General features: G+C 48.3%; 4 protein-coding genes and 1 long non-coding RNA gene across 5 annotated transcripts; 2 read left to right on the top strand and 3 right to left on the bottom strand.

Annotated features, from left to right (window-relative positions):
• Positions 1–1,267: 1,267 nt before the first annotated feature.
• LOC103634467 (trifunctional UDP-glucose 4,6-dehydratase/UDP-4-keto-6-deoxy-D-glucose 3,5-epimerase/UDP-4-keto-L-rhamnose-reductase RHM1) lies at positions 1,268–6,452 on the bottom strand. Its single transcript, XM_020551040.3, has 5 exons — positions 4,672–6,452; positions 4,156–4,581; positions 3,393–3,447; positions 1,395–1,521; positions 1,268–1,301 (listed from the first exon to the last, which is right to left on the bottom strand). The coding sequence occupies exons 1-5, from the start codon at positions 6,364–6,366 to the stop codon at positions 1,268–1,270; spliced, it is 2,337 nt and encodes a 778-aa protein (XP_020406629.1). The 5' UTR covers positions 6,367–6,452.
• Positions 6,453–9,525: 3,073 nt separating this feature from the next.
• On the top strand, positions 9,526–10,520 carry LOC118476822 (uncharacterized). Its single transcript, XM_035966596.1, has 5 exons — positions 9,526–9,811; positions 9,899–9,983; positions 10,064–10,188; positions 10,279–10,350; positions 10,444–10,520. The coding sequence occupies exons 1-5, from the start codon at positions 9,619–9,621 to the stop codon at positions 10,518–10,520; spliced, it is 552 nt and encodes a 183-aa protein (XP_035822489.1). The 5' UTR covers positions 9,526–9,618.
• A 6,521-nt stretch (positions 10,521–17,041) lies between these two features.
• On the top strand, positions 17,042–17,629 carry LOC118476753 (uncharacterized). Its single transcript, XR_004857364.1, has 2 exons — positions 17,042–17,343; positions 17,436–17,629. It is a non-coding gene; the product is annotated as an uncharacterized lncRNA (long non-coding RNA).
• Positions 17,630–29,229: 11,600 nt separating this feature from the next.
• LOC100304381 (UDP-glycosyltransferase 88A1) lies at positions 29,230–30,836 on the bottom strand. Its single transcript, NM_001165818.1, has one exon. The coding sequence runs from the start codon at positions 30,829–30,831 to the stop codon at positions 29,392–29,394; it is 1,440 nt and encodes a 479-aa protein (NP_001159290.1). The 5' UTR covers positions 30,832–30,836; the 3' UTR covers positions 29,230–29,391.
• A 39,006-nt stretch (positions 30,837–69,842) lies between these two features.
• Positions 69,843–71,174, bottom strand: LOC100276736 (uncharacterized). Its single transcript, NM_001320286.1, is given in 1 exon segment — positions 69,843–71,174. A coding segment is annotated over 1 exon segment (1,134 nt). The 5' UTR covers positions 71,126–71,174; the 3' UTR covers positions 69,843–69,991.
• Between the last annotated feature and the right edge of the window lie 245 nt (positions 71,175–71,419).

Raw genomic sequence — 71,419 nt, 5'->3', positions numbered from 1 at the left:
CAACACAGAATGAACACTATATAGACAACTGCAATGTATCACAATTTACCTTGTAATTATCAACAACCAGAATGCTCTCAACTAAAAGAACATGAGATCATATAGCGGAGTAGCTCTTATTAGCAGCTTGGGAATAAGTCTGTACAAAAACAACATGTGATTGCAGGCATGCTAAGTGCAGAAGGGTGGGTTACCTGGACATTTTGCTGATAGAAGCTACTCCACCCAGGATAATTTCCATGTCCAAGCTCTCTTCTTGCTTGCAGCATTTGAGATTGAGCAATACAGTTGCTATAAATGCAAGAAACCAATTCCCTTTACAAACAGATAGTCCCAGCTCTGAATATGACAAAGAAACAGGTCTATGTATTTATTTGTTCCACTCATGGTAATTATTATGACCAAAACGAATTTTATTTAAGGAAACCACAGAAATACCATTAACCACCACAACCCCCCCCACCCTCAACCAATCCCTTCTCCTTCACCTCCATGGCTCCTCAGATGGGGTCATCAACCTCCACGCCTCCCCGTGCTTCTCAGGTGTGTTCCACACTTCCCATTCTAGACTTCTCATGCAATCTGCATGAAATCAAATATTTGTGTGCTCCCTTGTATGCTTTTCATTGCGCAGAAAATAAGTTTATTCTGCCAGCCACAGCCTGCCTTATGCTCCTGACTGGCACTTCCTCATCTTGCTCCCAGCAGAAAGATGAATAAAAAATAAAATAGCAGACTGAGAACCTAACAAAGAGGAGCAACACAGAATGAACACTATATAGACATCTGCAATGTATCACAATTTACCTTGTAATTATCAACAACCAGAATGCTCTCAACTAAAAGAACATGAGATCATATAGCGGAGTAGCTCTTATTATTATTAGTTATATTAATTTTCTTGCAGAATACTATGCTCATCAGATATACTGTACATAGCTGACAACAGCTATACTGTACATAGCTGACATATGTAAATTACAGATTAGTGGCATGAAACTAACTTGATAACTGTATATACTTGATAAAGCTATGAGAAACAGAACAATGAAAGCAACTCGTAGTGATGGGTTCCTGTGTAATCTATGGACCTGATGGCTTAATTGAAAAGGGCCTTCCAGACCTTGATTCACTAAAGCCGCCTCATTTTAGTTCATCCCAGGCTACCCTGCAGCTGATGGTTTACTCAAGAAGACAATTACAGAAGGCAAGGTTGGTGGAAGACAAGGAAAGAGAGTAGGAATCGACCCATCAGGTTATTGAGACATTAGTAGAAGAGGTAGGGGATGCAGTGGAGAGGACTGTAATGAGTGCAGGACAAATCCTGGTTAAACCGGCAAACTGCGTTGATGTTGGACGACCAGCTCCGCAGTCTGCTGGAATTGCCCTGTCACCTGAACAGCAGCAGTTCCTCAACCAGCTTACCAAGCAGATTTATTGCATCCTCCCAACCTCGGCTGATCTGATCCTGAAGAATAATAGCACCAAAACACTTGTTGCGACTCCCCGGCTGATCTGATCCTGAAGAATAATAGCCACTAAAAACTAGAAGTACTGAACAATACTTAACAGATATTTGACATTAACCCTGATTTAGTTGTAACATAAAGTACTGTTATAGACAGGGAGGTTAATATTGAAACAAATAGGTGCTGATCTATGTGAGTTACTTCACTGCATATTTCTTTTTAATATGGTATGCCAATCTCCGTTTCTACATATTTGTTGTCTATCTCAGTTTAGTAAGCACCTGCTCATACCTTTGTGGTGCCTTCTGTTAGCGGTTTCATTACAAGTTGTCCTGCTCTTGATCTGAATTTACGGATTAGAATTTTGTCCAATTGGTCTTGCTAATTGCATCTATATTCTGCTAAATTTAACAGCTTTTGATACTAAAACTATTGTTCTGATTATTATGCATTTGTTCATTGGCTATGATGCAAGCTACACCAGAGTATTGGACTGCCGTTGCATAGTTATTTTCAATGAATTATTGAAGTGACAAATTTGTGCGATTACTGATACTTTTCAGATTGTGCGGATTTGGTAAAGGGAGCCAAGGACAAGCATTTGAGGGTTAAGAGACTTGTCAGGATCCCTACTAAGGTTCTCCACATCACCACTCGTGTGCCCCCTTGCGGTGAAGGTATCAAGCTGTCTGCTGGTTGGCTTTGTTTAATTTTACTGATTGAGTTTTTAGTGCTTTCATAAATAGGAATACGTAATACATTGATCTGTTCACTATTCACTAATTTATACATGTGTTAAGCATTAAAGTGCTCCCAGTTCACACAATATTATGCTATTGTTAATTTTATTTTTGATTCCATTTATTTCTTAAAACGATTTTTCTTAATACTATAACATGTAAAACTACTGTATCTATCCTGCACCATGTGAGGTGATTTTTGTTATTAACGTTATTATCTACTCCCTGTGTTCCTAATTATTGGTCACTTTGGCTTTTCTATAGTATAATATTCCCAACTTGTGTGTATTTCGGGTATTTATTGGGGTGGTGTAAAGTTTATATGCATACTTCCTGTATACAGAGGTTGATGCTATTTATGTAATGATATTGGTAAGGCTTAGCTAATATTATGATTTGTGTACGGTGAGTTGCATCCGTTCACAATTCTCTTTATCACATGCTTCTCTTCCTTGGATTTTGGATCTGCCATTACGTACAAGAACAAACACCATTTACTGCTCAAATAGATAACACCATCTAACTATCAAATTTCTGCTTCAATAAAATTCACCACTACCAGATTCCTCAGTTTCAATGAGAGCAAGAAGAGCAGTATCTATAACTTCAACCTGTAGATGTGCACGGTTGATCCGTTAAGTCCTAATTTACCGTAATAACGTGGAACCAGAAACAAGAAGCAAGTGCACTGTCCTAATTTATAGTTCGTTTAACTTTTCTAATCTTAAATTTAACCACTCGTCTTATAGTTGCGCCACTGCGATCAGAATTGACAGATGCAAGCAGTCGAATAGGGTCGACCACATGCTTACAACGTGTAGTGCTCGAAACCCATCTCCATAAGCCACAGAAGAATCTGTTTCGATTTGGTGCTTGAAGAACTCGCCAAGTCTTTTTTTCGAATTCCGTCTTTGCACCCTTTTCATTGAGGAAGATGTAGAAGATGATGACGACGCATCTGAGGTTGTTGCCATGCTACCAGAACCTAATGTGATTTCTGACTCAAGCCAAAGATGAGCTAGAACCTGACAGTTACCTTCTTCAACCTCTGGACTCAGGGTTCAGTATCCTACCCCCAAAAAAGACATTAAGATAGTAAATATTGTTGTACTGCAAACATATAATGGTATCGAAGAATGAAGTGGAAGTTGCAGATGAAGATAAACAAGCACAACCAGAATACCTGTAAGTAGGAGGTAAGCATGCACCATCTCATGCGCTAGAATCGAGCCAGCAGCCTACATGCAATTAAATAAATGAAAATTAAAACGTGCAAGCATTCTGACGGATTGGTAGTAGAATCAATGTTCGTCGAAGGGAAACTAAATCAATTGTAATTAGTGTGTTAAATAATAAGAATGAAATCACCTTGGCAGCTCGTACAGTATAAGAATTGCAGTCACTTCACACCGTCGAATGAGTTTGTATGGCCCTGTGATCATATCTATGGTGATCTGTTGCCTGGTCCAATTATTGGTCTTTTTAATATATAGACCAATTAAGCAAAACAAGGAAACATTTTAAATTCATATAATTGTAACAATCTGCTCCTTAGATAAGCAGAGGCATCTCCACCAAATACCAGTAACTGAGAACCAAGGATATTGATTGTCCATCTCAAGCTATGTAATGCAAAGTAAAAAAAAAGAAATGTCATATAGAATCCAACAAGGTTGCAAGTAAACATGTGCACCAGTTCAATCACAAACCAGATTGGCTCTATGTACAGAAGAAAGGAAACTTTCAACAGGACTACCATCAATGAGTTAAACTGCATCTAGAAATTTAGCACTATCATCTACAATCAGCTTAGTTCTTGTAAAATTGAGACCATCCCGATAATATCAACAAGCAATGTTTTAGGTAAAGGGTACACCAACGAACCAAGTTAGACAACTGATACTTGTGTAATGAGAAGTATGTGTGTGTCGAAGGAAATTAATTACCTCACAGACATATTTGATCAAAGAATCCTTGATGGACATCAGTTGAGAGAACTCGGCCTTCAATTTCGACGCATCCATCTCATTGTTGCTTCTAGGTGCGACTATGACCTTGGATTGCTCTTCGAGTGTGAAGTTGGTCCACTTAAAATCAGGATTGATGTATTTCTTGTACATCTCCAGAATCTCATTGTGGCTGACAACGCCAGGGTTGGTGAAGTTCCATATGCCCCTGCAGTCCCGTTTTGCCATCTCAATGGAGATGGGCAGAAGCTCATCCAAAATTGTCATGCTGTTGGGAATGTTCACCACCTTGTCGTAACGAGCTATCTTTGTGATGAAGTTACGAGGATTGTTTAGATCTGATGATATAGGCATCCTGACCCTAAGAGTACAGACATTATCATACTCCTTCAACAGCTCTTCCACCTGCACCATGATGAACAGCACAGAAATTAGCTTCAGGCATAATGAAGTAAAAGAAAAATGCTTGACAAAAAAAGAACATCCCGAACTTACCATTGCTTTTGTTTTGGAATAAAAGGAACCCGTAAAGTTGGGTGTGTCTTCCTCTTTAAAGCCAATACCAGACCCTTCGGGGTGCTTGGCATCATACTCAAATATACAACCTGTAGCATAATTAATCATTAGCAGACCCTGCTCGCGACAGACATCAGCAAGATTCAATATGCCTACAACATTGGTGCGGATGGTGTCCTGTTTATGGGTCTCACACCAATCAACATTTGGTCTCCCAGTGACTCCGGCAGCATTAAAAACTTGAGTTGGCTTCACATTTCTAATGTCCTCCAACAGCTGAGAGCGCTCCTCCAAGCGTCCTTTCCCATATTCATATGGTATCCCTTGCTTGTCACAAATCTTCCCAAGGAGGCCACCAATCCATCCAGTCCTGCCATAGATTAAGAACTTGTACAAAGGCTTTTGAGGGGCAGCAGTGGTCCTTTTGGCACTGGTTGCAGGAGCTGTTGTGCTAGCTTCAGCTGGTGAAGAAGTCAGAGATTTGATATCCTCAGTCCAGTTATGCCTTTCAACTCCAGGAATCATCAACATCCTTGGGTGAGGGAGCAAAGCACCAGTGACATCTCCCCAGTAATCAGGATTGGTGGTGTACCACTCGATTGTCTTCTTCAAGCCCTCTTCCCATGGTGTGCGCTCTGCCCATCCCAGTCTCTTAAGCTTCTGATCATCCAAGAAGTACCTCTGGTCATTGAAGGGCCTGTTCTCAACAAACATGATTACTTTTTCAGTATCCAAGCCAAAGAGCCTGCAAATGTCTTTGGCCACATCAATCACCCTCCTCTCCTTCACAGTACCAATATTATACACATGTCCAACCTCCCCTTTGTGAAGAACAACCTCAAAAGCTTCAGCCACATCCTCACAATATAGGTAGCTCCTGACATTGGAACCATCTCCATGAATTGGAAGAGGCAGACCTCTCATGGCCAAAAGAATGAATTTGGGAATAAGTTTCTCAGGGAACTGATTTGGCCCATACACGTTGTTGCCCCGAGTGGTTATCACAGGAAGACCATAAGATCTTCCATATGCCATCACAAGCATTTCAGCCCCAGCTTTTGTAGCTGAATACAGATTTGTTGGAAGCAGCTGTGAGGCCTCATGATTACCAACCACAGCATCTTCATCAGTTTCTCCATAGACCTCATCAGTACTGACATGAATAAACCTCCTGATCTGGCCAGTGACCTTGCAAGCCTCAAGAAGGACGTGGGTACCATATATATTATTTTTTGTGAACTCAAATGAATTGCCAAATGAATTATCTACATGAGTCTGAGCAACAAAGTGCATGATGGTGTCAATCGACTCTGTGACCAGAAGGTGGTTCACCAGATCAGCACTTGCAATGTCACCCTTGACAAACTTCAAATTTGGTGAAGCCCGTGAGGGGTTGAGGTTCTTTAGGCTGGAGCAGTAATCGAGCTTGTCGAGGACAACAATCTTGTAGTGCGGGTAGTTCCTAACCAGACAGTTGGTGACATGCGATGCAATAAAACCAGCAGCACCGGTGATGAGAATGTTCTTGGGCTCGTAAGTCGCCATCCTTGTCTGATAGTTCTGTGACCTGTTATAATATGCTAGCAAACACAATGAGATCATGAGTACTCTCACAAGGACAAGTTGAGGAATGACATTAGAGAAAACAAAACAAAAAAGAGATCTGGTTGCCATCACAGGGGAATTATTTTAAACATGGACACAATTAAGTAATACTGTAGTAAAATGTAGTACTCGGATGATCGGATCTAATCTGGAACACTATACAAAATCCATATAATTCCAGATACGTGGGTACCATGCTCTTGCCTAAAAGCTTTGTATGCTACACAATTAACATTACCAGTAAGAATCATTTATTATATATATACTACAAGTAAGCATATAGTGTTACCAACAGAAGTTCTGAATAAATGAGTGACTGTTAGAAACACTGATTTTACTATATACCTAACCATTGTGTATATTTAAGTGCATAGCCCAAAAAACTACCGTCTAGAAAAGCCAAAATCTCTAATGATTTGGAGTGGAGGGAGTATAATCCGTGTATATCGTTACTGGCCATCTTGAAACCAACCGTTCATTATTAGGCTCATTACTCATTAGCCACCTTGAAAGATGGCTCCTGACTGGCACTTCCTCATCTTGCTCCCAGCAGAAAGATGAATAAAAAATAAAATAGCAGACGCTAACTCATGTTTAATCTAAGTTTAATCTTCCTAGGTGCTAGGCAGTTGTATAGGGCCTACCTAGCGCGTACACAGTGCAAGATAACAAGGTTGGAGCATCTGAGAAACAAGGGGGCTGGAACCTTTAGCAAAGCAGCAACTTTGCATACCCAGCTCGCCACATTTCAGTGACAGGCAGTCTGGTTCCAAGTTTTTAAGAAATAACTGAAAATTGTAAAGGAGAAAACAGACTGAGAACCTAACAAAGAGGAGCAACACAGAATGAACACTATATAGACAACTGCAATGTATCACAATTTACCTTGTACTTATCAACAACCAGAATGCTCTCAACTAAAAGAACATGACTTGAAGTTGAGATCACTTTGCCATCGGCGGCGAGAAACTCTGCCCTTACCTAAGCAAAAACAATGTAAGGAGGCACATTAGATTGAAACAAATCATCGATGTAACCAGGGGTAAAATTCATAAGCCCAGTTTAAACCCCCCATCATAACGTGTCCAGTTCAGAGTGCAGTCCAAACAAGTGCAGAAGAAAGCACAAATCCTTCCCCTCCTGTTATGTTTAATCAGTCATTTATATATAGAACCACACTATCCAGAACAGAGGTCACAGTCCTTGTCATAAGACGCTATACAAATATCAGATGACATGCAGAAGAGTAACATTGTTATATACAATACTTTGATTGGATACACCATTTAATTATCCTTCACTATGTATACTGAAAATGCGGTGTGATGGATCGGAAATAATAATATCACTCTTTTGTGCCACCAAGCTGGATTTCTGGAATAATAATGGAGACATGCTTGGGGGTCTAATGATTCTCTTCTGTGCTCTAGCTGCCATTTGGTTGGTTGGCCAGCGCATTGCCCAACCCATATATATGTCCCATCTTTGTTCTTTTAGTCTCCAGGTACTTACAGTTCTCACTGGTAATTGGCGTAATCAAGGGCACCCTGCCCGCAATGCTCAATCCATAGCCCTTGACACCACTATATTTCGCAGGGTTATTAGTCATCAGATTCATTGAACGGACTCCTAGATCCCGCAATATCTGCAGAGTAGTGAAATGTCAGTGGCCTACTCACTGCATGATAGGGTTACTTCATCCTATGTACATCACAGTTTCAGAACTGCACAGGCATGAAATTCTTCCGTGCCTCCAAGTAAATTCATGTTTAACCCCTAGAAACATATATGATACAACTTTCCTATACAAGCAGACTTCAGAAGAAAGGAAGTGTTGTGGAGAAAGATTCCACCGTAACTTGAGAGATAATGCATAATTCGTATAAGAGCATAATCCAGGATGTTTAATACGTTTAACTCATCTAAACGCGACCTTACTTCACTGAACTGAATCCCCTTCTGAACCCTCTCTGAATCTTCGATTTATGGTGAAGATGATGACAGCCTGCCACCGCTTGGCCGCCACCGCGACATACAAAAGCCCCAGCTGTAGCGTAGTCGTAGTAGAGCTTTACACAGTTGATCTCTACTGTACAGGCTAAAAGAATCTGCATCCGTTGAAAGGGCTGTGTGCAAGAATTGAAGACTTGACGTGCCTTTGCCTCTGCCCGTCCGCCGAACTGGGGTACTCCGGCACACTGTTGTGTTGACTGCTGACTCCATGCTCAGCTCAAGGCCACGACTGTCCGTATGACCTCTGCCTATGTAGCTGGAGGCGGTAACAATGCCAACCGCATCGGCATGGCGTTGTGCCGCTGCCGAAACAATGCCAGTTTGATTAGCATACGTGGTGCATTTTAGTAGGTTAGCAACTCAACAGAAGTAATCTATCAATCAGCTTTTGTACCAAACCTTCATGTCTGTTTGTAAGGATTCTATTCATCCTCATCAAAAACCCACCATCTAACTACCAAATTTGTGCATCAATAAAATTCACCTCTGCATACGCTATCATGCATACTCGAGCACCAACTGGTTAATACAAATTCTATTCATACTTGAGCACCAACAAGTTAATACTCTGCATATGCTATCAATAAAATTCTATTCAACAGAAGTATGAGCTGCAGACGCCGTACTTGAGCACCAACTGGGCAATACAACTCCGTCATACGCTATCATGCATGCCATCCACCTCTGCATGAGCTGCATACTCGTGAACTACAAGCCTTAATTACAGTCACACCTACAGTCGAAAATAAGTGCTCAACCAACCAACCCACACTGCTCCTATGTCGTGCTACATCAATGCATTGGACTATTTTACAATTTACTTTAAACTATTGTCAAATGATAATAGGTTTTGATGGAGCCAGCCGTATTGAACCGTGAAAGAGTTGCATTGGACAAGAAAAACAAGATGCCTGTGTAAGTTATATTATAAACAATAGTTAACACAAGATTTCGCTATCAAATTTATGAACGTTATTTAGTCGCATGTTTAATATAGCTTCAGGTTGTTCGACGACTATAGCGATGAAGATTTTTATGGGGCACAACGGAAGTATAGTATTGTCGCTCGAGTTGAAGTTAAATTCCCTATTGAACCACGTTATCGTGACAGGCAACATTACATTTTGTCTGACATCAATGTAAGACAACCCCTCTTTAGGTTTCATTTACATAACTATATCTAATGTTCGTACCACAATCTATTTTGTGCTGAAATCAAATTAGGGAGCCAAGATCGAGGCCATTGCAACTCGGTATGAGATAGTCAAATACTTCAACAGTTTGCTCCATGAAAAGCATGTCTACAAGATGCACAACGTATGGTTTGGTCTTAATCCGGGTGCATTTAATTTTCGACATCTAAATGGTACCATGGAGTTGTATTTCACCCACCAAACTGTCGTAGAGCCATACACTGTCCCAGTTCAAATGCCGCCATTTCCAAAACATATATTCTTGAACCTTGATGATATTGCCGAGCTGCCAAACAGGACTTTAGTTGGTAAGAATATATCGATCTACTAACCCTATTAAAAATTCCTTTACACAAAATTGAGTATTAATCCATATTTAATTGTGCTTTTTGTAGACATTATGGCTATTGTAGTCCACTTGGATACAATCCATCGCACAATGTGGGGTACATTCAGGAAGATTGTTATAATGGATGCTAGGTATATTCCATTAATATATTACCAATATGATGTTAAATCTATTAGTACTAATAGATTCTTCACAAAATCAATGGCACAAGGTGGTCTTTACATACCATTAAAGTTTGGGGCGATTTACTAAACAAAAATGCACTCCGTTGGGCGTTGGCTAATGAGAATTATAGCATCATAATTGGGACCATGTTTCGGCGGTTCAGAAAACAAGGTACAACATATGTTTACACCTTGCTAACACATTATTCACTATTGTTTCTTTTATAATGATTCTTATTGAATATTAAATATGCTATTCTAGAGTGTCTCGAATCAACTGACCATACAACAATACACTTCAAACCGTTCCATCACAACACCCATTATTTTGAACGTAAGTAATTACCTACATCAAAATTATGTACTTATTTTCATTATTATATTGTGAACTGAGTATACATGTGATTAAATGTTGCACTCATTGCAGCAATTCAAAAGGCTTTGGTGGCGCGGAACGATCGTCAGTTTGCCGTTAGATATCTTGACGACCAAAGGCGTAGATAGAGTCTGTAACTTTTGCAAATCTGAATTTTATGATGGAATACATGTACCGTTATTGATGCTACTTACATGTGTCAATATTTGTAAAACATTTTGTTCTACTAGGACATATCAATGAATACGTGGAACATCAAATCGTTTAGCCCGTACGTTTTCCATTTACAACATTATATTGGTTTAATGTTGTGTCATTTTTGACATTCAAATCGTAACTTCGCTCGTGAAATTACGTCAAATATACAGATCAAATTCGGAACAATTTTAATGTACATTCGGTATACCAAAGCCCATCTATAGGAGCTAGGCATGCTACAGGAAGATATTCCACATCACCAGAGTTATGAAAACAATTACTTAGCGCGTCACCCATATCCATCTATGCAGTTCAAACTTGGAATATAATACACTATCTTATACAGACACCAACATCGTTCTCTTATCACCTCTCTCTAGGTCTTATCTCTTTACTCTCGGTTATGATGCTTGTTTCTATAACCTCTATTACCAAGGGCATCTTTTTTGATCTTCTATCCGCTTGGTTTATTGCAGTCATATCATTTCACCCTTAGTTCTTGCAGCATATTATTTTTATGCTCATGTTTTCTCGGGTACTGTTGTTGTTATAGATCAGATGGGACATAATGTCGATCGCAAACCATTCACAGACATCTCTAGCAATATCATTAGAGGTAAAGGTCAATACACAAACTGACCATACATCGTCGAAACGTAATAAGTATGGAACACTAATACACAAACTTACATTATAGGTGATCAAAATGAATTGCTCGGACCAATGCTCGATGCTAAGGAGCGTAAGCGAAAAAGGGATAGGGAAAGATATGCAGCGATGTCCGTTGAACAAAAAAACGAGAAGAATAGGAAGCGTCGTGAAGCACGTCAACGAAACAAGGGACACAATGTGATACCCAATGTGTCAGGAGGTGATGAAAAATGTCCAATTTTAATTAATAAATCTACGCATAAACCTACAATTGGAAATTAATTGTGTTCATATTTTATAGGTGACCAAAATGAACAGCTTAGGTTGTATAATCAGACACCAAGGCGGAAAGAGGGAAAGTTAGAGTACATAAGAAAACGTAGAGCACTGCAAGCTAGCACTTTGAATCAGGGGTCCATCGCCATGGAGGTCCCAACATATACCTCTGAGGTTGTACACTCTACAGCAGATGTATCGGAACCTGATTCATCCTCTGATAACGCATGCGACTGGGTTATCCCTGAATACACCAGTACACCTTTCATGCCAGCTTCAACACAAACTGAGGATGTCGGTTCACCCGATATGTCTACTGAGCCACTCCGACGTAAACATCATGTTCTGCCTGGTGAAAGACAAGCTATCTTAGCCCGTCAAAACAAGAAATTTGAAGCAAACATTGCACGTAACGTGGCTACTTTGACTGAGGATACTATTAGTGACGTCGGACAAATGGATGATTCGACACAACCCGGTTCAACTATAGAGATCAACAACACTGGTAATTATACTAACCAATTGTAAATGGATCTTGCACGACGACGATAAAATGTAGTCCGACTAAACGTGTGTTTCCATCAGTACAATATAGGAAGACATGCCAAAGTGCGATCGTGGCAACAAACGGGAGTGCAAACATGGTCGAACAAAGAAGTGTGTTGGAGCACAGTCAGTCGATCCCAAGGTTCATTTCCAATGGTAATTGTTAAAAATCTTTATTGAGGTTATATATTTTCTCAACCCTGAATGTCATGTCTTTTACTTGGATTGTATTTTCACGATCCAGTTGATGACGATGATGAGGGTGTCATATTCGGAGAGGATAATGATGAGAACGAGGGATATCTATTCGCTGGTAATTGTACTTATGTCAATTTCTATTACAATAACAATGTGTATCTAAATTCAAATGTCTTAATCGTTCTTTTCCAAAACAAATATCAGATGAGGACACTAACGAGGACTTCGAGATAGATGGTACTCAAGATCAATCTGTTGTCACTGATGTGCCTGACCCGTACGACAAGGTCTACAGTAACATCCCTGAAGAAACACATATGCTGAAGCACGTTCCCGACTGTGGTTATTGCACTGCGAAGAAGTTTGAGTATGAGCCGCCTGGGTTTTGCTGTCGAGGTGGGAAGGTTGAGCTAGCCCCACTAGAGACCCCTCCCCAGCTCAGGAGGTTGTGGGATAGTGCAGACTCTGATGCTAGGCACTTTCGTGATAACATCAGGTTTTTTAATGGCCATTTTTCTTTCACTTCCCTGTACTGTTGCCTCGACAGTATGACAACTAATATGAGGGATTCTGGTATATACACATTCCGTGCACAAGGCATGATGTACCATAATATCAAGTCATTCGGTAGTGAATGTGGGGCAGAGCACAAACACCTGGAGCTTTACTTTTACGATGATGATCCCAGTCTCGAGCATCGATACCGTAAGTGTCGTGAAGATCAGATTCAGAAAGACCAAGAGGTTATTAAACAGATAGTTGGCATACTTCGTGGAAATCCGTACTCTGAGCACCTAAGGAGCATGGGTCATGTTGAGAACCTTGCTGACTATCACATCGCATTGAACCTTGACCAGACGTTGAACCAGAAGACATATAACACACCTCTCACTTCGGAGGTGGCCGCTGTCTGGATCGAGGGGAGCGAACGACGAGGCCAGTTCAGCAAGAGTGTTATGCTACATGGGAAGGATAGGTCAAGCCACGGCATCCGCTCATACCATGGATGCTACGATGCGCTATCATATCCACTGTTCTTCCCTAGAGGTGAGCTTGGATGGCATGCAAATATCCCAAAGGTTGGTGTATCCATGGACGAAGTGGATGCATACCGGGCGACGCATAGGGCAAGTAATGGAAATGATGAAGATGCGGGTTAGTTGTTTCTTTGTAATTTCTACGTTGTTCACATTATTAAATATGTTTTTGGCATCACTAAATAATCGATTCTTGCGTATGCAGAACCTCCTACCCATCTATGTGTGTCCGTGCGTGATTACTACTGCTACAAATTTCAGATACGTCCAGGGGTATTCAATCCGATACTTCATGGTAAACGACTTTTCCAGCAGTTCGCGGTCGACACATACATTAAGATTGAGAGCTCCCGTTTAGATTTCATACGTAAGAACCAGGATCGGTTAAGGGCAGACCTATACCAGGGCTTGGTGGATAGCATGTTAGATGGAGATATTAGAGGAGAGAAGGTTGGAAAGCGAACTGTGTTGTCACCGTCGTTTATTGGCGGTCCTCGTGACATGAGACGTCGATATATGGATGCTATGGCTCTGGTGCGGAAGTTTGGTAAACCAGACATCTTTCTTACCATGACATGTAACCCTAACTGGGATGAGATAAAGAGAGAGCTTTTACCTGGACAGACACCGCAAGATCGTCCTGATCTTGTAGTGCGTGTCTTTCATGCGAAACTACAGGAGCTAAAGCATAGGTTGACTAAACAGGATATACTCGGTAAAGTCCGAGCCTACGTCTATGTCGTGGAATTTCAGAAACGAGGGTTGCCACATGCCCATTTTCTACTCATCATGCAAAGGAAGTACAAGCTCACGTGCCCTGAACAGTATGACCTTTTGATCTCAGCTGAGATCCCGTCCAACAAGTACCCTGAACTGCGAAAGATGGTTATCAAGCATATGATGCATGGCCCGTGCGGGTCGCTAAACCCTAACTGCCCATGCACTAAGGGTCGTGCATCGTGCAAGAATCAATACCCCCGGCATTTCCATGAGGCAACCATGCAAGGGAAGGATTCATATCCTAATTACAGACGTCGTGATGATGGGCGTAAGGAAAAGGTTCGAGGATGTGAATTGGACAATAGATGGGTTGTCCCTTACAACCCTTACCTGCTTCGGCTCTTCAACTGTCACATCAATGTTGAGGCGTGTGGGAGCATCAAGGCTGTTAAGTACCTGTTCAAGTACATATACAAAGGCCATGATCGTGCGTCTGTTGTTATGAGAGATGCGAGTAAGGAAAATGGTGATGTAGATGAGATCCAGCAGTATAGAGATGCAAGGTGGGTGACTCCTCCGGAAGCCTTATGGAGGATATATGGATTTGAGCTTAGTCAGAACTCTCCATCTGTGATGCAGCTGCAACTCCATCTTCCAAACATGCACATGGTGACGTTTCACGAGCGACAAATGGTCGAGCGAGTCGTCAACCGTCCAGGTGCTGATAGGTCAATGATTACAGCATATTTTGAAGCGAATAAGCTGTACGAGGAGGCTCGGGGCATCCTGTATCGTGACTTCCCTGAGTGGTACACTTGGCAGCAGGGCAAAGTGTGGCAAAGGAGGAAACGGAATACAGGTGGACAAGTCGGTAGAATCGTCTCTGCTCTACCATCTGAGGGGGAGCGCTTCTATCTTCGGCTCCTCCTAAATCATGTTACTGGTGCTACCTCCTATGTGGATCTAAGGACAGTAGACGGTGACACACTACCATCGTTTCGTGAGGCAGCACAAAGAAGGGGATTACTTGAAGCAGACAACACAATAGATGAGTGTCTCAATGAAGCTGCTCTTTACCAAATGCCATCAGCGCTACGGAGGTTGTTTGCAACGATACTGGTTTTCTGCGAGCCGAATGATGTGGCCGAATTGTGGCAGAGACACCTTGACAAAATGTCCGAGGATTATCATCGTATTACTCAGAGCAAAAGCCATTTGCAGCAGATGGTCTTGATTGACATTAGAAACATGTTGCAGTCAATGGGTAAAGACATAAAGACATTCCCTCTACCTGCTATCATCGATAGATATGACGATTCACAAGGTATTGATAGAGAGATTTATGAGGAGGAAATTATCGAGGCGACGGCAGAAGATGTTGCTTTGCAAGAAACCCTAAATGAGGAGCAGAAGTCTGCCTATGAAAAGATCTTATCTGTTGTTGACACCAGTAATGGCGGTGTGTTCTTTGTGGATGGGCCTGGTGGTACTGGAAAGACTTATCTGTATAAGGCATTGCTTGCGGTGCTACGTAGTCAGGACAAGATTGCAGTTGCAACAGCTACATCTGGGGTTGCGGCTTCCATAATGCCTGGTGGGAGAACTGCCCATTCACGCTTCAAGATACCACTTACTATTGATGATGGTGCTATATGTACCTTCACGAAACAAAGTGGGACATCAAAGTTGCTACAGAAAGCGTCGCTCATTATTTGGGACGAGGCTTCAATGGCTAAGAGACAATCAATTGAAGCGTTGGACAACAGCATGCGTGATATCATGGGACGCCCTGATCTGCCCTTTGGTGGGAAGACTATTGTGTTTGGGGGAGATTTTAGACAAGTACTCCCTGTTGTACGTAAAGGGTCAAGGGCTCAGATAGTTGCTGCCTCTCTACGGAGTTCTTACCTATGGGAATCAATGTGCCACCTAAAGCTTGTTCGCAACATGAGAGCAAAGAGCGACCCGTGGTTTGCAGAATATTTGTTGCGTGTCGGTGGTGGAACTGAGGAAGTGAACAACGATGGTGATGTTCGTCTTCCAGATGAGGTATGTGTGCCATATACCGGTGATGACCGCGACCTTGACAGATTGATAGATGACATTTACCCCAGTCTAAACGAAAACATGTCTAATACAAGCTACATCACTTCAAGAGCAATATTGACTACTCGGAACGACTGGGTTGATATGATAAATATGAGGATGATCGATCGTTTCCAACGGGAGCAGATGATGTACCATAGCTTTGACACCGCGGTGGACGATCCTAATAACTATTATCCATCGGAATTCCTAAACACGCTGACTCCTAATGGACTACCCCCGCACGTTCTGAAGCTCAAAATTGGGTGCCCAGTCATGTTGCTTAGGAATATAGACCCTGCTAACGGACTTTGCAACGGTACACGGCTGGTGGTACGTGGTTTCCAAAAAAATAGTATCGATGCTGAAATTGTCCTTGGTCAGCATGCTGGAATGCGGGTTTTCTTGCCTCGTATACCCCTGTGCCCTTCTGATGACGAGATGTTCCCTTTCCATTTTAAAAGGAAGCAGTTTCCGGTAAGACTAAGTTTCGCCATGACTGTTAACAAGTCCCAGGGACAGACGATTCCTAATGTTGCTGTGTACTTGCCCGAACCAGTATTCTCTCATGGCCAGCTATATGTTGCTCTCTCAAGGGCCACAACTCGATTGAATGTGAAGGTACTTGTAATTCCAGTCACTGATGATAAAATGAAGAAGGGGGTGGAAAAGAAGTCAACAATAAATGGCGTAACATACACAAAGAATATTGTCTATAAGGAGGTCCTTACGCCGTAGCTGTACTGTGAATTTATTTCTGTTGGTATAATGTCTGTGAACTCGGCCAACACTGTATGTGAACACTATATTTCTAAAGATGTGTGTGCTGGTATCGGATGTCGTGAGCATCTTTTTAATGAACATATGCAAGAGGACTGCGTGCTAATGAGTAATGACACTGACCATACAAACGTAATGAAACTGTAGACTACCGGCGCCTCCCCTCTACAATATGTTTATATCATTTTATTTGCAATATTAATTTTTCATTATTATGTTATCACTAATGCATGTAAAATTGTTTAGCTGGTTATAGTAGAAACATTTGAATCGTGTATCAAATAATACATAGTAACAATGATTATAGGTTTTTGTCTCCTGTGGATGGAATCTAAAGAGGAAAATGTTGCACTTACAATCATCCAAAGAGATAATACATTATCTATAGATGAATCTCTACTAATGTCCTTGTCTCATAACAAGCCAAAAAAATCGGTGACTACTACAATAGTTCCGAAAGGTATGATAACTTCCATACTATCGTCTGCATCAATTTGTATTGTTTTTATTGCAAGTGATTCATGTTTGATCTCATGACTGTTTCGTTCGTAGATTATATTTGCACGCAGGGTGATCTTGCACTCATCGATTGGATTAAAGAAATCCCTTGTGAACCAAGGGTAGAAGTCGTGCTTATTGATGATGCTTTTGTGGAAAGGAAGTGGATGGAATGCCTATTTCAACCGGACGCATATCTAGGTGATGAGGTAATTCATGATAATTCAACTAGCTAGGAGCACCACACTTCCAAGATACTCAGCCTGGTATTTTAAACCATAACTTACATACTTGCAGGTGATAGACTGTTACATAAATTTAATAAAAGCTCAAGAGCATCTAAAATGCCGATCTGGAGGTCGTGTACATATAGAAAATGCTTTTCAGTTCAACTTTCTAAAGCGAGACGGTGATGTTGAAACTAAAACAGATGAGTTATATCCAAGTAAAGACATGGCACAAATATCTAGCGCTGAAAGAAGAGTTTTACTTTATCTAGACCATGACATGGTAAATACGAGATTGCAATCTACACGGTTAGTGTTTACATGTATTATTATGCAATATTTATAATTGACTTGTAGGTGTTTATTCCAATAAATATCCGAGAAATGCACTGGTATCTTGCTGTGATCAATGCAAGAAATATGGAGATACAAGTGCTCGACTCACTTGGTACATCATCCGGTCGCAATGACCTCATTGCCACTGTGAGTTTATACAAACTCAACAATTACGACTCCCTTATTAACTTAAACTCTCAACTTCTAATTCTATGTTTTTATAATAATAATAAAGATAAAAGGACTCCAAAGACAAATTGATATGGTATCTCAGCGTAAGGAGTTAAAAGATCATAGGTGGCCAGACCTCCGAGTTGCTTCTTGGCCACTTAAAGAAATAGAAATGGAATATGCAAAGCAAACAGATAGGTACACCATATATTCTTATGTGTTGCTATTAATATTCATTGTTGTTAATCTTGACATTTTATCATCTGGTTGATGTAGCTCCTCGTGTGGCCTCTTTCTACTAAACTATATCGAGTACTGGACAGGGGATGAACTATCTGATAATTTTACCCAGGTATATTATTACTACTATGACATTACATGTGGCTATAACATGAATATCTGTTTGCTGTCTTCTGTTATTATTATGTCAATCCAATTGATACATATAATTGCTAAATAAATTGTTTCTTATTTGCAGGACGACATGTCACACTTTAGGAAAAAATTGGCTGCTATATTACTATCCTCAGATATAAACAAGAGAAAGGGGTGTCCGTTATACAAGTATGACAAAGAAGTCGATGCTGGATGCTCCTCTGATGTTCAGATATTAGATAGTCCCACAAATCCTAAGAAGAGGAAACTACCTTGTGTATCTGAAGAAAACAAAGTATTGATGGAAGATGGTGATGGCCCCATCACTCAAGCAGACTTAGAAAGGTGGTTTGTTCATGATTGGGATAAAAGAACTCCTATAAAAATCCCGACCGATGAGTGCACTAATGAGTTTTTACTGAGTGGCCTTTCTACAAAGGACATGCCAGTGACCAAAGCCGATTTAATAGATGTTCTATGTGATTACATCATGACAATCCAAGATGATACGACATTAGAGTAAGTGCTCATTTTTTATCTATTTTATATGTACTAACTACGTAAAGTTTTGATATATACTTTTGTCATGTTGCATTACAGGATGACATGGGTGCGAAGTTTCAACCCTTTTAAGATAGAAATATCTGTCAAAGACCTGCAAAACGTATTAAGGGTAAATCTAGATATGACTCTAAAATGTTTTGACATGGCTGTTCGATTGTTGGCCATTAAAGAGTCACATATGTCGAAAGATGAAATGATAAAGGATAAAAAACATTATATGGACATGCGCTTCTGGGTAAGTTTGTTTCCAATCAATAATGTAGTAATATATTGTATCTATACATATAATCCTAATGTGGACATGTATATATATTTATCTAGAGAATGGTTGGTTTTGGTAAACTTGCAAAGTACCATCAGGATCCTACAGCAGAAGAGTTAGCCAAAACACTCGACTGTTGGCCTTCATTGAACTATTATATCACTGGTTGTAAATATGTAAGTATGTGTTCATTTCGAATGTATTTATAAAAGGCACTTCGTTGCAATCCTAATGACTGGTATTTTGTAGGTTCTTATGCCATGGAAATTCAACGGATGCTACGCACTTTTCATAATCGATCATGGTAAAAAGCACGTAACTTTTATGGACTTTACACCCACTGAAGATTGGTGTAAACACATGCCATACAAGAGGTTTGCAGAAGCAATTATCATGGCCTCTAAGAAATATAAGATTGCCTACAATAAGAAACGTTCTGGATGGGCACATGATATTTTTAAGTGGGAACATACAATTCGGTCTGGTCTTCCATTGGACTTAAAAGGGTATTTTCTTAATACCATGTTCTCAACAGTTTAAATTTTTTCTATGATAACCATTGTATATAATATAGTTGGCCAAACATTATTCTGTAGGGTTAATACAAGCTACTTCGTTCTACAAGCTATGGTCATGTGGGGGAGTGGTAGACGAATGGAATTTAATAGGGTGAGTGGAGTACGTTTGGTTCATGTTCAAACATACATTTCAGTTACATAATATAAATTTGACGTATTGTTCTCTTATGTCTTTGTGTGTAGGATACAAAGATTCTTCGAAGAAACTTTGTAATTGATCTATTAAGTTACGAGGAGAATTCATGCCGCTATGCTATCCCTCCAAACATACAACAACGACTTATCAGTATCGCTAAAAAAGATTAGATTAATGTACGGTTGTCGACATATTTGACTATTATTAGAAATTGTAAGACAAGTTGATTCGTGCAATACCGATGGTGCATCAACAATATGCGTGTAGAACTACATATTTTCCATGTCTTCTTTTTCTTGTGTATTATTTTTCAAGTCCGAAGAACATCTGCCATGATATACACTTTCTTGTGCAGACCACTTTTTTGTGTGCTTGCAATTGCAACTATATTGCCTTTTCGTCCTGTGGAGAGGTTAGTCCACCTAATGTTTTCAGGTCCCAGTGAATGCACAGGCAGTGGCTTTGTTTTTTTTCCTAAACATTATAACACATTTGTAACCTTTTTCTATAATATTATAACACATTTGTACATGAGTTATTGTGATATTTTATCTTCCCGTTGCAACGCACGGGCATCCACCTAGTACAATGTATATTCGTCGAGAAGCATGTCTCCATACATGTCCCGTTGGATACGCCATGTTTTTACATTGTCTCGTATCACTGTAGCAACATGCATTTGGGCATTTGCCTTACGTTTTTTGCCCCTGCGTTTGGATCAGTCTAAGGAGGTGTTTTTTGCGTTTGGATTGGAGGAAAATTGAAAGAAGGGTGTGTTTAGTGCAGTTATTTTCCTTTTTTCCTAAGGAGATGTTTAGTTTGTCGGATTAAAGTTTAGTATGTGTCAGAATGTTTAAATGTCAATTAAGTGTATTAAATATAGTCTAGTTATAAAACTAATTGTAAAGATGAAGACTAAACAGCGAGAAAAAATTATTAAGCCTAATTAATCTATGGATAGCAAATTTTTACGATAGTCAGAGCCGTTCCTGAAGGGGGGCGAACGGTGCGACCGCCCCAGGCCCCGGGTTCATGAGGCCCCACCTCCGTGGGCATGCCTCTTGGTGTAATATTTTTAAGCCTTGCTCTGGCCCCGATTTATCAGGACCGCCACTGATAGTTGCGAAAACAAAGTTGACTTGTCCCTTGTGGTTCGGGTTGATTATGAGTGATTGTCAACATGGGTGGTACTTTAGTGTAGTTAGTGGACTAACCAAGTATGCGATTATGTGTTGTGCGATCATATCTCTCAGCTTGTGTGGAACATACAGGCGGTGGTCGACAACGAAGATGAAGGTCATGCGGGTTCGTGCCGATAGACCGGGAGCCGCGAAGGACGAGCATTGGAACTTGACTGAGAGACCGAAGAAGTCGTGTGACTTGTCGTGGTTGCTGACACCTGGGACACGCACCGGCGCGAGGACGTGTGGAGCGGATCGTGTCGCTGGCGTGGTCAAGGACTGGCAGGACACGTGTCTAGGATGTGGAGGATGCGTATGTGATACGCTACACACGATAGTTTGGTGCTTGAACCTTAAAACCACCCAACGCTGCGGATGGCGGGTTTCGTCGAGTTTGGGTCTCAAAACTCGAAGATGCGGTTCCGGCAGGAATTGGAGGCGGCATGTGGCATCATCACGAAGGGTGTGTCGAGCGCATGGTCGTCAGATGCATATTCCAGGAGTTGGTCCATTTTGCCTCCAGATAAATGGATTGGCTCTATGTATCTAGGGAAAGTTTAGACTAGAGAAATAGCCCCCTATGAATAGGTGGGAGGGCTATTGTGTGCAGGCATCTCCTTTAACTGTCTCATTAGGAACTTTTTTAGAAAATCCTAGTTTTCCATTTCCTTAGTTGCCCTTGTTCTTAAGCTCGGAGATCCGCGGGTGTTTTGTAAAGTTCACATCTATGAGCTTGTGGTTTTGAGAGGAAGTGTGGTTGTAACCACGTGCGGTTTAGCGTTGTTCATGGCAATAGGTTTGTTCTTAGTCGAATCTCTTTCAACAGCTGTGTTATTTGATACTGGAGCAATGCATTCTTTTATTACTGCATCATGGGTAGAGACACATAACCTTACAATGGAACCAATGTTACCACTAATGAGAATTAGTTCAGTTGGTGGGAAAGTTCAAGCAGATAAAATATGTTCGAATGTAAGGCTTGAAATAAGGTGGATAGAGTTCCCCTTTGATCTAGTGGTAATGGGTACTCACGGGATAGATGTCATCCTAGGGATGAATTGGTTGCATAAGAACCAAGCGATAATTAGTTATGACAAGAGGACAGTTAAATTGGTGTCCCCATCCAAAGAAGAGATAGTGGACGAACTAATCATGCCAGTGCCAAGAAAAGGAGATTGCCACCAGTTGACCCTTGATAACTGAAAGTCGCCTGGAGGGGGGTGAATAGGCGTAATCTGAAATTTACAACTTTAAACACACACTACAAGTCGGGGTTAGCGTTAGAACTTAAATCAAGTTCGGGAGAGAGGGGAAAACAAATCAAATGGAAATCAAGCGAATGAACACGATGATTTGTTTTACCGAGGTTCGGTTCCAAAGAACCTAATCCCCGTTGAGGTGGTCACAAAGACCGGGTCTCTTTCAACCCTTTCCCTCTCTCAAACGGTCACTTAGACCGAGTGAGCTTTCTCCTTAATCAAACGGGTCACTTAGACCCCGCAAGGACCACCACACACTTAGGTGTCTCTTGCTTTGATTACAATTCACTTGGGAACAAGAATGAGGAGGAAGAAAGTGATCCAAGCAACAAGAGCGCAAATGAACACGAACACACACTATCTCAAGTCACTAGGTGGTTGGAATGAATTTGGGACTTGGAGAGGCTTTGATCTTTTGAATTGTGTGTAGGAGTGAATGCACTAGCTCTTGTATTGAATGAGAACTTCAAAAAACTTGGATGCTTGGAGTTGTGGTGGTTGGGGGTATTTATAGCCCTCAACCACCAAGAAGTCGTTGGGGAAGGCTGCTGGCGATGGGCGCACCGGACAGTCTGGTGCGCCACTGGACAGGTCATGTTCACTGTCCGGTGCGCCGCCACGTCACCTAACTGTTAGGGTCTAGAGCCTGGTCGACCGTTGGAGGCTTTGTCCTCATGCGGCATCGGACAATTCGGTGCCACACCGGACAGGTCATGTTCACTGTCCGGTGTGCCTCTGACTCTGCGTGCATTGTTCCTCTGTCAGCAGCTTTTGTAGTCGACCGTTGCGCGAGTTAGTCGTTGCTCCGCTGGTGCACCGGACAGTCCGGTGGCACACCGGACTATCCGGTGAATTGTAGCGGAGCGCGCCTGCTGAAACCCGAGAGTGGCTGGTTCAACCCTGTACGGGCCTGGTGCGCCAGACCAGAGCACACTTGGTTTCTTTTGCTCCTTCAAATTGGATCCCTAACTTGAATATTTATTGGTTTGTGTTGAACCTTTTTGCACCTGTAGAACATGTATTCTAGAGCAAACTAGTTAGTTCATATATTTGTGTTGGGCATTCAACCACCAAAATTAATTATGGGAAAAGATTAACCCTATTTCCCTTTAAGTCTCCCCCTTTTTGGTGATTGATGCCAACACAAACCAAAGCAAATATATAAAGTGCAGAAATGAACTAGTTTGCATAAGGTAAGTGCATAGGTTACTTTGAATTAAACCAATTTATAATCTTACTAGATATGAATGGATTGCTTTTCTTTCCTTTAATATTTTGGACGACATTTGCACCACTTGTTTTGTTTTTGCAAATCTTTTTGGAAAATCTTTTCAAAGTCTTTTGCAAATAGTCAAAGGTATATAAATAAGATTGCAAGAAGCATTTTCAATATTTGAAATTTCTCCCCCTTTTTCAAATGATTTTCCTTTGACTAAACAAAACTCCCCCTGAATGAAATTCTCCTCTTAGTTTTCAAGAGGGTTTTAATAGATACCAATTTTGAAAATTTATCTTTACATGTACAAATTGAAGAAGTTGCCATTACAATATATAAATTGAAGTTTAAAACAATACCATTTGAGATTTTGCTTTCTCAAGATAAGGATATCAATTGATATATTGTCATGACATAGATACCAATGAAAAAAATATTAATTAAAGCTTTATTTTGAAAATTTTGAAATTGGTGGTGCAGTCCTTTTGCTTTGGGCTTAATATTTTCTCCCCCTTTGGCATCAATCGCCAAAAACGGAGACGTTGAGAGCCCTCTAGTAACTTTCTCCCCCATTGGTACAAATAAATATGGGTGAAGGATTATACCAATTTGGAGTGAGCGGAGTAGCGACGAAGGATAAATGATACCGTTAGAGTGGAGTGGAAGCCTTGTCTTCATCGCATACTCCATTTCCCTTTCAATCTACGACTTAGTATAGAAATACACTTGAAAATACATTAGCCGTAGCCTTGGTACATGAGATAAGAAATATGCAATTGTACCAAATGAAAGGATATGATCAAAGGCATATAAATGAGCTATGTGTGCAATGTTTCAATCAAAATTCCGATAATCAAGTATATTTAGCTCATTCCTAAGTTTGCTAAAGGTTTTCTCATCTAATGGCTTGGTAAAGATATCAACTAATTGATTCTTGGTGTTTACATAAGCTATTTCGATATCCCCCTTTGTTGTGCGCCTCTGACTCTGCGGTTCTGACTCTGCGCGCACATTTCCTCTGTCAGCGGCTTTTGCAGTCGACCATTGTGCGAGTTAGTCGTTGCTCCGCTGGTGCACCGGACAGTCCGATGAATTATAGCGGAGCGCGCCTGCTGAAACCCGAGAGTGGCTGGTTCAACCCTGTACGGGCCTGGTGCACCGGACACTGTCCGGTGCGCTAGACCAGAGCACACTTGGTTTCTTTTGCTCCTTCAAATTGGATCCCTAACTTGAATATTTATTGGTTTGTGTTGAACCTTTTGCACCTGTAGAACGTGTATTCTAGAGGAAACTAGTTAGTTCATATATTTGTGTTGGACATTCAACCACCAAAATTAATTGTGGAAAAAGGTTAACCCTATTTCCCTTTCAATAACAAAGAGGTCAGCCCACTTGAAACCATCAAGGATGTATCAAAGTTCTCAGATGAGTTCCTCGAAGAACTACCAGGCATGCCACCTGAGTGGAAGGTGGAATTTGATATAGAGCTTGTCCCTGGTACAACCCCCATTTCTAAAATAGCCTATAGAGTGACCGTACCATAATTGGTAGAGCTCAAAAAGCAGATACACAATGGTAGAGCTCAAGAGTGTCCTTGGTACAACCCCCATTTGATGAGACTAATGGCTCTCTAAGGGAGCAAGTTGATCTTGATGACACAGATGAAAACGAGGTTCTAACGACCGCAATGAGGACTATGGTGATAGGCGGTTTGCGACCACAGGAACAACAAGTACAAGATCAACTTTCTTCCTCAACGATGGTGCAACCCCCAACTCAAAATGAGGATCAGGTACCTCAAGATGATGGCATGGATCAAAGGGGAGCACAAGAACAAGGAGACAAGGAGGAGGAAGAAGTACCACATGCATCTTCAACCCAAGTCCACACCAATATTCAAAGGGATCATCTGGTGGATCAAATCCTTGGTGACATTAGCAAGGGAGTTATTATGCGTTCACGTATTGCTAATTTTTGTGAGCACTACTCCTTTGTTTCTTCTATTGAGCCTTTCAGGGTAGAAGAAGCATTGCATGATTCGAACTAGGTGTTGGCTATGCAGGAGGAGCTAAACAACTTCAAGAGAAATAAAGTATGGAGTTTGGTGCCACATCCAAAGCAAAATGTTGTGGAAACCAAGCGGGTGTTTCACAACAAACAAGACGAGTACGGGGTGGTGATAAGAAACAAGGCGAGACTTGTGGCAAAAGGTTATGCCCAAGTCACAGGTTTGGATTTTAAGGAGACTTTTGCTCCTGTAGCTAGGCTTGAGTCTATTCAAATACTATTAGCCTATGTTGCTCACCATTTTTATGCTCTATCAAAATGGACGTGGAGAACGTTTTCCTCAACGGGCCAATCAAGGAGGAGGTGTACGTGGAGCAACCCCTGGCTTCGAGGATGACAAGTACCCGACCATGTGTACAATCTCTCTAAGGCGCTCTATGGACTTAAGCAAGCCCCAAGAGAATGGTATGAATGTCTTAGAGATTTCCTTATTTCTAATGATTTCAATGTCGGTAAAGCTAATCCTACTCTTTTCACTAAGACTTGCAATGATGATTTGTTTATATGCCAAATATATGCCGATGACATAATATTTGGTTCTACTAATCAAAAGTCATGTGAGGAGTTTAGCAGGGTTATGACACAAAAATTTGAGATGTCCATGATGGGAGAGTTGACTTACTTTCTCGGATTTCAAGTGAAGCAACTCAAGTAAGGGACATTCCTCTCTCAAACAAAGTACACACAAGATATCCTAAAGAAGTTTGGGATGAAAGACGCAAAGCCTGCTAAGACGCCAATGAGAACTGACAGACATTTGGACTTCAACGCAAGAGGTAAGTTCGTAGGTCAAAAGGTATACTGGTCTATGATAGGTTCCATGCTTTATCTTTGTTCAAGTAGACCGGATATTATGCTTTCTGTTTGCATATGTGCTATATTTCAATCTGATCCCAGGGAATGTCACCTTGTGTTTGTGAAGCATATTCTTCAATATTTAGTTCATACGCCTTACATCAGGCTCTGGTATCCTGATGGGTCTACATTTGACTTGATTGTATATTTAGACTTCGACTATGCTGGGTGCAAGATTGATAGGACGAGCACATTAGAGACTTGTCAGTTTATGGGAAGGTCCCTGGTTGCCTTATCCATCGTTGAGGCCGAATATGTTGTCGCAGGACAGTGTTGGGCGCAACTACTTTGGATGCGGCGAACCCTCCAGGACTTTGGCTACAATACGAGCAAAGTCTCACTCCTATGTGATAATGAGAGTGCAATCCGCTTAGTGAAAGTCGCCTAGAGGGGGGGTGAATAGGGCGAAACTGAAATTTACAAATATAAACACAACTACAAGCCGGGGTTAGCGTTAGTAATAAAGAAACAAGTCCGCGAGAGAGGGCGCAAAACAAATCCCAAGCAAATAAGCAAGTGAGACACAGAGATTTGTTTTACCGAGGTTCGGTTCTTGCAAACCTACTCCCCGTTGAGGAGGCCACAAAGGCCGGGTCTCTTTCAACCCTTCCCTCTCTCAAACGATCCCACGGATCGAGTGAGCTTTCTCTTCTCAATCACTTGGAACACAAAGTTCCCACAAGGACCACCACAAGTTTGGTGTCTCTTGCCTCAATTACAATTGAGTTTGATCGCAATGAAAGAATCAAGAAAGAAGAAAGCAATCCAAGCGCAAGAGCTCGAAAGAACACAAGCAAATCACTCTCTCTAATCATTATGGCGTTGTGTGGAATTTGGAGAGGATTTGATCTCTTTGGTGTGTCTAGAATTGAATGCTAGAGCTCTTGTAGTAGTTGGGAAGTGGAAAACTTGGATGCAATGAATGGTGGGGTGGTTGGGGTATTTATAGCCCCAACCACCAAAAGTGGCCGTTGGGAGGCTGTCTGTTCGATGGCGCACCGGACAGTCCGGTGCACACCGGACATCCGGTGCCCCCTGCCACGTCATCACTGCTGTTGGAGCTTCTGACTTGTGGGCCCGCCTGGGTGTCCGGTGCACACCGGACAACTACTGTTCCTTGTCCGGTGTGCCGGAATGGGCGCGCTTTAAATGCGCGGCAGAGAGCCGTTGGCGCGGAGATAGCCGTTGCTCCGGAGTCGCACCGGACAGTCCGGTGCACACCGGACAGTCCGGTGAATTATAGCGGACTAGCCGTTGGAGTTTCCCGAAGCTGGCGAGTTCCTGAGGCCGCTCTTCTTTGGCGCACCGGACACTGTCCGGTGTACACCGGACAGTCCGGTGAATTATAGCGCGAGTGCCTCTGGAAATTCCCGAAGGTGGCGAGTTTGAGTTGGAGTCCTCTGGTGCACCGGACACTGTCCTGTGGTGCACCGGACACTGTCCGGTGTACACCGGACAGTCCGGTGCTCCCAGACCAGAGGGCCTTCGGTTCCCACTTTGCTCTTTTGTTGAATCCAAAACTTGGTCTTTTTATTGGCTGAGTGTGAACCTTTTACACCTGTATAATCTATACACTTGGGCAAACTAGTTAGTCCAATTGTTTGTGTTGGGCAATTCAACCACCAAAATGAATTAGGGACTAGGTGTAAGCCTAATTCCCTTTCACTTAGCAGATAATCCCATTGAACATATCCGCACTAAGCACATAGACATCTGTCATCACTTACTGAGAGATCGCCAGCAAAGGGGAGATATCGATGTTTGCCATATTAGCACCAAAGTGGCACGTGACTCTAGGTGCTCACCTATCCACTCCCCTCTAGGTGCTCTTAAGAAGTGACACGTGCGGAAGTCATACTCGAAGAGGTTCTGGCCGCCGCGTCGCGGAACGAGAGGCAACCGTCGGAGACGGCGAGAGTGGCAGAGACGTGAAGGAGCTAGGCGTTGGTGATTCGGGCAACGGAGGAGGGGAGCAGCGAGAAAAGGCACGATTGGGAGGAGGGGTCGGGGCCGAAGGTGCGGTCCCCGCCGATGAAGTACTTGATAGAGACCTTAGGGATGGGGACCCGGGCGTCAGACCCGAGCGCCGACCATTCGTCGTCGGGCAGGTCTAACACGACATGAGGTTGGGGCAGTGGTGGGAGTAGGATAAGGTGGACAACAGGACATGGAGGCATCCACCGCGGCGGCGACAGCTGCGGGAATCTGGGTCTCAAGCGGGCGGGGGAGGAGGTGCCGAGGATGGGGGCGCGATCCGGGTCTTGGGCAAACGGGGCTAGGGGCGCTGAGGACGGTGGTGGGGCGACATCGACACTGGAGCATGTGTGGTTGACGGAGGCGGGAGCAGGTGCACGTTGTCATCGCAGACGGAAGAGCCGAGTGGGGGCATGGAGTACTGTGGACGTTTACATTTGACTATAGAGTAGTAGATACATGGCTTTGTTTTTCGCGCTTGAAATATTCTACCGTTGAGTAACAAGAACTCTTGTAATTTTATGTGCGCTGGCGCGCATAAGTTGAGTAGTTTGTTGTGATAGCGATATCCGATTCTCGCAATATTTTAGACCGTTTTAGTGTCTTTTCGTTTATCCCGGATTCAACTTTCGGAACAATTCCACTTTAAATAATAGTTTAATTTATATAATAATTAATCATCTAGAACAGTTTCTGGTACCAGGACATAATTGATCATCTAGAAGGTCTCGTTCCGATGTAAAGTCCATAGATGGCGAACAGTGTCGCGTAACCCCCACCCCCTTCCAACATAATCCACAGCAACCACGTCAAGTACGTTTCCAGTCGTCCACCAGCCCGGCCAGTGTGGCCTCCGATTCACCGCCCTCGCGCAGCGCGTCCTTGGCCTGCCGCATGGCCGCCAGCGTGCGCTCCCGGAGCATCCTCCCGCCTTCGGAGTCCATGATCCAACGCACCTTCGCAGCAACCTCCTCGGCCGGCACGAGGCCCTTGTCGCTGTCGTACCCTGCCACGGCCACGGCCAGCTGCATCTCCTTCTCCAGGAACACCCGATTGAGCCGCTGCTCCGCGTAGAGCGGCCACGCCACCATCGGCACGCCCGCCATGATCGCCTCCAGGACCGAGTTCCAGCCGCAGTGCGTGACGAAGCCGCCAACGGACGCGTGCGCTAGCACGTCCCGCTGCGGTGCCCACGACTTGACGACGAGGCCCCTGTCCTTGGTCCTGGCCAAGAAACCCTCCGGGAGGAGCGCGTCCAGGTCCGGCTCCGGCGGCTTCTCGAACTTCTTGGCCGGATCGTCGCTGGGCGGCGCCCGGACCACCCACAGGAAGCGCTGCCGGCTGGCTTCCAGGCCGGCCGCCACCTCCCTTATCTGCTCGGCGCTGAACCGGCCGATGCTGCCGAAGCAGAGGAGCACCACGCTGGCCCTGGGCTGCGCGTCCAGCCACGCCAGGCACTCCTCGCCGCCCTTGCCCAGCACCTCCTCCGATTTGATGAGCGGCCCGATGCAGTAGATGGGCGGGGTCGGGAGGCCGGGGGGCGTGCAGTGGCCCGCGGCCACGGTCTCGACGGCGCGCTGCTCCAGCAGGCGGAACGTGTTGACGAGGACGCCCTGGGAGCGGCAGAGGTCGGCGCAACCCTTGACGAAGCCGTCGTAAGCCGCGTCGTCGCGCTCCATGACGGGCAGGATGGCGTGCGTCGCCGGGAACGGCGGGATGCCGGGCACCTGCACGGGCTCCTCCCCCATGTCCTGGAAGCTCGCCGTGGCCCGCTCGTGGAGCGCCGGGAGGTGCAGGAAGAAGGCCAGGACCTCGGCGCCCGAGGTGAAGAAGAAGTAGGCCGGCACGCGGAGCTCCTCCGCCACGTCCAGCGCGATGCTGCAGAAGAAGTCGACGACGAGCACGGCCGGGGTCGCGGCGGCCAGGAACTCGCGGAGGTGCGGGTTGGAGACGCGGATGACCTCGAAGGTGAGCGCCTCCTGGTGCTTGGTACTGACGAGAGGGAGGCGCTCCACCTTGGGCAGGCGGTGGAAGGAGATGGACGGGTTGGCGGCGGAGACGCCGGCGAGGAAAGGCGCCGTGGCGCCCGTGTTGAAGGGCGGCTCGACGACGACGATTGTGACGGGCAGCCCCCGCGCGCCGAGGAGCTTGCCGAGCTCGATCATGGAGACCAGGTGGCCCATCCCTGGTGACGGGTACAGCACAACCGGTCTCTGGGCGAGCCCCGTCTCGGCGGCGGTGGCCTCCATTTCCCCACCCATCGATCTGCGTTGGTACGTTTCTGCTGTGACGCTTTTTTATAGAAGCATGCGCGAAGCCTTTCCTGCGGCCTTCCGATCCTATTGATTTTTTTTTTCTAGAAACACGCAACGCATATACCACATGGCACATACATGTCCATCTCTATTAGACTGTCTCCAGCAACGTTCCCTAAATTCTATCCCCTAAAAGAATATTCTCTGTCCTTTACAGCACACTCTAAAAGATTTCGTTCTCTATATTTTCTCAGTCTCCAGCAATGTCCCATATATCTTATCCTCTATATTTTATAAACTATACCAATACAAATTATCAACTTCAAATATTGTATATTATATTAGCGTTAACTCTAACAAGACGGTCATCGGATTCCAGCCAAGCAAATAAACTAGACCGAGGGAGGAAATGGAATAAAAAACATCCGCCAGTAATAGCCGCTTGGGCGCCTCACTGCCACCATGGAATCAACTTCCTTCATGTTTGCAGCAGCCGGCCTGGAGGAAGGGGCACCGTAGAACCAGTGGCCTCACTAACAGCGACAAGAAGCTGCCCGAAAGAGGGGCCAAGGCAGATAGCGGACGCACGAGAAGTCTTCAGGTTTAACGTATACGGTCATGGTCCTCTATTATACAGAATTTTTTACCGGATGTTGCTGGACGCCGTAGCGGACGTATAGACCGCTAAATATAGCGGACAGGTCCATTTAGCGGATCTTGTTGGACACAGCCTTAAACCATTCTTTCTCTTTCTTACTTAGTATTTTTTTTATCTTCATTAATTTATTTATTTCCTTTTCATGTTTCCATGGGTCCATCCTTTCCTAGTCTCCCCGTTTCCATGACGACGGAAGTAGGGGTGGATTTAGGCTCAGGCCACCTGGTGACCTGGACCATGATTAGGAGCACATTCTAAAAGTTTTTTTTATATTTTTTCAGCCAAAAAACTTAGCCCAAAATACATTTTAGATAAAGAATATGGTCTAAAAGACCTCCTACTTGCCGCGATTGAGTCTGGCGCTGGCAGTCTTCCTCCGTCGCTCAAGTCACGAGAACACAAACTCTTTCAATTATTTCGCAAACCTGTGCGGCTGCGCTTCCTATGTTTTCAGCGGCGCGACCTCCCCCTTCAGTCCTCTATCGCGCTCCACGCCTTCAGGCTCCATGGATCTGGCAAGGGCACAAGACAACAACCTCCGATGCGGCCGGGCGGGCTCTGACATGGGCATCCGCCACCGACAGTTTGGCCTTCGCCTCCAGTCTCCCCGCGACCCTGTAGCAGTGTTGCACGCGGTCTGCACTGGCGCCACCACCGCCCAAATCCACCCCTACCATTACATCTTCTCTCAAGCTATAGAACTTCCTCAAATTCCCTTTCTTTTTATATTCATAGGCGAGGGCGAAGCGTCTTCCTGTCCAATGGGCAACGACCACCTGAGCGGTGAGCGTCGTGTGCTGAGTGCTGAATGTCTGCTGTCATGTGCCCATGATTCTCTCATATTTGTGAGTAATTGTTCCCGAATGATCCTCTTTCCCTACCTGCCATAGTTTTACTGGATTGTTTAAAATGTTACTACCCGTTATTAAATATTTATCGCCCGCTAGTTCACTTTTGAACTAAAGCGTGAAAAATGAAAAAAATGGAGTAGTACATAAATACATTTGTAGAGTGGTCTGGAGCGTTAATTTTACGGAGCTCCTCCGCCGAAATAATGGCTAGCTGCGCTGCGGGGACGATGACGGGTCGCGCTCGCGCTCAGAAGTGCGTGGAGCTCCGGTGAGAGTGATGTGGCAACGTCATCGATGACAAAAATGGGATCCCCCTCTGAACAAAGCCTTGCATTATCTTTCCGCCACCCAGCAATATTCGTACCGGTGGGTAGGTGGCGGCGATGCTATGTTGAAGGTTGAAGCTGAATTGGGACCTTGGGGCTGATTGGTTGTCTTACCAACCTAGCCTGCATGGCTCCAATCAGCCAGGTTCCCATTAACCATATTCAACGTGTGCAAATACCGGCTGATTGGTTAAGTGTGTCCGTGGCTGCAGGCTGGCCTGAGCCTGGTTGGTTAGATACCGGCGTTTTGGCGGTACGAGCGGATGCAATCAATTGACCTCTAAATGGCTTGTTTTGCATCGGCTCGTACAATCCGCGCCTTCCATATGCGGGCAACCAAACACACGCTTAATCAAAGTCAATGCACGCAGAGATCCAGAATAAAGCGATGCGGGCAACCAATCAAATAGATAGAGTATGATTGGTTGCTGGTTTTCTCGATCCTGATGAGGAGAGCTTGTGTTTGGTTCCTGCATACACGAACTCGTCAACCGGCTCCTTGTGGGCTCCACATCTTCGCCTTGCGCCCAGCGGGCCTGGCCCTATGGAAACGAATTTTTTTTCTAATCTCGGGAGCCAGGCGCGAGCGTCCCTTTTGCACGCGTGGAACCAGATTAAATCCCTCCTCCAGACATCCAAACACAGTGAACTGTATCCATGAGATCTGGTTCACGTCTCGTGCAACCAATCAATCACGTAATTTAAAAAATTAAAAAAAAGAGCGTTCTTGTTCATGGGCGATATATATATAAAATCCCGCCGCCGTGATGACCTACGTATTCTAATAATAATATTTTTTGCTCAGCCTTTCCACGGTGTTCTTGTTCATGTGAGCGTGGCCGTCGTCGTGGAGCAAATGCCATTAGGTTGTTCCAGTGCACCATCCTTCTCGTCTTTGTCACATCAGCTCGACTCCACTCTCGCCCTACAGACTACAACAGGCTACAACTTTAGTCTATCAAGTTTTCTATTTCAAAATTAATTAATTCACGTAGATATATTTTAACGATAAAAAATCACAATCACAGAACATACTATTTTTTATTTAATTACAAAGTGCATAATAATTAAAAGGAAATTACATGAAATTTCTAGATGGATTGGAATTGTAGTTTGTGATTTTTGCAATTTTTTCTGAATTCTCTGGACTCTAAACGATAAAAAATAGTTAATTGCAACGGCTAGCACGTGAACTAATCAGAAGCCGCCACCTCGCTCTCACCCATGTCTTCGTCTGTGCCAGTGCGTCGCCCGCCTACCACCCCGTCTCTCGCCTGGGGCAAGCTCCAACGTGGGCGTGCACGGGGCGATATCGCCCGCTCTCGCCAGGCGGTGGCAGCGTGGCCCGCCGAGTGTCTCCTGCGGTCCCGCCTCCCTCTCATCGTGGGCCGGGCGATAGGAGCCCTCTCCCGCCCATGCTCTCTATCGCGTTGGCACCAACCTGAGACTACAAGACAAGCAAACGACAGAGTTTGTGCACATCTAAGCGACCCTCTTGCCCAGTCCTGTCCGTCCTACGTCCTAAGGCTACGCCCCGACACTACCCTTTGATAGGGTTTTAGTTTTTGCAAAAACAACTTTAGGGCTAGTTTGGCAACCCAATTTTTTTCATTGGATTTCCAATTTCCCAAGGGAAAATGAACTAATTTTCCTTGAGAAAATGAAAAACTATTAGAAAATTAGGGTTCCCAAACTAGCCCTTAGCTTTGGTTTCTCGGTGGGAATAGTTTTTTTTTGGTTGAGCTAAAGCCATTTATAAAAACCATTTGGTAACACGGTTTCTGTATTGTTTTGCAAAAATAACCTTATACAGTTATATATATAGGGTTATATATATATTTCAGTACTGTTGTTTATATCATACACACATATGCAAAAATACTAAGGGCTCCTTTAAAACACGGGGTAGGAAAAACACAGGAATATAAAAAACATAGGAATTGAGGTGTTAGTTTTTTTCAATCCTATTGTTGAGCACCATTTTGAGTGCGCGGACGGTCCACGCCTATGGGCCGGACGGTCCGCGCAGGCGCAGAACAGATTAGGGTTCCGAGTTTCTTGCTATGTTTGTTGGCGAAAATCTCGGGATAAGCTCGGAAATTAGTTTGTAAAGGGTCCAGCCCCTCTCCTATATAAATAGAGAGGTATACGACCGATTTGTAATCATCAATCGAATCAATACAACTTCTATTTCACATTTTATCCTAGGAGTAGTTCTAGTCTAGTTTAGGTTTAGCCTCTCGATCCCCAAATTCTTCGCCTCTCTTCGACTCTACGCCGATTAGAGGAGTCTAGGTCGACTGGCCCGAGACTAGACAACCCCTAGGATCTCTCCTCCCCGACGGGGTCCCTCCCGGGAGCGAGATCCAGGCGCCGCCGGCGATCTTCCGCCGCCCCTGCGCACGCGCGGACCGTCCGGCCCCAGGGCGCGGACCGTCCGGCCGTCAGGCAGAGGACCCTAGTCCCTGCGCCAGGTCGCGGACCGTTGAGAGCACCTAGAGGGGGGGGGAGGGTGAATAGGTGATCCTGTGAAAACTTAAAACTTAATCCACAAGACTTGATTAGAGTTAGCACAGTTAAGCCAAGTGGCTAGAGAGGAGAGCTTGCACAACACGAAAACCACAAAGAGATCAACACAGAGATGGCACAATGGTTTATCCCGTGGTTCGGCCAAGTTCAACACTCTTGCCTAGTCCACGTTGTGGCGTCCCAACGGACGAGGGTTGCAATCAACCCCTCTCAAGCGGTCCAAAGACCCACTTGAATACCACGGTGTTTTGCTTTGCTTTACTATATCCCGTTTGCGAGGAATCTCCACAACTTGGAGCCTCTCGCCCTTACACTTTGATGATCACAAAGAAGCACGGAGTAAGGGAGGGATGATCAATACACACAAGACACGAAATCAGAGTACCAACACGCACACAAGTTGCAACAAGAGCTCACAACACAACTCAGCGAGTTCACAACTCAAATGGAGCTCTAATTGCTATCACAAAGAATCAAACGCGCGGAATCGAAGTCTTGGTGCTTAGGAATGCTTAGAGGATGCTTGGTGTACTCCTCCATGCGCCTAGGGGTCCCTTTTATAGCCCCAAGGCAGCTAGGAGCCGTTGAGAGCATTCCAGGAAGGCAATTCTTGCCTTCTGTCGCTTGGCGCACCGGACAGTCCGGTGCACCACCGGACACTGTCCGGTGCGGATCTCTTTCCTTATTTGGCGAAGCCGACCGTTGCAGTCTTGGAGCCGTTGGCGCACCGGACACTGTCCGGTGCACAACGGACAGTCCGGTGCCCCCTTCCGACCGTTGGCTCGGCCACGTGTCTCGTGCGGATCGCGCGGCCGACCGTTGGCTCACCGGACAGTCCGGTGAATTATAGCCGTACGCCGTTAATTATTTCCTGAGAGCAGCAAGTTCGCCTGAGCCAGCCTGGCGCACCGGACACTGTCCGGTGCACCACCGGACAGTCCGGTGCACCCAGACTGAGCTGACTTCGGCAGAACAAAGCCATCTTTAATTTCAACTTGATTTTTCCCGTTTCCAGCACTTAGACACAATACATTAGTCTCTAAAACAATGTACTAAGTCTGAGAAACATACCTTTATACTTGATTTGTACTTTGTCCACCATTTAACACTTAGGCACTTGTGTTGGACACTAAATCACCAAAATACTTAGAAATGGCCCAAGGGCACATTTCCCTTTCAATCTCCCCTTTTTTGTTGATTTATGCCAACACAACATAAAGCAAGTAGAACAAGTGCAAAATCAATTCAAATAAGAACTCAAAATTGTTTTGATTCAAATTTGACATATATGGATCATTCTTTGCCACCACTTGGTTTGTTTTTGCAAATCAAACTCAATTTCCTATCTCTAAGTCAAACACACTTGTTGAAACACAAAGAGAGATATTTCATGAGAAATTGATCAAGGATTCAAAAACTCCCCCTTTTTCCCATAATCAAGCCTTCTCCCCACAAGAAACCAACTTTTGACAATAAGAGACAAACAAGAGTATTTTGACAAACAAAAGCTCTAACTCTTACTATTTTCAAAATTCACAAGTGGTAGCTGATCCATTTATTGCTTTGGCCTTATTTTCTCCCCCTTTGGCATCAAGCACCAAAACGGAATCAATTTTGGCCCTTTAACCCCATTGCCTTACCAAAATCTTCAACTAAGAGTAAAAAAGGCAATAAAAGTACAAAGATGAACTTGGAAAAAGTTACTCTTTCATCGGAGTGCAGTGGAAGTCTTGCATGGTCCAAGTCCACTTTTCCCTTTCAAACCTCCTTTGAGACTAAATTAAGCAAACTCAAGCACACAGTTAGTCTCAAAGGGTCAAGTTGTAGCACATCTCCCCCTAAATTTGTGCATCACTCACAATTGGACTTGTGAGGTCCGGGGAGTGCTTGTACAACTTGAGCACCATAAATAAACACAAAATGCATTAAGGAACATGATCAAAGGCATAAACACATGTATGCTATAAATCAATCCAAGTTCCGCGAATCCAAGACATTTAGCTCACTGCGCAACTTGCAAAAGGTCTGCTCATCTAAAGGCTTGGTAACGATATCGGCTAGCTGGTTCTCGGAGCTAACATGAAACACTTCGATATCCCCCTTTTGCTGGTGGTCTCTCAAAAAGTGATGCCGGATGTCTATGTGCTTTGTGCGGCTGTGTTCAACAGGATTATCCGCCATGCGGATAGCACTCTCATTATCACATAGGAGTGGGACTTTGCTCAGATTGTAGCCAAAGTCCCTGAGGGTTTGCCTCATCCAAAGTAGTTGCGCGCAACACTGTCCTGCGGCAACATACTCGGCCTTAGCGGTGGATAGGGCAACGGAAGTTTGTTTCTTAGAACTCCACGACACCAGGGACCTTCCTAGGAATTGGCACGTCCCCGATGTACTCTTCCTATCGACCTTACATCCAGCATAGTCGGAGTCTGAATATCCAATTAAGTCAAAGGTAGACCCCTTTGGATACCAGATTCCGAAGCAAGGCGTAGCGACTAAATATCTAAGAATTCGCTTCACCGCCACTAAGTGACATTCCCTTGGATCGGATTGAAATCTAGCACACATGCATACGCTAAGCATAATATCCGGTCTACTAACACATAAATAAAGTAAAGACCCTATCATGGACCGGTATGCTTTTTGATCAATGGACTTACCTCCTTTGTTGAGGTCGGTGTGTCCGTCGGTTCCCATTGGAGTCTTTGCGGGCTTGGCGTCCTTCATCCCAAACCGCTTGATCAAGTCTTGCGTGTACTTCGTTTGGGAGATGAAGGTCCCATACTTGAGTTGCCTCACTTGGAACCCAAGAAAATAGCTTAACTCGCCCATCATTGACATCTCAAACTTTTGAGTCATCACCCTGCTAAACTCTTCACAAGACTTTTGGTTAGTAGAACCAAATATTATGTCATCGACATAAATTTGGCACACAAAAAGATCACCATCACAAGTCTTAGTAAAAAGAGTTGGATCGACTTTCCCAACCTTGAAAGCATTAGCAATTAAAAAGTCTCTAAGGCATTCATACCATGCTCTTGGGGCTTGCTTAAGTCCATAGAGCGCCTTAGAGAGCTTACACACGTGGTCGGGGTACCATTCATCCTCGAAGCCAGGGGGTTGCTCCACATACACCTCCTCCTTGATTGGCCTGTTGAGGAATGCGCTCTTCACATCCATTTGGAACAACCTGAAAGAATGGTGAGCGGCATATGCTAGCAAAATACGAATGGACTCTAGCCTAGCCACAGGAGCGAAAGTCTCCTCAAAGTCCAAACCTGCGACTTGGGCATAACCTTTTGCCACAAGTCGTGCCTTGTTCCTTGTCACCACCCCGTGCTCGTCTTGTTTGTTGCGGAACACCCACTTGGTTCCCACAACATTTTGCTTGGGACGAGGCACCAGTGTCCAAACTTCATTTCTCTTGAAGTTATTGAGCTCCTCTTGCATGGCAACCACCCAGTCCGGATCTAGCAAGGCCTCCTCTACCCTGAAAGGCTCCATAGAAGAGACGAAGGAGTAATGCTCACAAAAATTAACTAATCGAGACCAAGTAGTTACTCCCTTGCTAATGTCACCCAAAATTTGGTCGACGGGATGATCCCTTTGAATCATCGCTCGAACTTGAGTTGGAGGTGCAGGTTGTTCTTCTTCCTCCATTCCTTGATCATCTTGTGCTCCCCCTTGATCACACGCCTCCTCTTGATGAACCTGTTCATCTTATTGAGTTGGGGGATGCACCATTTGTCGGCGTTTCAAGACCGGGGGGTCCCTAAGCCGACGAGTGAATGTGCCGCGTGCCCCAGCCCAGATGGGTCGAGCGCGTGGGCGAGCGCGAAGGGGGGAAGCGAGGTGGCCGGAGACGGGCGTGAGAGAGGTGGAAATCCCGCGGCCTTCGTGTTCGTCCCGCGCCCAGGTCGGGTGCGCTTGCAGTAGGGGGTTACAAGCGTCCACGCGGGTGAGGGAAGCGAGCGGCCCCAGGAGAGCGCCTGTCCCGTCCTCGTCCCCGCGCGGCCAACCTTCTCTAAGAAGGCCCTGGTCCTTCCTTTTATAGGCGTAAGGAGAGGATCCAGGTGTACAATGGGGGTGTAGCAGAGTGCTACGTGTCTAGCGGGGGGGGGGGGGGAAGCTAGCGCCCTAAGTACATGCCAATGTGGCAGCCGGAGAGATCTTGGCACCCTGCTGTTGTGATGTCGTGGCTGTCGGAGGAGCAACGGAGCCTGGCGGAGGGACAGCTGTCGGAGCGGTTGAGTCCTTGCTGACGTCCCCCTGCTTCCGTAAGGGAGCTGAGAGCCGCTGTCGTCACAGGGCTAGCGGGGCGCCATCATTGCCTATCTGGCGGAGCTAGCCAGATGGGACACCGGTCTTGTTCTCTGCGGCCCGAGTCGGCTTGGGGTAGGGTGATGATGGCGCTTCCTGTTGACGTGGCTGGCCTGTGCCCTGGGTCGGGCGACGTGGAGGCTCCTCCGAAGCTGAGGTCGAGTCTGTCTTCCATGGCCGAGGCCGAGCCCGAGCCCCTGGGTCGAGCGAGGCGGAGGTTGTTCGGCAGAGGCCCGGGCGGAGTCCGAGCCCTAGGTCGGGCGAAGTGGAGTTCGTCGTCTTCTGGGGCTGAGCCCGAGTCCGAGCCCTGGGTCGGGCGGAGCGGAGTTCGCCGTCTTCCGGGGCTTAGCCCGAGTCCGAGCCCCGGGGCGGGCGGAGCGGAGTTCGCCGTCTTCCGGGGCTTAGCCTGAGTCCGAGCCCTGGGTTGGGCGGAGCGGAGTTCGCCGTCTTCCGGGGCTTAGCCCGAGTCCGAGCCCTGGGTCGGGCGGAGCGCAGTTCGCCGTCTTCCGGGGCCTAGCCCGAGTCCGAGCCCTGGGTCGGGCGGAGCGGAGTTCGCCGTCTTCCGGGGCTTAGCCCGAGTCCGAGCCCTGGGTCGGGCGGAGCGGAGTTCGCCGTCTTCCGGGGCTTAGCCCGAGTCCGAGATGGCGGAGTTTCCTATGGCGCCTTTGGCAGGGCCTGACTGCCTGTCAGTCTCACTCTGTCAAGTGGCACTGCAGTCGGAGTGGCGCAGGCGGCGCTGTCCTTCTGTCAGACCGGTCAGTGGAGCGGCGAAGTGACGGCGGTCACTTCGGCTCTGCCGGGGGGCGCGCGTCAGGATAAAGGTGTCAGGCTACCTTTGCGTTAAATGCCCCTGCGACTCGGTCGGTCGGCGCGACGATTTAGTCAGGGTTGCTTCTTAGCGAAGGCAAGGCGTCGGGCGAGCCGGAGATGTGTCCGCCGTTAAAGGGGGGCCTCGGGCGAGACGGAAATCCCTCGGGGTCGGCTGCCCTTGCCCGAGGTTAGGCTCGGGCGAGGCGTGATCGAGTCACTCGTATGGACTGATCCCTGACTTAATCGCACCCATCAGGCCTCTGCAGCTTTATGCTGATGGGGGTTACCAGCTGAGAATTAGGCGTCTTGAGGGTACCCCTAATTATGGTCCCCGACAGTAGCCCCCGAGCCTCGAAGGGAGTGTTAGCACTCGCTTGGAGGCTTTCGTCGCACTTTTTTGCAAGGGGACCAGCCTTTCTCGGTTGCATTTTGTTCCGGTGGGTGCGCGCGAGCGCACCCGCCGGGTGTAGCCCCCGAGGCCTCGGTGGAGTGGTTTCACTCCCCCGAGGTCTTAATGCCTTGCGTAATGCTTCGGCTGGTCTGGTTGTTCCGTCATGCGAACTGGCCGTAGCCCGGGTGCACGATCGGGGCCCAAGTTCTCGGGCTGGTATGTTGACGCTGTCAACGGTTCGGCCGGAGCCGGGTTTGCGAGAGCAGCCCCCGAGCCTCCGCACAGGGCGAGAGGGCGATCAGGGACATACTCGGCTTTTTTACATACGCCCCTACGTCGCCTTTCCGCAAGGAGGAGGGGGGGAGAGCGCCATGTTACCCTCGATGGGCACCGAACATGGTGTCTCCGGTGAGCTGCAAGCGGGTAATCCGAGTGGACGTCCGTGCCCCGTTCGTTGGGGGTCGGCTAGGGGCCCAGAGGCACGCCCAAAAGTACCTGCGGGTGATCTGCCGGACCCGGTCCCCTGGCGACGGGGTCTGAGGGCTCGATGCCTCCCTCCGATGGGATTTCGTTACAAGATCGCTCCCGCTGGTCTCGGAAATGTCCTAGGGTACCTCGGGAGCGCAACCCGAGCCTTGGTTATGTATCGAACGTACCCCTGGTCATCCCTCGCTCGGCGTCTGAGGCGACTGTGAACCCTTCGGGGGCCAGCCTTCGAACCCCAGATCAGTAATGGGCGCGGAGCCCGAGTAGCCTGAGGCAGCCGTGGAGCCCTTCGGGGGGCTGGCCTTCGAACCTCTGACCAGTAGTGGGTGTAGGGCCCACGCGATCTGAGGCGACTGTTGAACCCCTCGGAGGGACAGCCTTCGAACCTCTAATCAGTAGGTGGGGGCTCGGAGCCCGGTTCCTTCACAGGGAAGGATCCTTTTCGGGGTATCCCCTTTTCCCGGTCCCTGTTGCAAGAGATAGAAAAAGGAGAAAAGGAAAAGGACACGAAATCGAACGACGCGGCGTACCTTTTTTGGCGCGGTTATTACGGCGAAGGCGAAGCGTCGTCCGCTTCTCCTGCCAGAAGCGCCGCCCGTCCTGCCGCGGAGTTAATGCGACGGGGCGAGTGGTTGGCGGGGTGGCCGTTGCGCGTGCGCGAGCCGTTCGAGGAACGGACCACAGGCGCCCTGTCTTCACGCTGTGAGAGGGGGTTCTCTTGCTGCCCCTTGACGGGACGTGAGTCTGGCCGACGACGTGACCGCTGCTCCCGCCCGCCTGCCACCGTCATTACTGTCGGCCCACTTTCGGCTGTATTGACCGTCGCGCCAGGCTGGCGCTGCTGGGTCGTGCGCTGGGCCGCCTCGAGTCGCGGTATTGGTTCCGCAACCGAAGAGGCATGGTGGTGGCGCAAGTGGCGGTGCAGTTGCTTGCATGCAGCATCTGGCGCGCCGGTTGCGTGACGCGTGGGCCTGGGCCTCCATGCTGGCGTGTTGGGAGTCGGAGAAGCGCGTCCACCTGGCGCGATTGCATGCCGCCTGCATGGCTGCCCGCCCCTTTCGCCCGTTGGTCTGGGCAAAAGTGGGGGGGGGGGTCGCTTGTAACTGCTGGGCGGTTGTGTGCACCACGCGCGGCGGTTTGGCTTCTTCTGCTTTGAGCCGGTTTGCACGACACGCGGGACCCAGCCCCCGCGCCGCAGGGGAGGGCCTTGGAGCGTGTTGGAGAAGACTCAGCCCGTGACGTTTGGGGGCGCACGTAGGGAGAGTTGCCTTTAAAAGGAGGGCGACCCCTTTCGGAAGGCGACCATGTCTTCTCGCTCCCTTATGCATCGCGTCTTTCCACTTTCCAAGCCCCCGGATGGGGGTACCCGCCATCTTTTCGCCTCATCGTTGGAGGAACGCAACTCCGCGGGAGTTGGTACCTTTCAGCCATCGTTCGGCTTCAAGGATTTTCATCATGCAGCCCGGCTGCACCCCTCCACCGACGGTCACCCAAGATGGTGACCTCCGGCTTGATGGTGGGGGAAAGCGACCCGGGCTGCGGCCTCTACCCCTCCCTCCGCCTCAAGGATTTTCATCACCAGGGCTGGGGAGGAGAGAGTGCCGAGTTGGGGTCGGCCCCTGCATGGGCGGTGGCTCGCTCCTTCACTCAGTGATCGGAGGGAAGGGCGGTTGTCGTCCGTGGCGCTGGCAGCTGCACCGTGCCTGCCTTTCGGACGCGAGTGGCTTCGGAGCCGCTCGCGGCGCCGGCGTCTGCCACGGCAGCTTGAAGAGGTTCTTCCGCCGGCGAGATAGCCAGGGCCGGCCACAGACCGACCTCCAACTCTACGGCCTTCTGCCCATCCTTGCCTCACAAGTTTGGGCATGGGCGGGGGCCTCCTAGCAGCAGCGCCCGCCCTGAGGTCAGTGCTGCCGCTGTTCGGCCCCCCTAAGCAGAAGTCGTCGTCGTCGCCGCTGCTGGAGCAGGTGACGGCGCGCCGTCCGTCGGTCTTCTGTTGCTCCGCAGGCCTACCCCTATCGAGTGGGGTTGTTCGTACCTGCGGAGGGGGAACCAGAGTTCCGTTTGTAATGGCACTTTGAATGCCGGTGTCTTTGTTCATTGTGGCTGTCGAGGCCTGAACATGTATGTAATTTTGGCACGGAGCCGTGTTTTTTCCTCATTTTCGAGCACTAAGACTCGCCTGTTGATTATCTGAACCGCTTCACCAAGCATGAGTCGCCCCGTGTCAAGGTGACGAGTGAGGTATCCGTATCCCGGAGGCGTAGGAGTCCCTCGGCTCGATCGACCTTGTTGTCCGAGGCTCCTCTAGCTTAGTTAAAGAGACCCCTTGGCCGCTCTTCGATGAGCCGAGGCCAGGGGTAGCGATATCAGCACGAACAGAGGCGGAGTTGGCTCGAAAATGAAAACCTGGTTGGCCGGAGCCTAGCCGGGTTGTCCGTCAGCGGGACCGATGCCGGAGTTGATCAGCCGAGGCCTCGGACCGGGCTAGCGCCCTTGGAAGATGGTTGGCCGAGGCCCCTGGGGTAACCGGCCGAGCCGCCTGCTCGGGCCGGATTCCCGGAGAAGTCCCTGGACCGCGTCGCCGTCCGAGACTGGGTCGGACCTTGCTGAAGGTGTCGCCGATGCCGAGGGTGCTACAGCCCCCTTCCAGCGTGAAGACCCGAGCCTGCAGGATCAGATTGTCTTGTAGCGTGTGCCTTCTGCGGCCGCTGAGGCCAGAAAACACACCCTCGCTGCGTTGTAAAGTTGCGTCTCCTTTTCTCTTATTTCGAGTATCTGGACTTTTTTGTCGGTAACAGGGATGTTTGTGCGAGCGAGAGTTGCTTCTCGCGGAAGGTGATGAGTGAGGTATCCGTATCCCGGAGGCGTGGGAGTCCCTCGGCTCGGTCGGCCTTGCCGCTTACGTGTACTTTCACCCGTCCATGAGGCCCTGCCACCGATTCAGTCGAGAAGGCTCGAAGGACCGCTTCGGCAGAAGAGCTTCCGAACGTAAAGACTTGTTCGGTCCGCAGAATCACTTTATCCGAGCGCGAGTTACTTATCGCAGAAGGTGATGAGTGAGGTATCCGTATCCCGGAGGCGTAGGAGTCCCTCGGCTCGGTCAGCCTTGGCTGCTTACGTGTACTCCGTCGTTTTCAGGATCCGCTTTTCGAAGTAGTCAAAAAGCACGAAAGATATTCTGCTAAAAGGGATCTTTTTTCGAGGAAAATTTCGACGCAGACGGGGTCCCCCCTTTTAGCCCCCGAGGGAGGGTCGGGCTTTGCCGAGGCGAGGCCGACCCTTCCTTGATGACTAAACTTTGCGTGGGTGCGAGGTATATGAACAACTTGAAAACATCATAAGGGTAGAAGCGACGTAGATGTTGGATGTTCCAAGCGTTGCCGTAGACCTCACCTTGATTGTTGGCCAGCTTGTACGTTCCGGGCTTCAGAACTTTGGCGATGACGAATGGCCCCTCCCAGGGGGGCGTGAGCTTGTGCCTCCCTCGGGCGTCTTGCCGCAGCCGAAGCACCAGGTCGCCCACCTGGAGGTCTCGGGGCCGGACCCCTTCCAGCTGGTCCAGCGATTCTTCTCGGCTAGCTTGGTTGCTTTGATCGTTGTAGGCCCTCGTCCTCGGGGAGCCGTATTCCAGGTCAGTGGGCAAGATGGCCTCGGCCCCGTAGACCAGGAAGAACGGCGTGAAACCCGTGGCTCGGCTCGGCGTTGTCCTCAGGCTCCAGACCACCGAGGGGAGTTCCTTCATCCATCGCTTGCCGAACTTGTTGAGGTCGTTGTAAATCCGGGGCTTGAGCCCTTGCAGAATCATGCCGTTGGCATGCTCTACTTGCCCATTCGACATGGGATGAGCCACGGCGGCCCAGTCCACCCGGATGTGGTGATCCTCGCAAAAATCCAAGAATTTCTGCCGGTGAACTGGGTACCGTTGTCGGTGATGATGGAGTTTGGGACCCCGAAGCGATGGATGATGTTGGTGAAGAACGCCACCGCCTGCTCGGACCTGATGCTGTTCAGGGGTCGAACCTCGATCCACTTGGAGAATTTGTCGATGGCGACCAGCCGGTGCGTGTAGCCCCCGGGCGCCTTCTGCAAGGGACCGACGAGGTCCAGACCCCACACAGCAAAGGGCCAGGTGATGGGTATCGTATGCAGAGCCTGAGCGGGCAGGTGGGTCTGCTTCGCATAGAATTGGCACCCTTCGCAGGTGCGGACAATTCTAGTGGCGTCAGCCACCGCCGTTGGCCAGTAGAAGCCTTGCCGGAAAGCATTCCCGACAAGGGCTCGAGGCGCTGCATGATGGCCGCAGGCCCCCGAGTGTATTTCTTGCAGGAGTTCCTGACCTTCGGCGATGGAGATGCATCGCTGGAGGATGCCCGAGGGGCTGCGGTGGTAGAGCTCCTCCTCATCGCCCAGCAAGACGAACGACTTGGCGCGTCGCGCTACCCGCCGAGCCTCAGCTTGGTCGAGGGGTAGCTCTCTTTGGCGGAGATATTGCAGGTACGGGGTCTGCCAATTTCGATCAGGTGTGGCCCCGTTCTGCCCCTCCTCGACGTGCAGTGCCTCGCCCTCGGGGGCCGAGGGTACCTCGGGCTGAACCAAGGACGCCTCGGGCTGAGCCGAGGGTACCTCGGGCTGGACCGAGGGTGCCTCGGTCTCGGGCGTGTCGTTGATCTTGACGGAGGGTTGATGCAGATCCTGGGAGAAGACGTCTGGGGGAACCGTCGTTCGCCCCGAGGCTATTTTTGCCAGCTCGTCTGCAGTCTCGTTGTAGCGCCGAGCGATGTGGTTAAGCTCGAGCCCGTAGAACTTGTCTTCCAGACGCCGAACCTCATCGCAGTAGGCCTCCATCTTCGGGTCGCGGCAGTGGGAGTTCTTCATGACTTGGTCGATGACGAGCTGCGAGTCACCGCGGGCGTCGAGGCGTCTGACCCCTAGCTCGATGGCGATCCGCAACCCGTTGACCAGAGCCTCGTACTCAGCCACATTGTTGGACGCCGGGAAATGGAGGCGTAGCACGTAGCGTAGGTGTTTCCCGAGGGGCAAGATGAAGAGCAGGCCCGTGCCGGCTCCCGTCTTCATCAGCGACCCGTCGAAAAACATGGTCCAGAGCTCCGGTTGGATCGGAGCCGTCGGCAGCTGGGTGTCGACCCATTCGGCTACGAAGTCCGCCAATACCTGGGAGTTGATGGCCTTCCGAGGGGCGAACGAGATTGTCTCGCCCATGATTTCCACCGCCCACTTTGCGATCCTGCCCGAGGCCTCTCGGCACTGGATGATCTCCCCCAGGGGGAAGGATGACACCACAGTTACCGGATGAGACTCGAAGTAATGTCGCAACTTTCGCCTCGTCAGGATCACCGCATACAGCAGCTTCTGCACTTGTGGGTAGCGGATCTTGGTTTCGGACAGTACCTCGCTGACGAAGTAAACTGGCCTCTGAACGGGCAGTGCATGCCCCTCTTCTTGCCTCTCGACCACAATCGCGGCGCTAACCACCTGAGTGGTCGCGACGACGTAGACCAAGAGGGCTTCTCCATCAGCTGGGGGCACCAAGATAGGCGCCTTTGTAAGGAGCGCCTTCAGGTTCCCGAGAGCTTCCTCGGCCTCAGGGGTCCAAGCGAAACACTCGGCCTTCCTTAAGAGGCGGTACAGAGGCAGACCTCTTTCGCCGAGGCGTGAGATGAAACGGCTCAGGGCCGCGAGACATCCCATGACCCTCTGTACGCCTTTTAAGTCCTTGATGGGCCCCATGCTGGTGATAGCTGCGATCTTCTCCGGGTTGGCTTCGATGCCTCGCTCGGAGACGATGAACCCCAAGAGCATGCCCCGGGGTACCCCGAAGACACACTTCTCGGGATTGAGCTTGACGCCTTTCGCTTTGAGACATCGGAATGTCACTTCAAGGTCGGAGAGGAGGTCGGAAGCCTTCCTTGTCTTGACTACGATGTCATCGACGTAGGCCTCGACTGTGCGACCGATGTGTTCGCCGAACACATGGTTCATGCACCGCTGGTACGTCGCGCCCGCATTCCTCAAACCGAACGACATGGTGACATAGCAGTACATGCCGAAGGGCGTGATGAAAGAAGTCGCGAGCTGGTCGGACTCTTTCATCCGGATTTGGTGATACCCTCTTTGATGAATCCTGCTGCCATTAGCTTGTGGATCTCCTCGCCTATCACTCTGCGCTTCTCCTCGTCGAATCGGCGCAGAGACTGCCTGACGGGTCGGGCTCCAGCCCGAATATCCAGCGTGTGCTCGGCGACATCCCTCGGTATGCCGGGCATGTCCGAGGGACTCCACGCAAAGACGTCGACGTTTGCGCGGAGAAAGTCGACGAGCACTGCTTCCTATTTGGGGTCGAGCCCGGAACCGATCCGGATCTGCTTGGAGGTGTCGCCACTGGGGTCGAGAGGGACGACCTTAACCGTCTCCGCTGGCTCGAAGTTGCCGGCATGACGCTTCACGTCTGGCACCTCTTTGGAGAGGTTCTCCAGGTCGGCGATGAGGGCCTCGGACTCGGCGAGGGCCTCGGCGTACTCCACGCACTCCACGTCGCATTCGAACGCGTGTTTGTACGTGGGGCCGACGGTGATGACCCCGTTGGGGCCCGTCATCTTGAGCTTCAGGTAGGTGTAGTTGGGGACGGCCATGAACTTCGCGTAGCATGGCCTCCCCAGCACCGCGTGGTAGGTTCCTCGGAACCCGACCACCTCGAACATCAAAGTCTCCCTTCGGAAGTTGGAGGGCGTTCCGAAGCAGACGGGAAGGTCGAGTCGTCCGAGGGGCTGGACGCGCTTCCCAGGAATGATCCCGTGGAAGGGCGCAGCGCCTGCTCGGACGGAGGACAGATCGACGCGCAGGAGCCTGAGGGTCTCGGCGTAGATGATATTGAGGCAGCTGCCCCCGTCCATCAGGACCTTGGTGAGCCTGACGTCGCCGACGATGGGGTCGACGACGAGCGGGTATTTCCCCGGGCTCGGCACGTGGTCGGGGTGGTCAGCTTGGTCGAAGGTGATGGGCTTATCGGACCAGTCTAGGTAGACTGGCGCCGCCACCTTCACCGAGCAGACCTCCCGGCGCTCTTGCTTGCGATGCCGAGCTGAGGCATTCGCCGCATGCCCACCGTAGATCATGAAGCAGTCGCGGACCTCGGGGAACTCTCCTGCTTGGTGATCTTCCTTTTTGTCGTCGTCGTGGGCCCTGCCACCTTCTGCGGGTGGCCCGACCCTGTGGAAGTGGCGCCGAAGTATGACGCACTCCTCAAGGGTGTGCTTGACGGGCCCCTGATGGTAGGGGCACGGCTCCTTGAGCATCTTGTCGAAAAGGTTAGCACCTCCGGGGGGCTTCCGAGGGTTCTTGTACTCGGCGGCGGCGATAAGGTCCGCGTCGGCGGCGTCGCGTTTCGCTTGCGACTTCTTCTTGCCTTTCTTCTTGGCGCCGCGCGGAGTAGACGCCTCGGGAGCCTCTTCCGATGGGCGGCCCTGGGGCTGCTTGTCCTTTCGGAAGATAGCCTCGACCGCCTCCTGGCCAGAGGCAAACTTGGTGGCGATGTCCATCAGCTCGCTCGCCCTGGTGGGGGTCTTGCGACCCAACTTACTTATCAGGTCGCGGCAGGTGGTGCCGGCAAGGAACGCGCCGATGACATCCGAGTCGGTGATGTTGGGCAGCTCGGTGCGCTGCTTCGAGAATCGCCGGATGTAGTCCCGGAGAGATTCTCCCGGCTGCTGCCGGCAGCTTCGGAGGTCCCAGGAATTCCCGGGGCGCACGTACGTGCCCTGGAAATTGCCGGCGAAGGCTTGGACCAAGTCGTCCCAGTTGGAGATCTGCCCCGGAGGCAGGTGCTCCAACCAGGCGCGAGCGGTGTCGGAGAGGAACAGGGGGAGGTTGCGGATGATGAGGTTGTCATCGTCCGTTCCACCCAGTTGGCAGGCCAGGCGGTAGTCCGTGAGCCACAGTTCCGGTCTCGTTTCCCCCGAGTACTTTGTGATAGTAGTCGGGGGTCGGAACCGGGTCGGGAACGGCGCCCGTCGGATGGCCCGACTGAAGGCCTGCGGACCGGGTGGTTCGGGCGAGGGACTCCGATCCTCCCCGCTGTCGTAGCGTCCCCCACGCCTGGGGTGGTAGCCTCGGCGCACCCCTTCGTCGAGGTGGGCCCGACGGTCGCGACGATGGTGCTCGTTGCCGAGGTGGCCCGGGGCCGCAGGCGCGGTGTTGCGCGTGCGCCCGGTGTAGATCGAGGCTTCCCGCATGAATCGGGAAGTCGCGACATGAGGTTCCGAGGGGTATCCCTGCCTTCGGGAGGCAGAGTTCTCGGCCCGTCGGACCGCAGCGCCTTCCAGAAGATTCTTGAGCTCTCCCTGGATTCGCCGACCCTCGGTGGTTGATGGCTCCGGCATCGCGCGGAGGAGCATCGCTGCGGCTGCCAGGTTCTGACCGACCCCACTGGATGCGGGTGGCGGCCTGACCCTGACGTCGTTGGCGACGCGGTGCTGGAAACCCTGGGGCAGGTGACGTATTTCTCCGGCCGGGGGTTGGCCCGCCCATACCTGCCCGACGTCCCGGCGGATCGACTCAAGCGCTCCTGCTCCCTCGTCGAGCCTGACCTGCACCCCGCGGACTTGCTCGAGCTGTGGGTCGTGACCCCCCGCCGGAACGGGGACCACAGCTAGCTCCCGCGGGATGTCAGCACGAGGCACCGGCCTAGGGAGATCACCGTCCTCCGGCATGCCGAGATGGTTGCCTTCGGAGGGATCCCCTAGCTCGACGTGGAAACATTCGCGGCTTGGGCCGCAGTCCTCGTCGTCAAGGCTGCGGCTACTGTCAAAACAGTCGGAGAGGCAGTAGTCACATGCGGTCATAAAGTCCCGCATGGCACTGGGGTTGCCAAATCCAGAGAAATCCCAACAGATGCTGGGATCGTCATCTTCCTCGGACCTAGAGGGCCCGTAGGTCGAGACGTCCATCAATCGGTCCCAAGGCGACCGCATACGAAACCCCAGAGGGGTTGCACTCGCCTCAACGAGAGCGCCCGCCAAAGCGAGGTCGCTAGGCGGGTTGAGGCCGAGTCAAAATGGCGTAGGATGGGAATCAGTCAGTACCTTTTGGTTGACGAGGAGCGACATAGTCACGTCGGGGACTGATTGCACCGTCGTCCCAGGTACGAGGGCGACGTCCTGCAAGCTCTCCGCGAGCGCGCTGGCGTCGTCCACTTGCTCGGGATTGGCGCGTCGCGGGGGGACGGCGCCCGCCTTCGTCTCAAACGCGAGGTCGACGCCCGACGCGCCCCCGTTGGGGCGCTGGGGACGTCGATTCGCTCGACAGCCGACGAAGCGCGGCCTCCTGCTTGGCCTTGGTTGCCCCGCCTCCTCCTCCTTTGGCGGGGGAGAGGACGGGGCGAGCTCGAATGTTGTTCTTCCACCACGCGGGGAAGATGTCGTCGATTCCGCCGCCGGCGGGCGGGTTGTCGGCCGCCATTGTCGTTGTCGCGCGGCGGTGGAAGGAGTATCGTGTCGTAGCTGCCGTCGAAGGACATGAACTCGAGACTCCCGAAACGGAGCACCGTCCCGGGCCGGAGAGGTTGCTGGAGACTGCCCATCTGGAGCTTGACGGGAAGCTGTTGGTCAGCACGCAGCAGCCCCCTACCTGGCGCGCCAACTGTCGGCGTTTCGAGACCGAGGGGTCCCTAAGCCGACGAGTGAATGTGCCGCGTGCCCCAGCCCAGATGGGTCGAGCGCGTGGGCGAGCGCGAAGGGGGGAAGCGAGGTGGCCGGAGACGGGCGTGAGAGAGGTGGAAATCCCGCGGCCTTCGTGTTCGTCCCGCGCCCAGGTCGGGTGCGCTTGCAGTAGGGGGTTACAAGCGTCCACGCGGGTGAGGGAAGCGAGCGGCCCCAGGAGAGCGCCTGTCCCGTCCTCGTCCCCGCGCGGACAACCTTCTCTAAGAAGGCCCTGGTCCTTCCTTTTATAGGCGTAAGGAGAGGATCCAGGTGTACAATGGGGGTGTAGCAGAGTGCTACGTGTCTAGCGGGGGGGGGGGGGAGCTAGCGCCCTAAGTACATGCCAATGTGGCAGCCGGAGAGATCTTGGCACCCTGCTGTTGTGATGTCGTGGCTGTCGGAGGAGCAACGGAGCCTGGCGGAGGGACAACTGTCGGAGCGGTTGAGTCCTTGCTGACGTCCCCCTGCTTCCGTAAGGGAGCTGAGAGCCGTCGTCGTCACAGGGCTAGCGGGGCGCCATCATTGCCTATCTGGCGGAGCTAGCCAGATGGGACACCGGTCTTGTTCTCTGCGGCCTGAGTCGGCTCGGGGTAGGGTGATGATGGCGCTTCCTGTTGACGTGGCTGGCCTGTGCCCTGGGTCGAGCGATGTGGAGGCTCCTCCGAAGCTGAGGTCGAGTCTGTCTTCCATGGCCGAGGCCGAGCCCGAGCCCCTGGGTCGGGCGAGGCGGAGGTTGTTCGGCAGAGGCCCGGGCGGAGTCCGAGCCCTGGGTCGGGCGAAGCGGAGTTCGTCGTCTTCTGGGGCTGAGCCCGAGTCCGAGCCCTGGGTCGGGCGGAGCGGAGTTCGCCGTCTTCCGGGGCTTAGCCCGAGTCCGAGCCCTGGGGCGGGCAGAGCGGAGTTCGCCGTCTTCCGGGGCTTAGCCCGAGTCCGAGCCCTGGGTCGGGCGGAGCGGAGTTCGCTGTCTTCCGGGGCTTAGCCCGAGTCCGAGTCCTGGGTCGGGCGGAGCGGAGTTCGCCGTCTTCCGGGGCCTAGCCCGAGTCCGAGCCCTGGGTCGGGCGGAGCGGAGTTCGCCGTCTTCCGGGGCTTAGCCCGAGTCCGAGCCCTGGGTCGGGCGGAGCGGAGTTCGCCGTCTTCCGGGGCTTAGCCCGAGTCCGAGATGGCGGAGTTTCCTATGGCGCCTTTGGCAGGGCCTGACTGCCTATCAGTCTCACTCTGTCAAGTGGCACTGCAGTCAGAGTGGCGCAGGCGGCGCTGTCCTTCTGTCAGACCGGTCAGTGGAGCGGCGAAGTGACGGCGGTCACTTCGGCTCTGCCGGGGGGCGCGCGTCAGGATAAAGGTGTCAGGCTACCTTTGCGTTAAATGCCCCTGCTACTTGGTCGGTCGGCGCGGCGATTTAGTCAGGGTTGCTTCTTAGCGAAGGCAAGGCTTCGGGCGAGCCGGAGATGTGTCCGCCGTTAAAGGGGGGCCTCGGGCGAGACGGAAATCCCTCGGGGTCGGCTGCCCTTGCCCGAGGCTAGGCTCGGGCGAGGCGTGATCGAGTCGCTCGTATGGACTGATCCCTGACTTAATCGCACCCATCAGGCCTCTGCAGCTTTATGCTGATGGGGGTTACCAGCTGAGAATTAGGCGTCTTGAGGGTACCCCTAATTATGGTCCCCGACACCATTGTTGAGGAAGAAGGTTGATCTTGCTTCTTTTGTTCCATTGGCCTCACATCTCCAATCGCCATGGTGCGCATTGCGGCCATTGGAACGTCTTCTTCATCTACATCATCAAAATCAACAACTTGCTCTCTTGGAGAGCCATTAGTCTCATCAAATACAACGTCGCTAGAGATTTCAACCAAACCCGATGATTTGTTGAAGACCCTATACGCCTTTGTATTTGAGTCATAACCTAACAAAAACCCTTCTACCGCTTTGGGAGCAAATTTGGAATTCCTACCCTTCTTCACTAGAATGTAGCATTTACTCCCAAAAACTCGGAAATACGAAACATTGGGTTTGTTACCCGTTAGTAGCTCATACGAAGTCTTCTTGAGGAGGCGATGAAGGTAGACCCGGTTGATGGCGTGGCAAGCCGTGTTCACGGCTTCCGACCAAAAGCGCTCGGGGGTCTTGAACTCTCCAAGCATCGTCCTCTCCATGTCTATAAGCGTCTTGTTCTTCCTCTCTACCACACCATTTTGCTGTGGTGTGTAGGGAGCGGAGAACTCGTGCTTGATTCCTTCCTCCTCAAGATACTCCTCCACTTGAAGGTTCTTGAACTCGGACCCATTGTCGCTCCTTACCTTCTTCACTTTGAGTTCAAACTCGTTTTGGGCTCTCCTTAGGAAGCGCTTGAGGGTCCCTTGGGTTTCAGATTTATCCTGCAAAAAGAATACCCAAGTGAAGCGGGAAAAATCATCAACTATAACAAGACCATACTTACTTCCTCCTATGCTTAGATAGGCGACGGGTCCGAAGAGGTCCATATGAAGTAACTCCAGGGGTCTTGATGTTGTCATCACATTTTTGGCATGATGAGAGCTTCCCACCTGTTTCCCTGCTTGACAAGCTGCACAAGGTCTATCTTTTTCGAAAGTAACATTAGTTAGACCTATCACGCGTTCTCCCTTTAGAAGCTTGTGAAGGTTCTTCATCCCCACATGTGCTAAGCGGCGATGCCACAGCCAGCCCATGCTAGTCTTAGCAATTAAGCATGCATCTAGACCGGCCTCCTCTTTTGCAAAATCAACTAAATAGAGTTTGCTGTCTAATACACCCTTAAAAGCTAATGAATCATCACTTCTTCTAAAGACAGACACATCTACATTTGTGAATAGACAATTATATCCCATATTACATAATTGACTTACGGATAACAAATTATATCCAAGTGACTCTACTAAAAATACATTAGAAATAGAGTGCTCGGAAGAAATAGCAATTTTTCCTAACCCTTTCACCTTGCCTTGGTTCCCATCACCGAATTTGATTGAATCTTGGGGATCCTTGTTCTTGACGTAGGAAGAGAACATCCTCTTTTCCCCCGTCATGTGGTTTGTGCATCCGCTGTCGATAATCCAACTTGAGCCCCCGGATGCATAAACCTGCAAGGCAAATTTAGGCTTGGGTCTTAGGTACCCAACTCATGCTGGGTCCTACAAGGTTATTCACAATAGTCTTAGGGACCCAAATGCAAGTCATATCACCCTTGCATTTGGCCCCTAATTTCCTAGCAACTATCTTCCTATCCTTTCTACAAATAGCAAAGGAAGCATTTAAAGCATGATAAATTGTAGAAGGTTCATTTATTACTTTCCTAGGAACATGAACAATATTTCTTCTAGGCATATGATTAACAACATTTCTCCTAGCTAAGTTTTTATCATGCATAATAGAGGAACTAGAAGCAATCATGGCATTTGAATTGTAAGCATTACAACTCCTATCATAATGAACATTCCTAGAATATCTCCTATCATGGTATAAGAAAGCATGGTTCTTTTGCACACTATTTGCCATAGGGGCCTTCCCTTTCTCCTTGATGGGGATGGGAGCCTTATGGCTTGTCAAGTTCTTGGCTTCCCTCTTGAAGCCAAGCCCATCCTTAATTGAGGGGTGTCTACCAACCGTGTAGGCATCCCTAGCAAATTTTAGTTTATCAAAATCACTTTTGCTAGTCTTAAGTTGGGCATTAAGACTAGCTACTTCATCATTTAATTTAGAGATGCAAACTAGGTGTTCACTACAAGCATCAACATTAAAATCTTTGCACCTATTGCAAATCTTAACATGTTCTGCACAAGAGTTGGATTTATTTGCTATTTCTAGTTTAGTATTTAAATCATCATTAACACCTTTTAAAGTAGAAATGGTTTCATGACACGTAGATAGTTCACAAGCAAGCATTTCATTCCTTTTAATTTCTAGAGCAAGAGAATTTTGTGCACTAACAAATTTATCATGTTCTTCATACAAAAGATCCTCTTGCTTTTCTAATAACCTATTCTTATCATTCAAGGCATCAATTAATTCATTAATTTTATCAACCTTGGTTCTATCTAGGCCCTTGAATAAACATGAATAATCTATTTCATCATCATCACTAGACTCATCCTCACTTGAAGAAGTATAAGTAGTATTCCGAGTACATACCTTCTTCTCCTTCGCCATGAGGCATGTGTGCCCCTCATTGGGGAAGAGGGATGACTTGTTTAAGGCGGTGGCGGCGAGTCCTTCGTTTTCGGAGTCGGATGAGGAGCAATCCGAATCCCACTCCTTTCCAAGATGTGCCTCGCCCTTCGCCTTCTTGTAGTTCTTCTTCTTTTCCCACTTTCCACTCTTCTTTTCCTGGTCACTATCATTATCGGGACAATTAGCGATAAAATGACCAATCTTACCACATTTAAAGCAAGAGCGCTTCCCCTTCGTCTTGTTCTTGTTGGGGTGCTCCTTGCGACCCTTTAGCGTCGTCTTGAATCTCTTGATAATGAGGGCCATCTCTTCATCATTAAGCCCGGCCGCCTCAACTTGCGCCACCTTGCTAGGTAGCGCCTCCTTGCTCCTTGTTGCCTTGAGAGCAATAGTTTGAGGTTCTTGGATTGGGCCATTCAATGCATCGTCGACGTATCTAGCCTCCTTGATCATCATCCGCCCGCTTACGAACTTTCCAAGGATCTCCTCGGGCGTCATCTTCGTGTATCTAGGATTCTCACGAATGTTGTTCACAAGATGTGGATCAAGGACGGTAAAGGACCTTAGCATTAGGCGGACAACGTCGTGGTCCGTCCATCGCGTGCTTCCGTAGCTCCTTATCTTGTTGACGAGGGTCTTGAGCCTGTTGTACGTCTGTGTTGGCTCCTCCCCTCTAATCATCGCGAATCTCCCGAGTTCTCCTTCCACCAACTCCATTTTGGTGAGCATGGTGACGTCGTTTCCCTCATGTGAGATATTGAGGGTGTCCCAGATCTGCTTGGCATTGTCCAAGCCGCTCACCTTATGGTACTCGTCCCTGCACAATGAGGCTAACAACACAGTAGTAGCTTGTGCATTTTTATGAATCTGTTCATTTATAAATAAAGGACTATCCGAGCTATCAAATTTCATTCCACTCTCTACTATCTCCCATATACTAGGATGGAGAGAGAACAGGTGACTACACATTTTGTGACTCCAAAATCCGTAGTCCTCTCCATCAAAATGAGGAGGTTTACCAAGTGGAATGGAAAGCAAATGTGCATTTGAACTATGCGGAATACGAGAATAATCGAAAGAGAAGTTTGAGTTAACCATCTTCTTTTTCTCGTAGTCGTTGTCGTCGTCCTTTTGGGAAGAAGAGGATTCATCGCTGTCGTCGTAGTAGACGATCTCCTTGATACACCTTGTTTTCTTCTTCCTCCCATCTCTTCTTTTGTGGCTTGAGCCCGAGTCAGTGGGCTTGTCCTCCTTTGGATCATTGACAAAGGACTCCTTCTCCTTATCGTTGACCACCATCCCCTTGCCCTTAGGATCCATCTCTTCGGGCGATTAGTCCCTTTCTTGAAGAGAACGGCTCCGATACCAATTGAGAGCACCTAGAGGGGGGGGGGGGTGAATAGGTGATCCTGTGAAAACTTAAAACTTAATCCACAGGACTTGATTAGAGTTAGCACAGTTAAGCCAAGTGGCTAGAGAGGAGAGCTTGTACAACACGAAAACCACAAAGAGATCAACAAAGAGATGGCACAGTGGTTTATCCCGTGGTTCGGCCAAGTTCAACACTTGCCTAGTCAACGTTGTGGCGTCCCAACGGACGAGGGTTGCAATCAACCCCTCTCAAGCGGTCCAAAGACCCACTTGAATACCACGGTGTTTTGCTTTGCTTTACTATATCCCGTTTGCGAGGAATCTCCACAACTTGGAGCCTCTCGCCCTTACACTTTGATGATCACAAAGAAGCACGGAGTAAGGGAGGGATGAGCAATACACACAAGACACGAAATCAGAGTACCAACACGCACACAAGTTGCAACAAGAGCTCACAACACAACTCAGCGAGTTCACAACTCAAATGGAGCTCTAATTGCTATCGCAAAGAATCAAACGCGCGGAATCGAAGTCTTGGTGCTTAGGAATGCTTAGAGAATGCTTGGTGTACTCCTCCATGCGCCTAGGGGTCCCTTTTATAGCCCCAAGGCAGCTAGGAGCCGTTGAGAGCATTCCAGGAAGGCAATTCTTGCCTTCTGTCGCCTGGCGCACCGGACAGTCCGGTGCACCACCGGACACAGTCCGGTGCGGATCTCTTTCCTTATTTGGCGAAGCCGACCGTTGCAGTCTTGGAGCCGTTGGCGCACCGGACCCTGTCTGGTGCACAACGGACAGTCTGGTGCCCCCTTCCGACCGTTGGCTCAGCCACGTGTCTCGTGCGGATCGCGCGGCCGACCGTTGGCCCGGCCGACCGTTGGCTCACCGGACAGTCCGGTGCACACCGGACAATCCGGTGAATTATAGTCGTACGCCGTTAATTACTTCCCGAGAGCAGCAAGTTCGCCTGAGCCAGCCTGGCGCACCGGACACTGTCCGGTGCACCCAGACTGAGCTGACTTCGGCAGAACAAAGCCATCTTTAATTTCAACTTGATTTTTCCTGTTTCCAGCACTTAGACACAATACATTAGTCTCTAAAACAATGTACTAAGTCTGAGAAACATACCTTTATACTTGATTTGTACTTTGTCCACCATTTAACACTTAGGCACTTGTATTGGACACTAAATCACCAAAATACTTAGAAATGGCCCAAGGGCACATTTCCCTTTCAACCGTCTGGCCCCAGGTCGCGGACCGTTCGCGCCTGACCAGAGAGCACCGCCACGGTTCTTGTTGAGTGTTTGGCGCTCCGAAAAGGCGTCAACATACTTTTTTGGCGACTCCGCTGGGGAAAACACATCTAGACCTATCAAATCGACCCTCAATGGCCGGTTCAAAGGATAGCTCTGAAGTTTCCACCAGTAATATCATCACACCGACATGGGAAAACTTGCCGGCTGAAGAACAGCTCCTGGTCGAGGAGCGCCAGGAGCAGCTGATCCAAGAAGCAAAGGCGAAGTTCCTGGCCGACTTCAAAGTGGACAGGAACAACAAAGTCGTTCGGCAACGGGCGACAGATCTGGCTTCGCTCCGACCTACTACGATTACCCCCAATGTAAGTAGCACCAACGAACTCCAATCTCTTAAAGCTTACATAGACGAACAATGAGAACAATTGCAACGTATCGTAGGGGATATACAAAATGATCATGAAAGGCTAGTGTGTGTGCTTGATAAGTCTACTATGGCAAATCTTCCTTCGCACGAGGTTGAATTGCGTGAGTACGCACATAATTCATCGGCTACAGGTTGTCACGACCAGTCACAACCCCTTATGGGATGCCGATGGACATGTACCCTAGGCAACGACAACCTCCCACGCACATCGGCGATAAATTTGCCGATCTGCGCATGTCCGGACCGACCGCACATGGGCGCGGACCGTCCGGGCCAGCGGCGGCTGATCCCATTTTTAGAAGCAAATTACCGAGACCTGCACCCAAGCCGCCACATGCCGTGCAAACCCTAGATAGCCCATTCGGACCGTCTGCGTATGGCGCCAGACAATCCGAATATAATGTCGGACAGTCCGGCCACATGGCCATGCAGTCCGCGCACGGGGCCGGACGGTCCGCGTATTTAACCGGACGGTCCGGCACAGAGTTTTTTAAGGTGGATGGATATCCAACTCTGTATCCGTCCCAGCTAGACTCCCCATCTCACCATATGACACACCAGCACCATAATATAATCTATCAAACCCATGAGAGTGAGTACTTTCCGGCCCCTAGAAGGCCAGAAAGGAATGGCCAGTCCTATGAACCTCATAGGGCATGCATTAATGTGCTGCAAAACCCAAACCAACGGGGGAGGAAAACAACATACCAACATCCAAACAAACTCACCCATATTGGACCAAAGAGCCGATGGTCTCCCACCGGCTGCCATCGATATAGTAAGGGAGGAAATAGCTGGGGCGTTCCGAGATAAGCTCGGAGTTAGTATAGTCCCCGGGGGGCAGTCATATCGGAGACCTTATGATAGCCAGTTTGACCGGCTCCAATACCCACAAGGGACTAGAATACCTGAATTCGCAAAGTTTTTGGGTGACCAAGAAAAGAGCACGCGTGAACACATAGACCAGTTCTTAGCACAATTAGGAGAATTGGCCGACACCGAAGCATTCCATATACGTTTATTTTCATTATCTTTAATAGGAACTGCATTCACATGGTATGCCACGCTCCCTCCTAACTCCATTTTGTCGTGGGGAGATTTAGAACAAAAATTTCACGAACATTTCTTCTCTGGCGATTATGAGCTAGATTTAGTAGACTTAGTAGCCCTACGACAAGAAAAAGATGAATCGGTTAGTGACTACATCCGGAGATTCCGGGATACGAGAAACCGATGCTTTCAAATTCATTTAACAGATAAACAAGTGGCGGGAATAGCCTTTGATGGACTGCGCTATTATTTAAAAGAGAAATTAGAAGGCATCCAGTTCTTCACGCTAGCACAATTACATCAGAGAGCTTCGGCTTGTGAAAGCCGAAGCAAAGAACTAGTCAAAACGGTTCATCATAATGTCCATATAGTAGAACATAGTCAAAGTAGTTCGGACGGTGAACCAAAGGAAATTAAGTTCATCTTCGGCTTGCTCCTCCTTGCATCCAGTTCAAAAGAAACAACAGGAGGATATTAAGTTTACATTTAATGTTGGCAAATGTGATAAGATATTCGATGAATTACTAAAAAATGGTAACATTAAGATTGATTATATCGTTCCACCTGCCGACGAACTAAAGCGTCGCACATATTGCAAGTGGCACAACTTATTTTCCCATGCCACTAATGATTGTAATGTGTTCCGACGACAAATCCAATCGGCCATTAATGAGGGACGATTGAAATTTCAGGAGGACACAGAGTCCTTCCCAATGAATATGATTGACTTCAATGGCAAAGAAGTCCTAATTCGACCCAGCACAGCCGATAAGGGCAAAGACAAAGAAGTCATCATCGGCAACACACGAGAGGTCGATGGAAACAACAAAATTGCTTGCAGGAAAGTGGTGGCCGAGAAGACTCCTGATGGAGGGGAGACACTGAAGGTGACCATCACAAACTCTGGCACTGGAGGGCAAGTGCAGACAAGGGGACATGCGCAAGAACCCATACTACGCATCACGGATGGTCCGGTGCCCAGGCGCGGACGGTCCGTGACATCGCCAGACGGTCCGGAGCGTTCCAGCGGACGGTCCAGCAACGCCAAAGAACCAAGGCGACCTCATACCTTCAAACCACAACGACCAGAAATAGGTACGTGGAAAACTAACACGTTCAAGGCAACTGGTCGGTTGGTAAAATCCAGCCCGACCTTTGATCAATTATTGTCTAAATATGTGAAAAAGAAGGCTGGCCCCAGCGACCGGCCACCAAAGCAACCTCGCTTACCCACCCAGGTGCGACGACAGGTTAGGCCGATTGGATCACCGCACGAATCAGAAAGGACAAGAGGTCATAATGTTCAATCAAGACCTAACGTACCTGCATGGACACCCCCACCACCATATCCACCTATGCCATATCCATACACATACACACCTCCACCATATGTCCCAAATCAAATGTGGGGCATGCCACCATACCCATTTGGGATGCCACAGTACCCCGCTTGGGGGGCACCCCAAACATCTGTGTTCAATAGGTTGACACCTCCAGTACAAGACCGATTGAGAGCCCCTCAATCTGGTCCACGAGCACAGACCCAACAAGATTGCCGAACAACTCGGCCCCAAAGGCTGACTAATCCGGCAAGGGGGCATACAACTACAACCTCCAACATTGCGAAAAAAGGAGACGTCATTAAAATAGGAACGACAGATGTCGTCGTACAACAAAGTAACGAAGGGCCGATGATTTTTGGTGAATCGGCCAACACAAACAAAAAAGAAGGTATGGTTGTCAACAAAACAACCGATCCAAAATACTCCATGCCCCGATGGTGTCCATCGGGATTGACACGATCGCAAAAGCGAAAATTACAGCGCCTCAGAGCAAAGGAGAATCAGGAAAAGGAGGCGGAAAGAATATTCAATGACACGCATCCGCAGTATCCGCCACCACAAAAGAGATGGATACCAAAGGCCGTTGAGAAAAATCAAACGGCCACAAAGATAGAAAATAAAACGACAACTGTGCATCAATCTGCAGGTATGGTAGACTGTCCGGCTATAAAGGCTGGATCATCTGCACAGGACGCGGACCATCCGACCCCTGAGGCCGAACCATCCGCACTACACCAAGACACCTCCAACGACGTACCGACGCCCATGGAGGAAGACGACCTGCAAGGAGAAGACCTGGTCGACTATGGAGCTACGCTAGAACACTTAGAAAATTAGGAAAGCAAGGTGACGAATTGGTCAGGACCAGTATGACGCTCGGCGATGTTGGGACTGACAGTTCGATCAAAGCTAAAGGGATCACGTCCGTTGAGTCAACCATCGAGACCAAGGCCACTGCGTACCATCCTAGTAAGTGGCAAGATGCCTAAGAAAACCGATGTGATCACATCGAGTTAGTTGCTTTTGGTTCGCTTAGCTCCACCAAAAGGCAGGGGGCATATGTTGAGCACCATTTTGAGTGCGCGGACGGTCCGGCCCTGGGGCCGGACGGTCCGCGGTCCGGACAGTCCGCGCCTATGGGCCGGACGGTCCGCGCAGGCGCACAACATATTAGGGTTCCGAGTTTCTTGCTATGTTTGTTGGCGAAAATCTCGGGATAAGCTCGGAAATTAGTTTGTAAAGGGTCCAGCCCCCCTCCTCTATAAATAGAGAGGTATACGGCCGATTTGTAATCATCAATCGAATCAATACAACTTCTATTTCGCATTTTATCCTAGGAGTAGTTCTAGTCTAGTTTAGGTTTAGCCTCTCGATCCCCAAATTCTTCGCCTCTCTTCGACTCTACGCCGATTAGAGGAGTCTAGGTCTGCCGGCCCGAGCTTAGACAACCCCTAGGATCTCTCCTCCCCGACGGGGTCCCTCCCGGGAGCGAGATCCAGGCGCCGCCGACGATCTTCCGCCGCCCCTGCGCACGCGCGGACCGTCCGGCCCCAGGGCGTGGACCGTCCGGCCGTCAGGCAGAGGACCCTAGCCCCTGCGCCAGGTCGTGGACCGTCCGCGCCTGACCAGAGAGCACCGCCACAGTTCTTGTTGAGTGTTTGGCGCTCTGAAAAGGCGTCAACACCTATAGAAACTCAAACTGCAGGAATATGGATGCAAAGCCATTTGGTAGCACCATGCCACCGTAGGAAAGGAACCAGCGCAGTTTGTCCATTAGGGCTTGTTCGGTTAGCTCTCAATCCATGTGGATTGAGCGGGATTGGATGGGTTTGAATCCTAAACAAGCCAAACTTCTTCTCAATTTTTTCCAATCCCATCCAATCCATGTGTATTGGGAATAACCGAACAAGCCCTTAGTCTTTTTTATATAAAAATGTTGCCGCCAAACATGCAAAAGCACGACGCATCCATTCATGCAAAGGAAATTTGTTCATAAGGTCTGACCTCTTTTTTTACTTTTCTATGGAATTTGGAATGGAATTAAACTACGAGACTGAAATCCTATATGGAATCATTTCTTCTCTTTTCTGGTGAATCAAAGGCCTAGGCACGAAAAAATCCATAGAAACACAAATCCTCCAAAAATCCTACGCCTACCCTCCGATCCAAAGGGACCCTAACATTGGAAAAATGCCTCACAAATAGTTCCAAATGACGATAAAGTAGCATTTATGTATTCCAGAACGTGTACGCACGCAGGAACACGAACGTAGCAATAGCATTCATATATAAATTAGCCATAAAGTAATATAAATGCCGCACAAATTGTATATAACATAACAAAATCTAGTACGAATAACAGCATGTTCGATTGGTTTTAACCCGTATTGGCTTCTACTATTTATACAATATTTTGTCTCCATAGATTGTAGCTGCAGCTCAAACAACTGACTTTAATCTGAAAGGAACAACATGAATGGTTAGTTGTAAATGACGAACATATTATAAATTGTAAAATTTTAAAATAAAAGTCACGATCATCTAATATATATATAAATGTTTATGCATGTAAAAACACGTCCATCTAGAAATAAAGATTGCTCTAACAATATCATCTCGAAATATCTCCATTGTTCGATTAATTTGATTGTGTTGTTGATGTATCCGATGCATTTTGCGAAGGCTGATGTCTTGCATACCTTTCAGGAATGGCGGACACATAATCACGATTCTGATCACACTTCACAAAACTCCTATCTAAAGCATGGTTCTCATGAATGTAGTTATGCAAATACATTGTAGCTGCAACGACCATCTTTGCACTTCTATTTTGTAAGAATGCATTTTAAGAAGAACTCTCCACTTCATTTTCCATACTCTGAATGCTCGCTCCACAACATTATGTATGCTTGAATGCAAAATGGTTAAAGTGCTCTTGCTCGCCATTTGGAGCTGGTCCTCTCCTCCAATATAGGACATGGTATCTTTGACCCTTATATGGAGCCAAGTAATCCAGACGGTTTGGATAACATGCATTAATACAATAATATTTCCCTAAAATTCATAATGAAAACATGATTATCAGTTACTATAAAAGTACATAGCATAAATAATTAAGACAATATTCAATCATACCCGCACGAGAATGTGGAAATTTATCTAAATCATTTCGTAATGCATGGAATAACACGTTTGTGTCGTGCATAGACCCAGGCTGACCTATAGAGGTATAAGTAAATCTCATATCAAAATCCATCACAACCAGTACATTTTGAGTTGCTTGACTACTTACTTCTACCAATGTATCCGATAACATCCTCAGGTGGAGGTGTTGCATTAATGTACGTTCCATCAAGAGTTCCAATGCAATCTTTAAAATGAGACATCATTCTTGGATCACTAGTGATTCTACTATGTATTGTGACAAAATTTGGATCAATAGGTTTGATGTAGTCTTTGCCCATACCCACCACACAATGCAAAACTTCATGGAACTTTCTGCTAATTGTCTCCTAGAATGTCTAAATATATTTATTCAAGCACAACCATGACCACAAGTAACAAGAAATATGGCCAGTGACTCCATGGAACTCATATGAATAGACGATTTTAGACCATATGTACTCTCTAGCAATTCATGCAAATTATAAAAAGAGTGATGAATTCATTCAAAACATGTTATGACTAGATCCAAGAGTTTTCAAAGTGTCCATTAGCCAACCGAATCCACTTTGTCCGGATGTCCGAACTTCATTTTTGTCAATATACTTGCAATAATATTCTAAAGCAATGAAAGCTACACATTGTATACTATTTTGTGCATATCTTACCAAAGGAATAACTCGATTTACAATAATTTCATCATCAGAGTCACTATCAGTCAAAACAGAGGCATCCAGATCATTGTCCATAGCTAATAAGTTATCATGTCTGTCAACATCATCCTCGAGATCATCATTATATATATCAACACTACAAAGCAAATAATACAAGGTGCAAACAATATTATTATGACCATACCAAAATAAGTAGTACAAACAACTGCATTCTTTATTACATTGTCAACATAAAACAAAAATGGCAAATTCTTCTATCTAAACGAAAAACCAAATCCTCCTAGATACATCTTTCTTGCCATCCATTCATTCTTGCTCTGCAACCATTGGAACCTTTCTTCTAGAGTATCAATAGTACTACAAGAAATCCTTTAATCAACGTCAGACAAAATTTGTCATGGATTAGCAAAAACCGTCACAAAACCATGATTATGACGAATTTTGATAACATCATGTAATGGGGGTCATAAATTGTAATCTATGACGTTTCTTTTGTAATGGGGTTCACAAAATTCGTCATGGAATAGAAAAAACCCGTCACGAAACCATCTTCATGATGTTTTCTAATTACGTCACCGAGAATTCATCATGGATTAAATGATTTCTTGTAGGATCATGAACATTTCTCTTTCAGCTCTTTTTTAAACAATATCGTAGCTATGAAATGCTCCTTTGTTCCAACTGTTGCACCACAATCCTTGCCTAATGCCATTGCTTGTGGAATTGAACATGCTGATGTATTCTCCCTCCGTGCAATAAACTGACAACTCAATTATTTCACCAAATCTTTCTGTAACCCAATTTGACTTGCTGGTGTGTCCCCTTTTACCTTTGTTAGTAGCAGGCATCCTACATCTCTTGCCCTTACTACTACTAGGGGTGAGTTCCTAAAGCTCAATCTCATCCTCATTATAAGTTTCAAAAAACATCAACATCTCTGAGTGATTGGTCAACATTAGCTTGAGGAGGTGGTAGGCCACTAGATGCACTCCAATGGTCATCACTGGTGTTACGTAAGTCTTCAAACATTGTTGCTAAATGGTCCTCATTTTGAAGCCCTCTTGTCTTAAATCTAGTAGAGCCTTTAATAGCCTGCATTATGACCAATATAAGAACTATAAGCAACAATGTGAATCAGTATGTGGGAGATAGATATACCATGGGTTCTTATAAGCACAAAAATGTTCCATGGGCTACCTGATTGTCCCCCGGAAGTTCGCCTAGCAAGGCGTACTTTTGGACCGCGTCCAGGCTGAACGAGTCTGACCAAGAAGGGTGACAACCAAAACAGAAATGGTCCCATAAAGTACGGCACAAGAGCGCTATCTATGCGCGACTGACACAAAAAGAGTGTTGATGCTTCGCACACACATTTCACATGTATCTAAAGAGTTTGAAACTCGGAGGAAAGGCGATCAAGCTCCGGATGAGCAGGAGCACCTGCAACGTCGAAGATAGACTCAGATTGAATTAGATAGACTTCATGGCTTGTAAAGGAATATCCCTCCGGTCACCTATATAAGGCTGAGGGGGTACCCCTACAGAACGATCTCATCATCCCTCTCGTAGCAACTGTGCCACCATTAGATTGATAGGGATAATTCTTCCATCGCCACACACTACTCATTTGTAACTCGAACACCATCAGCAAACTCAATACTCAACACCAACAGGACGTAGGGTATTACGCATTCCGGTGGCCCAAACTTGTATAACTCTCTTGTGTTCCGACGTGCTTCCGCACGTACAATCTAGTCGCGATCAATGACACCGTCCAACACAAAAGCACCATCTGGGCTACCCTGTAGTGCGTAGTCGGGTCATAAACACTGATAGCTAGCATGACAGGTACGAGGTGCGACGTTGATTCACGATGATTCCATGGCAATCGTCTTCAACACCCATATCATCTTCAACACCGGGGAGGTTTCCCACACTGGATCCACCCAAGAAGGAATCTTCTACGTTGGCTCCGACCGTGAACGTAGACTCTTTGCACGGGACCCTAGGAAGGACTACTCCGACGAACTCCAAAGCATGGACACCTCAACTGACCTCTGCCCCATGCAGGACCATGGTCGCGTCGGCCAGGCCTAGGGCTATACCGACACCTATGACCCAGCCGACTAAGGCAGCACCCTTGGCGTGGTGGACTCCATTTTCCACATAACCCACCCTGGTGTGGACCTAGATCACTTGAATAATAGGAGCGGAAAGCCTCAACACCACCATAGCCGTGGGAGCAAAACCGAAGAATATATCGGTCGTTCCACCCGCATGGGAGACGACCAGAACACGGGAGATGGCTCCAAGCTCTTACTTTTTGGATGTCCTCTTTATCCAGGGAAGAATAGAGGATGCTCCCATCTCCGACGGCGAGCCCACCGAATCAAGGGAGGAGCCCCCACGGCTTGAGGCGCGTCAACGTTGGAGCAGGCGCTGAAACATTCGACGTCATCACGAGGCCAGAGAGTAGGATCCCACTCAACCCATATCTCGAGACAAGGAATCCGAAGCAGAAGAAACTCCTAACGACAGGGATCTTTGCGAACGTCAAAACTCTCGACGTCGTGATCACCTTCACGCCTAGGAGCTCAAGCGGGAATGAGCGGAGCATGATGCCAAACATCGGTGCGACAATGCGCTCCTTCCCTGGAACCTGCTACCCGACTTAGCTCGAGGCCTGCACACGGCGAGTGAAGTCAGCGAAGTTCTGACTCAAATCGCCAATGGCATGCGCTATACTTCGGATGCGGAGGGCTACCAATAGATTTTTACCAGCGGCGAACCATCTTCTTCCCCCACTCATCCAGGTCCGAACATGCACCATGTCATCAATAGTCGGCGAGACGTGCGGAGCAACATCAATGCTTCACGCGATCGTCGACATGAAAGTGAGATAAGGTGACAGGAAGAATACGATCGGGATCACGGCGCACCAGCGCGCAGCCGCACGACAAGGACGGAATCTATAGTGGCCTCTACAAACAGCCTAGCACCAGGCCGATCAGGTATCAAATATAGATATGCCACACGTCTCAGCTTCGCGCTCGAATCAGACAAATGCACAAACAACATAGCAGAATACAAAGTTGTCATTCTTGGACTTCGGAAACTTAGAGCCCTAGGGGTAACGACATGTATAGTCAAAACCAATTCCAAGATTGTCGCATGACAAATAAAAAAGACTGTTCCACCAAAGAGCCAGTCCTTATGCAATATTTATCAGTTGTGCGAAGCCTGGAGAAGCGTTCAAAAGGTTCACATTACATCACATAGAGCGGAGCAAGAACGAAGAGGCCGACATGCTAGCAAAAGCATCAGCGAAAGGCGACCCCTTGCCATCAGATGTGTTCTTCCACATAATTGGCACATCGTCTGTAAGGGTAGGTGACATTTAATATGCATCTGCTGGGGCAGTTGATCGAGACCGAGCTCGGGCGAGGCGGAGATTTCTCCAAGTCAATAGCACCCCAACTCAATATTTCCTCAAGACATTAGTACCCACGTTTCACAAATTCGTCTAATGATTTCTGTGTCTAGCACCACTGTATTGTCTGTAAACAACCTCCCTCAAGTCCGCAAGAGGAAGACACAGGAGCCACACGACATCATCATCATATGCCAAAACTGATCGAACAACACGAATGTCACCGTCGGCGTCGATGCCGCCAGCGCGGATCATGCTCGACGTAGCAGGCATCATCGCCAAACCTATGGTGTCTACTTTTTTGCAAATGGGGTTTTGGATCAACCTATGGTGTCTACTTTTTGCAAATTGGGTTTTGGGTTAGTGGGTTGCCCCAGAAAAACCTGCATCTAGCTAGATTTCACGTACACATTTCCACCCAGCATGTCATATATGATCTAAATTACCAGAGAGTGACTACTGGACGATAAAAGCCTCATTTGACACAGCTTAGCTTCTTCATGAGCAGCTTTCTCATGAAGCTGATCAGTTTTGGGAATTTTTTTTGACAAAACAACTTTACCAACATCTTCATACATGACACAGGGAAATAAGTGAGAGTTGTGCAAAGCTACAATTTCAGCTTGACCTCTCATCTTCCTCTGTGATCATCATTCCTTTATGAGGATAAAAGAAGTAGAAGCTCCAGCCATGAAACTGTTTTGAAGAAGGGTGTTGAACAAAAAAAAAGAAAAAAAAACAGTGTGTAAAGCTGTTACTGAATGCCAAATAGAAACTAAGCGATCCGGGGAGATATATTATGATTAGAATCCACCAACTCTGCTCCAACCATTAGAATCAGAACAAAATACTTTCAATATAATAGGACAGTAACTAATTGCATCTTAATTTACTAGTAAACGATAGACCTCATTTCATAAATCATACATAAATATAATAGGGGGATCTGCAAACCATGAAGCAATTCAATCTGCAAACAATGAGAAACAGAGGTGTAGCAATTTTATGCATAAATACTTCCTCTGTCACGCATTGTATGATATAATAGGAACATGTCCCATTAGTAAACAGTTTTGTGTCCCGATCAAAAGCATGCAGAATGATACTAGGGAAGGAACAGACGTAACCATGCTAAGCAGCTAATTCTAATTGACCATATGTTCCTGTGGCTATTGCTACGCAACTAACTCAAGTCATGTCAATCCCAATTTAGTAGCAGTAGCACCACAGCAAAAAGCAACAATTGTAGTTGAGACATCCACATATGACCATGGCATTTAGTTTATAGTAACGCAAAACAACATGTCTGTCAACAAAAACAATCACATGGCTTCTTTTGCTAAAGATGTTGCCCTCCAAATCAATGAAAATTATGAGCATGTGTAATGCCCACTTAAACACACCGGAAGAACATCATGAGTAAATAAGAGAATTATATTAGAAGTGGCCAAGAAGAATGCAAGAAAGGGTAAATGCAAATATACCATATGCCTGTTTTTGGTAAAATTTCAGTCGCTTGCACAGCCAACTGTTCTATCTCACCAGGAAAAATCGCACCACCCCTAACTGCAGTTGACTGAATTGATGTCCAGACGACTGAAATCTAGGAGGCGTGTAGTAAAAGAAGATAAATATTGCTAGTGCACAAACAAAAACACGGAGCACACCTCTAATTGACCAAACAGTGCCTAAGCAGAGGAACATAAGTGGTAAAGGCATCAAGAAGCATAACTCATAAACAAACCTAGTATATACAATTGTAATCAGATGCAATACATGGCAACTGCTGAGGTAATTTTATGAATTCACCCACCAATCACACAAAGTAGAAAGCATCACCAAGACATCAAGTAATTTCAAGTAAGCGAAGTAGCGCACTCATCAGCAGAGGATGGACCATTATTAGGTCAAAAAAAGGGACACGAGGCCGTGCCGTAGCACTAACATAAACCAGAAGTCACATCGTTCTTCAGTTGCACGAATATCTGTTTTTATGTCAGCGCCATAAAACGATATTGGTGAAACAAAAACTGCCATGAGACATAACCAGTCTCCGGATCCCTATATTTCTGTAGGCTAATAAGCAACTACTCATAGAAGTCACATCACTCCCAGTTCAGTTATACAAGCATCACGACGAAAACTTCCAGTACTGCTACGGAACCGATCACCAGAACGTCAGATTACCTCTTGCGGAGACAGATCAGCATGACGGCAGCCATGCTGGCGACGCCTGCAGCCGCAGCCACCACCATCCCCAGCCACGCAACCTCCCCTTCGTTCGGGGCCTCAGCCGCTGGCGCAGCCTCCCTCTCCTTGGTGGCGGCGGCGGTGGTAGAAGCCTTCAGGGCCCTGATCTCCTCCTCGAGCTTGAGCTTCTCCTGGCGCAAGGCATCCACCTCCTTGGCGAGCTTGTCGTGGCTCTGCATGTCCAGCTCGTGTTCGCCCATCTCGGTCTTGAGGCGGTCGATCTTCATGCGGAGCAAGGCGATCTCCTCGGCAGAGGTGGCGGCGGCGATGGTGGCCTCCGCCCGAACCTGCGGGAAGATCCCCTCGATGCGGTGAGTCTCCTCGGCGAGGAACTTGTTCTCACGGCGGGCCTCGTCGAGCTTCGCTTCCAGGTCGAGCTTGGCGGCGCGGAGGGCGGCGATCTCCGCGAGGACGGCGACGGCAGCGTAGGACTTGCCGGCAGTGTGGGCGCCGGGGACCCCCTCACCGTTCGCGACGCTGCTGATAGGAGTGGGCTTCTCGGCAGCGACCGCGGCGGTGGCAGAAGCCTTCAGGGCCCTGATCTCCTCCTCGAGCTTGTGCTTCTCCTGGCGCACGGCATCTACCTCCTTGGCGAGCTTGTCGTGGCTCTGCTTGTCCAGCTCGTGCTCGCCCTTCTCGGTCTTGAAGCGGTCGACCTTCGTGCGGAGCACGGCGATCTCCTCGGCAGAGGTGGCGGCGGCGATGGTGGCCTCCGCCCGAACCTGCGGGAAGATACCCTCGATGCGGTGAGTCTCCTCGGCGAGGAACTTGTTCTCACGGCGGGCCTCGTCGAGCTTCGCTTCCAGGTCGAGCTTGGCGGCGCGGAGGGCGGCGATCTCCGCGAGGACGGCGACGGCAGCGTAGGACTTGGCGGCAGTGTGGGCGCCGGGGACCCCCTCACCCTCACCGTTCGCGACGCTGCTGATAGGAGTGGGGTTCTCGGCAGCGACCGCGGCGTGTGACTTTGCGGGGTGGGTGATGGGGACTTGCTCCTCCTCCGCAACGACGCCGTTGAGCGCGGGCTTCTCGACGGCGGCGGAGGCGAGGGTTTCGTCAAAGAACTCCATCGGGATTCGGGAGAGGGTGAGGTTTGGGGCTTTGGTGTTTCTGTGCGCGGGATTGCTGGGGCAGCGCGGCCTGCGGTTGCGGGTGGAAAGTTTATATGGGAAACCGGAAAGGCAGGAGAGTGGAGGCTGTCTGCTGTGCTTGTAATTTCTCGTTATAATACCGCCAACATCTCTGTTCGTATCGGCAGCCAACCATCTCATGGATATGGATACGCACCTACTGTCCTACTGTATGGGTGAACTGAACTACTGTTTATTACACCTATTTTTTTAGTCGGGACAGAGCCCCTATTT

The sequence above is a fragment of the Zea mays genome, chromosome 3 (assembly GCF_902167145.1).
Source record: "Zea mays cultivar B73 chromosome 3, Zm-B73-REFERENCE-NAM-5.0, whole genome shotgun sequence".
Lineage (NCBI taxonomy): Eukaryota > Viridiplantae > Streptophyta > Magnoliopsida > Poales > Poaceae > Zea > Zea mays.
Note: the sequence above shows the minus strand (reverse complement) of the source record. Positions and strands in the feature narration are given on the sequence as shown.

Bases quoted from the DNA above. Each gene is read 5' to 3' on its own strand.
- LOC118476822 (XM_035966596.1), top strand. From the start codon at position 9,619: ATGCACAACGTATGGTTTGGTCTTAATCCGGGTGCATTTAATTTTCGA. The intron at 9,812-9,898 runs GTAAGAATATAT...TGCTTTTTGTAG, and splicing joins GCCAAACAGGACTTTAGTTG to ACATTATGGCTATTGTAGTC. The intron at 10,351-10,443 runs GTAAGTAATTAC...CACTCATTGCAG, and splicing joins CAACACCCATTATTTTGAAC to CAATTCAAAAGGCTTTGGTG.
- LOC100304381 (NM_001165818.1), bottom strand. From the start codon at position 30,831: ATGGAGGCCACCGCCGCCGAGACGGGGCTCGCCCAGAGACCGGTTGTG.
- LOC103634467 (XM_020551040.3), bottom strand. From the start codon at position 6,366: ATGGCAACCAGATCTCTTTTTTGTTTTGTTTTCTCTAATGTCATTCCT. The intron at 1,522-3,392 runs GTATTCTGGTTG...ATTATTCTTCAG, and splicing joins TGCTTACCTCCTACTTACAG to GATCAGATCAGCCGGGGAGT. The intron at 1,302-1,394 runs GTGACAGGGCAA...CACTCATTACAG, and splicing joins GAGGAACTGCTGCTGTTCAG to TCCTCTCCACTGCATCCCCT.